Genomic DNA, 72,089 nt, shown 5'->3' on the forward strand with positions numbered 1-72,089 from the left:
GTGAGATCCAGGGGGCTGGATCTCACAGGCTGTCACGGAAAGGCAGCCACGATGCCTAAGGAAGGCATCGGGCTGCCTTCCCTGCCATCGGGTTTCCATCACAGCAGCGCGGGGGACCCGATTGCTGCTCTCTCCCTCCCTCCACACATCGCACGTGCCACGGTCAGCGCTGACCACGGCACATCAAGGGTTAATGCGCCGGCATCGGTGATTTCACAGATGCCGACGCATGCAGCAAGGGTCCGGCTATCAGTGACTGCCGGACCCCTGCCGCGGATCGGGCGGGCGCATCACCTGCACGGCGCAGGTCCTTAAGGGGTTAAATAAGTGTTTATGAGCTCTTTGTAGTTTAGAGATTAGGTCTATTACATGACTGTCACAAAGTGAAAGTACCAGTCACACAGTTAGAAAAACACTTGCTCCTGGCCACTACGCAATGCAATGTTTTCACTCTATTTGTACAGTTTATGGAATTTAAAAAATATTTATTGAGATATGTCTCACAAGAAATCTGTCAACCTGGAGTATTGATATATGTAATTAACCTTCAACTATTTATAGCATTTTCTAAGAATGATGTAATCTTGCTACAAAAACATCAGAGATGTCTTGCAAGTCACATAGAACAGAAACTGATCTTATAAATATAGGTATCAGTGTTCAAGCTCACTTAAGTAGGTTCCAAATAAACACATTTCATAAAAACTTCATTGCTTTTTATCATTCTTACATGTGGGTGACATGAGTTTGGGTTTCAAAGCTTCTGAAATGCAATACCAAGTCACTGGAGAAGATGTTGACGGTCTGTTCTCTTTGACAGGATGGTGTGTAACTATCAGTCATGTCATTTATAGCCTTGAAGAGTGAAGCACACTTTCTGCTCGGATTTTACAGCAATTCTTAAACATGTTAATCTCATTTGCAACAAATACTCCCTTAAAAATGGAAGGGTGTGAATTAAAAGTTGTCAAAAATGAAGATATTTTGTTTCTACTTTGATGTCTTCAGCTCTGTGTGTTATTGCTTATTTTAACACATGACATACTAAAGAGGCAGAACTTTAGATCAAATTCAAATGAAATATATGAAGTATAATGGTTTGCATGGACTATATATTAGATTACACTCTATATCTATATGTCTGAAAGCATCAGAATTATTGTTCATGCTCAGTGGCTACATATTTATTATGATTTATGAAGGTAATAACCAAGCCAGGAACACTAATGAAATTATTTCTAACACATACATGTACTGTACATCACGGATTGCCTAAAGCTACATTTATATCTGCTTGGCGAAATCCATGCATGCAGGACTTTTGGTCCAGTTGAAACCCGCCATTTATGCTGGTGAGCGTCCGGATCCCCATCAGATCCCATTGTATTAAATGGGGATCAGGGGCTTGACAGCATTTTCCATCAATGTTGGATACAATGAACTCTTGCAGGCTGTTCTTCTGCCAGGTTTCAGAATGCAGATGTGAACCAAGCCTTAGCTAAAGGAGTCATGCTGTCACAGAAGCAGAGATCGCCAACTAGGTGGCCAAAGACCAGTACGGAGCCATGGATTATTTGGTATCAGGTTGCAAGGGGCTCCAGAGTTAAACGGCGGGGATGGCAACTAAAGATGAGCGAATTTCTCAAAAATTCTATTCGGTCGGTTTGCCAAATTTTCCGAAAATATTTGATCCGAATGAATTTGTGGCGAATCGCATTAAAAAAAGCTATTTCCTGGCTGCAGAGAGCCTGTATAGTGGTGTAGAACACTGTGCCTTGCAGTAACATGCATAGGGAGTCTGCTGTGGTAGTGAAACAATACTGAGTCAGTATGACACGCACACAACAGGCTTCGCTCTTATAATCACTGCACACTTCACTTATTTGGGCAGTTACGGGGCCAAAACTGACCAAATAACTCAAGTGTGAACTCAGCCTTACAGGTCAATGGTAGCATCAGGTATAAAGAACCGTGCAGAGGCCCAAGATCCTTCTGTAGCGTGAAAGAGCACACTCCTTTTACACCGTCGTCAGCTGATTCCACATAGATGTCTACAGAACCTGTTCTATTAAACCCTTATACAAGTAGAGCCCCCCGACAGAGTGGAGAGGGTGTCAGCAGTAAGTTTGTGTTGACGTCACTGATTATTTTACCCTTCCTCTGATCCGTCAGAACAATAACCCCCCCAAAAAAACGGATCCTGTCTGTTGAGCATCTGTAACACCCAAGAGTGGTGTTACAACTTCTGCACCTTGCTACTGTCTTTATTGGTCTAATCTCATGTCACCTTATGCATTTATTCCAGGTCCTATACAATGTGCATTCCTATTTTGTTATGCAACTGTTATGTTCATATGTAATGTGCCTGGTTCACCAGCAGGTGTCAGGAAACACGGCAGAGCTGTACATAGATAGAATGGAACCTTCCATTCTAACCCCCCTCTGGAGAGGAGTGGGCGAGTCCTATTTCCTGTAGTAAGGGTGGGGCAGAAGTTCTAGTTAGTCTAGCTTACCCCCTGCTAAGGGAAGGGTGTGCAGGGAGTAAGTCTCTGCTGGATGTGCCCACGCCAGCCAGAGCACCCTAAGCTCTGCTGGCCATGATGCCAAAGCTTAAAGCCTCAGGAGCCAGAAGGAAAGTTTCCTGGCATAACCTAGAGTCAGACTACAAAGAGACAAGTGCAGCATACAGAATTAACAGTATATTAAGCAAGCCTGTCAGTACAGCAGAGGAAGAGAGAAAGCAAGCAGAGTTATCGAACAAGCCTGCCAGTTTAATACTAAAGCCTGCTGGGACCAAGACAAAGCTTGAAGACTGTTTCTGATGAACGTTTATTCAAGTAAAGCTGCTGTTCAACTTTATACAAGGTCTGGACTCAATCTTTCTTTCAAATCCCTAAATTATTCACCCTATTTATTGCTTTGGAGCCAAAGCCTGGGGTCCATTCGTATCCAGGTAGGAGCACACATAAAGGGACATTTTAGGCTGCATCATTACACCACTTGGCATTCCTACACCTGTGTCGCATTATAGAGGACCCTAGGGGGAGGTGCCCGCTGCACATCCACCTTCACTCGGTCAGCATTTGGTCAGTAATCCAGCAGTATTGCTAATGCCCAAAGAAACAGGAGTGGATCCAAAACAGAGATGACACGTGAATGGAATATATGCATGTCTTCTGTGTTTTGTACCCACTCCTGCTTTTGGCTATCAAATCATAAGCCAAATCTGATGGGCCTTACAGCTGCTACACAGACAGGATCCATTGTGTGTCTAATTTTTTTCCTACCTCTGACAGATCAGAAGAAGGGTCAAATAAATGATGATATCAACCAGGCCAAAAAGGCAAAATAGTGGCCCAGTCATAAAGTGGGGAGGGTGGGAACAGCATGAGAATTCCACAGAGTGGCAAGGTGACAAAGTGTGGAGGTGGTGGCAGCAGCAGCAGCAGCAGCATGAAGAGGCCACAGAGTGGCGCAATGAGGTGGCAACAGCATGAGGAGGCCACAGAGTGGCAAGGTGACATAGTGTTGAGGTAGCAGCAGCAGCAGGAGACCACAGAGTGGCAAGTTGACAGTGTGTAGATAGCAGCAACATCAGGAGACCACAGAGTGGCACAATGACAGAGTGTGGAGGTGGCAGCAGCATCATGAGGAGGCCACAGAGTGGCAAGGTGACAATGTTGAGGTAGCAGCAGCATCAGGAGACCACAGAGTGGCAAGGTGACATAGTGTGGAGGTGGCAGCAGCATCAGGAGACCACAGAGTGACCCGGTAACAGAGTGGGGAGGTGGGTGGCACTAACAGTACCCACCGAAGATGATGGGTGTAAGAAGGAGCACTTGGCATCAGATGTATGGCAGCATCAGAACGGTAGCTGATGCAGGTAGCAAGAAGAAATCAGCCTCTTTTGTCAAGGTTAGGGTGAGTCAGTATGAATGATCTAATCTGATGCATCAGGAAAAATAATAATGTGGACGAACAGCTCACTCCCTTCACAATTCTGGAGTGGGTGCTATAGTCTCAATTGATTCACTCAAGCAAACAAAAGAATAATCAATAAAGTATAATGAGACTGGCACTCCCTCGTACGGAAAAGAATCAATATAGTGGTGTTATCTAGGTATTATACAATATTTAATATGGCACATTGGCTAAAATACAATATTATAATACTTCACAATTGCTGCAGCATAAAATCACAATAAAAACACAATAATCCCTAAAAATACCCAATATTTCAATAAAAAATCAATAAAAATCCTAAAAGAGGGGAAAAATAAATCCTGAATGAAAGAAAAGTACGAAATACACTCACCTAAAGAATTATTAGGAACACCTGTTCTATTTCTCATTAATGCAATTATCTAGTCAACCAATCACATGGCAGTTGCTTCAATGCATTTAGGGGTGTGGTCCTGGTCAAGACAATCTCCTGAACTCCAAACTGAATGTCAGAATGGGAAAGAAAGGTGATTTAAGCAATTTTGAGCGTGGCATGGTTGTTGGTGCCAGACGGGCCGGTCTGAGTATTTCACAATCTGCTCAGTTACTGGGATTTTCTCGCACAACCATTTCTAGGGTTTACAAAGAATGGTGTGAAAAGGGAAAAACATCCAGTATGCGGCAGTCCTGTGGGCAAAAATGCCTTGTGGATGCTAGAGGTCAGAGGAGAATGGGTCGACTGATTCAAGCTGATAGAAGAGCAACGTTGACTGAAATAACCACTTGTTACAACCGAGGTATGCAGCAAAGCATTTGTGAAGCCACAACACGCACAACCTTGAGGCGGATGGGCTACAACAGCAGAAGACCCCACCGGGTACCACTCATCTCCACTACAAATAGGAAAAAGAGGCTACAATTTGCACAAGCTCACCAAAATTGGACTGTTGAAGACTGGAAAAATGTTGCCTGGTCTGATGAGTCTCGATTTCTGTTGAGACATTCAAATTGTAGAGTCCGAATTTGGCGTAAACAGAATGAGAACATGTATCCATCCTCTGATGGCTACTTCCAGCAGGATAATGCACCATGTCACAAAGCTCGAATCATTTCAAATTGGTTTCTTGAACATGACAATGAGTTCACTGTACTAAAATGGCCCCCACAGTCACCAGATCTCAACCCAATAGAGCATCTTTGGGATGTGGTGGAACGGGAGCTTCGTGCCCTGGATGTACATCCCTCAAATCTCCATCAACTGCAAGATGCTATCCTATCAATATGGGCCAACATTTCTAAAGAATGCTATCAGCACCTTGTTGAATCAATGCCACGTAGAATTAAGGCAGTTCTGAAGGCAAAAGGGGGTCCAACACCGTATTAGTATGGTGTTCCTAATAATTCTTTAGGTGATTGTATAGTGCAGACCAAGGTATGGTTTATCCAATCAGTCTATTCCTTATACAGGGAGTGCAGAATTATTAGGCAAGTTGTATTTTTGAGGATTAATTTTATTATTGAACAACAACCATGTTCTCAATGAACCCAAAAAACTCATTAATATCAAAGCTGAATATTTTTGGAAGTAGTTTTTAGTTTGTTTTTAGTTTTAGCTATTTTAGGGGGATATCTGTGTGTGCAGGTGACTATTACTGTGCATAATTATTAGGCAACTTAACAAAAAACAAATATATACCCATTTCAATTATTTATTTTTACCAGTGAAACCAATATAACATCTCAACATTCACAAATATACATTTCTGACATTCAAAAAACAAACAAAAACAAATCAGTGACCAATATAGCCACCTTTCTTTGCAAGGACACTCAAAAGCCTGCCATCCATGGATTCTGTCAGTGTTTTGATCTGTTCACCATCAACATTGCGTGCAGCAGCAACCACAGCCTCCCAGACACTGTTCAGAGAGGTGTACTGTTTTCCCTCCTTGTAAATCTCACATTTGATGATGGACCACAGGTTCTCAATGGGGTTCAGATCAGGTGAACAAGGAGGCCATGTCATTAGATTTTCTTCTTTTATACCCTTTCTTGCCAGCCACGCTGTGGAGTACTTGGACGCGTGTGATGGAGCATTGTCCTGCATGAAAATCATGTTTTTCTTGAAGGATGCAGACTTCTTCCTGTACCACTGCTTGAAGAAGGTGTCTTCCAGAAACTGGCAGTAGGACTGGGAGTTGAGCTTGACTCCATCCTCAACCTGAAAAGGCCCCACAAGCTCATCTTTGATGATACCAGCCCAAACCAGCGTCTGAGTCGGACTGGAGCTCTCTGCCCTTTACCAATCCAGCTACGTGCCCATCCATCTTGCCCATCAAGACTCACTCTCATTTCATCAGTCCATAAAACCTTAGAAAAATCAGTCTTGAGATATTTCTTGGCCCAGTCTTGACGTTTCAGCTTGTGTGTCTTGTTCAGTGGTGGTCGTCTTTCAGCCTTTCTTACCTTGGCCATGTCTCTGAGTATTGCACACCTTGTGCTTTTGGGCACTCCAGTGATGTTGCAGCTCTGAAATATGGCCAAACTGGTGGCAAGTGGCATCTTGGCAGCTGCACGCTTGACTTTTCTCAGTTCATGGGCAGTTATTTTGCGCCTTGGTTTTTCCACACGCTTCTTGCGACCCTGTTGACTATTTTGAATGAAACGCTTGATTGTTCGATGATCACGCTTCAGAAGCTTTGCAATTTTAAGAGTGCTGCATCCCTCTGCAAGATATCTCACTATTTTTGACTTTTCTGAGCCTGTCAAGTCCTTCTTTTGACCCATTTTGCCAAAGGAAAGGAAGTTGCCTAATAATTATGCACACCTAATATAGGGTGTTGATGTCATTAGACCACACCCCTTCTCATTACAGAGATGCACATCACCTAATATGCTTAATTGGTAGTAGGCTTTCGAGCCTATACAGCTTGGAGTAAGACAACATGCATAAAGAGGATGATGTGGTCAAAATACTCATTTGCCTAATAATTCTGCACGCAGTGTATTTGTATTGGTCTCTCATATTCATTTTCCTATAGACAATGTCACAAAAAACATTCAAGGTACTTTTTCAAAAATTCAAAGATATCCGATTTTTTAATATTCGGTGAAGTATCCAATTGAACATAAAGTGGAAGGGGAAAGGAGATCCCCGAAACGCGTTTGGTGCTTTTCCAAGACATCCCCAACAAGAGACCCCCACTGAAAGTTTGCACATTGATATCCGGATATATATCGAAAAATTGGAGCGCTCCAACATAAAAAGAAAAGATCCGGAATTCCATCTACTGAAACTGGTCAGCATAAGTTTACCTCTCGCGATATTACACTCCGGCTATATGACCAGATCCGAGATTGGTGTATTAACGATCGAGAGAGACCCGAGACGCACAAACTAAGTGGGACGCCAAACATCGAAACCGCGGGAACACGAAAAAGTTACCGTGAGTAATAACCGAATATTTGGATTGTGGGAAAATCAACATCGACTTGTGAGTAAAAACTTTATGTTCAATTGGATACTTCACCGAATATTAAAAAATCAGATATCTTCGAATTTTTCAAAAAGTACCTTGAATGTTTTTTGTGACATTGTCTATAGGAAAATGGATATGAGAGATCAATACAAGTATAAGGAATAGACTGATTGGATAAACCATACCTTGGTCTGCACTATATATCGTACTTTACTTTCATTCAGGATTTATTTTTCCCCTCTTTTAGGATTTTTAGTGATTTTTTTATTGAAATATTGGGTATTTTTAGGGATTATTGAGTCTTTATTGTGATTTTATGCTGCAGCAATTGTGAAGTATTATAATATTGTATTTTAGCCCATGTGTCATATTAAATATTGTATAATACCTAGATAACACCACTATATTGATTCTTTTCCGTACGAGGGAGTGCCAGTCTCATTATACTTTACTGATGCATCAAGCATTGGTGGGTGGAAATTCTGGCTGATCCACGCCTGATTCATCTTGACAAAGGTCAGTCTCTCCACATCTCTCCACTATGGCCCCACTGTACTAAACACCCGGTCTGATGCCACACTACTGGCCAGGCAGGACTGCTTTTCCAGTACAAACTCAGCCAGTTGCGGCCACAAATCCAGTTTGGCTGCCCAGTACTCCAGCGGATCTTCAATGATGGCTGGCAGGGTGCACATCACCTGCTGGTTCAGGTTCTACTCTATGTCTAGCTGCTGGTGAGTAGTTTCTTCATTATGCAGGTGAAGAAAGCTGCTCATCAGCTACTCTAGACTCAGGCTGCTGCGGATGGAGCTGGTACTGCTCCTGCCACCACCACCCCCAGCAGCCATGAGCGCAGAGGGATGGAGGATGCGAGAGAAAGGACGATGGCGCAGATAGGCAGCGGCCAACTGACTTCATAGCTTGTCTCTATAGTAGTTCAGTTTGCCCTACCTCTTAGCGGGTGTAAAAAAAGGTCCCCATTTTGGACCGGTAGCGACGGTCTAACATAGTGGAGAGCCAGTAGTTATACCTCTGCCGAATGGTGACAATTCGGCTGCCACTACATAAGCAAGTGAGCATGCATCGGGCCATTTGCGCAAGTGACTCGGAGGGACTTCCTGCCTCCATATCCAATGCATACTGCCACGGTGTGTCTGGGTCATCTGCCTCATTTCCCTCTTGCTCATCCGGCTGCTCCTGCTCCTCCTCTCCTGTCACCTGTGTAGAAAAACCACCCATTTCGCTACACATTGCTTGTGCTCCAATGTCCTCCTCCTCCAGTTTAGCCCCCACAGGGCTCATGTGCCTGTGAGATGTAGGCACCACGTTTCCAGTCTCATGACCAACCATATTTACCAACATCTTTTTCAGGATATAAATCCGCGCAATGACGTTGTTCATACCTTAGTCCTGGCGACTGACAAATAACATGGCCTCCTCAAAGGGCACGAGCAAACGGCAAGTGTCACGCATGAGCTGCCACTGGCTAACATCGAAGTTATACAGGGGAGTACCTCTGTCCGCCTGTATCTTTAAGAAATCGTTTATTGCCTTTCTCTGTTTGTACAGTCGGTCCAACATATGGAGGTTGGAATTACAATGGGTGGAAACGTCGCATATCAGCCTATGTTGGGGGGACGCCGTTTTGTCGCTGTAGCTCAAAGAGGGTGTGACTGGCGGTGTATGAGTGGCTGAAGTGCATGTAAAGTTTCCTGGCCATTTTTAGGATGTCTTGCAGATGGTTGGAAGACTTTAGGAAACACTTGACAACCAGATTGAACACGTGCACCATGCAGGGCGCATGGCTCAGCCCTCCTTGACGCATCGCCAACACCATGTTCTTCCCGTTGTCGGTAACCATGGTTCGAATTTTGAGTTGTCGCAGAGAAAGTCAGGATTAGATTTCTGGATGAAGGACACGGAGCAGTTCCTCCCCTGTGTGACTCTGTTCGCCCAGGCAAACTATGTGCAGGACAGTGTGACACTGCATTGCCCTGCACATGTGGCATGCTGGTGGAGCACTGTGAATTGTCCCTGCAGTAGAGGCTGAGGACAAGGTGGAGGATGAGGAGGCAGAGGCAGACATTGTCACAGGACCAACAGCATGAGAATGTGGAGGCGGAAGCGGAGTCACCTGGGCAAGTTGCTGGTTTGGCTGGGCAGGAACCACATTTACCTAGTAGGCCGTAAAGGACATATTGTCCGTGACCATAGTTATAACGCCACACGTCGGCGCTGCCGTGCACTTTGGAAAACACTGACAGGCTCATGAATTGGCCCACCTTCTGTTCTACATATGTGTGCAGGGCTGGTACTGCCTTTTTGGCAAAAAAAAAATGACGGCTTGGGACTTTCCACCTCGGCTTGGCACAAACCATCAGTTCTCTATTAGGTGCAGAGTCCACCACTTAGAAAGGGAGGTACTGCAGTATCAGCAACTTGGCCAGGAGCATGTTTAGCTTCTCTGCTGTTGGATGAGTGCACGCATGCTGTTGTCCCTTGGCAATCTCTTCGTGATAGATTGCTGACGGAATGACTGAATAGGAGGAGCAGGAGCATCAGGACCAGCAGATGATCGGATGGACAGACAGCTTCCTTTGGCTGAGGTGGTGGAGCCTTGACTGCCTCAAATCAGCTGCATGCCACTGGGTGATGCAGCGGTTTCTGTGGCAGGCTGGACCACCACATTGGAGCCACGGTTCTCCCAGGCCACTTTATAGTGGCGCTGCATATGTTGACGCAGGGCCGTGGTGCCAACATTGGCACCCTGGCCAGACTTCATCTTCTGCCCACAGATTTGACAAATGGCCATGTTCCCCTCCCCGATGGCTTAACAAAAAACTGCCACACCGCCGAGTAGGTGATTTTATCCCCAACACTCCACACTAACTGACTGCTACCACCACTGCATCTGTGAACCCGTGCACCACTACTTTCCAGGCCGGTAGGCTCCTGCGAATTGGGTGGTCTACCCCGGGCATGTTTGGCTCCCACTGCTGCCACCCTGCTGATTCCCTGCCACGCTACTGACTTTCTGGCTCCATAGCTGCCTCGTGCGCAAGCTGCTTCCCTCTTCTCCCAAGGATGATGAAGCCCCTTCGTCACCCAACTCTCAATTGTGATCGACTACATCATCATCGAGTATTGTCTGCACATCACTGATGTCCTCCTCAACGGTCTCTGAGCCAAGAACCTGACCGCTCACAACACCAGCTCCCACGCCACTCTCCGCTTTAGAACATATAACTGCGGCCGTTAACGGCAATAATTATTTTTTTTTTGCCACTATTACACGCCAAAAAGGGCTGTAATTTTCTCACTTCAACACACAATGGCTAATAAGCCCCTTTATTTTTCCCCACTATTACACAACAACAAAAAGCCTTTAGAACATATATATAACTGCACCACACAAGGGCTAATAAGAGCCCAATAACAAGAACGGTTTGCTGAGGTATCATAGACAAACATAGACAAAACAGGCTATCAACCCTGCTTATAATGTGTCTGGGTTAACCTTTCGGTTCCCAGAGACACACCCAAGGCTTACCACACACGGTTTAACTGTTTCAATGGCAGATATCGGTTCTCCCAAACGATACCCTTCTCACAATGGCTACATTTAGAAAAGATGCAATAGTTGCAAATATTATATATGTACTAAGCTTATGATAACATCTGAGACTCTCAGCCAATATATTTTGATCAAAACACATCTGTGCCCGCCTCCCAGCACCAAGGTGGTCTTAGTCAGGCAGGTCCTACTCTAAACCTATCTATGCCGTTGGGCATCTACATTCAGGAGAGCAGCCCCTGCACATGTAGTATGGTACCTTTGTGTGCAATTAAGCATGTCACTACCAGAGCTTGGAGACGTTCTCACAGCTCTGTTTCTCCACCCCTGTGATGATGTCACTACTAGAGCTTGGAGGAGTTCTCACTGCTCTGTTTCTCCGCCCCTGTGATGAAGTCTTTACTTTCTGTTTCCTTCCTCCCAGCTGTTCCTCCTGCGTTTGATTTCCCTGCCTTTAAATCACCCCTCCTCCTATTGTAGGGCGTGGATTATATTTCTCATTTCAGTTGTAGCTCTTGCTTGAGTATCTTCACTTGTAGCTATCAGTTCACTGGACCTGTGTTCTGCTGCAGCAAGCACTCCGGATATTGCCAGCTGTCCTTGGATCCGTCTTCTCTGCGGCTGCAGCTCCTTCAGCTAAGTGTGCAGACATTGTTGTGTACCTGGTTATTTTCTGACTGGATCTGAGGTGGCCACGGTTCCCTCCATATACTGAGCAGGGCACCGGTGGCCGTGCCCCTTCCACTTTTGTAGGGGTTACAGTGGTCATCAGTCTTAGGTACGCGGGCATGCCTCGTTCCGCCATTTGGATCCGGGCATGTGCTTTAGCAGCATAGGGAGAGCTTTGAGGGTCTGACAGGGGTCACCCTTTATCCTCCCTAGTTTGGGTCCGGTCAGTAGCTCTTTTTACTGTGTATACTCTTGTTGCTCACATACAGCCGTGACATTATAATCCACCAAAACCGTCCTTTTTTGACATGGATCCGCTTTCTGGCCTGGTTGACCGCATGCAGGGTCTTTCTTTGGAAGTAGCGGATCTCCGTCAATCTATGACTCAGCTTCAAGCATTGGGCTCTGCTCCGGCTCATGGAGTCTGTTGCGAGCCAAAGGTCTCACTTCCGGAAACGTTCTCCGGGGGCAGTGAGAATTTTGTTCGCTTCAGAGAGGCATGCAAACTCCATTTTTGCTTGTGTCCCCACTCCTCTGGTAAGGAGGAGCAGAGGGTGAGGATTGTCATCTCCCTGATCAGGGGTAATGCTCAGACTTGGGCTTTTTCGCTGCCATCAGGGGATCCCTCCCTTCGATCCGTGGAAAGATTTTTTGTGGCCCTGGGGCAGATATATGATGACCCGGATCGTGTTGCTCTGGCCGAATCTAACTTACGTGTTTTATGCCAGAACAAACTGTCGGCGGAGCTTTATTGTTCTGAATTTCGGAGATGGGCAGCTGATTCAGGTTGGAATGATGCTGCACTCCGGAGTCAGTTCTGTCATGGTCTCTCGGAGAGATTGAAAGATGCGTTTGCTTTCCATTAAAGACCAACGTCCTTGGAGTCTGCCATGTCATTGGCGGTACGCCTTGACAGGCGTCTAAGAGAAAGAAACAAGACCTCTCTGTCCAGCCATTGTCAGTCTAGGGGCAATGGTGCGGACTCATTCGGTGTGCAGGGGCCTCATCCTGTCTCGCTCCCCTCTGAGGAGGAGCCCATGCAGCTAGGTCGACTTGCCCCTGATAAAAGAGGATTTAGTCCTCAGAGTATGGTGTGTTTTTGTTGTGGGGGCATAGGTCATTTGGCAAATGTTTGTCCGTCTAGGAGATTCTTGAACTGTACTAAGAGCGATAATAAGAGAAAAACCTCAAAAGGTAAATCATCAAATTCTGCTTCATCTGCTACTTTGGGCAAAGTTGATGTAGGAATTGATGCTTTTCCTCTGACCTGCAGTTCCCGTTTTCTCCTGTCTGCCAGGGTGGCGCTAGAGAGCAAAGTCATTTCTTGTGAGATTTTTGTCGATAGTGGAGCGGCCGTCAATCTTATTGACACTCAATTTGTAGCCATGCATGGTTTTCAGGTTTGCACATTAGAAAAGGATATACCTGTTTTTGCTATTGACTCTGCTCCACTCTCACAGAGATCTCTGAAGGGCATTGTTCACAATATCCGGCTAGCTGTAGGTGACACTCATGTGGAGGATATATCTTGTTTTGTCCTTAACGGATTGCCTTCTCCTCTAGTTTTGGGGTTACCCTGGCTCACTAGACATAACCCCACTATTGATTGGCAAGGAAGGCAAATAAATGAGTGGAGTGACTTTTGTAGAGAGAATTGTCTCACAGCGACTTTTGCAGAGGTGTCTACTAAAACTGTGCCATCATTTCTCTCTGATTTCTCGGACGTGTTTTCCGAGAGAGGTGTTCAGGAGCTACCTCCTCACCGGGAGTTTGACTGTCCCATTAACCTCATTCCCGGCGCCAAGCTGCCAAAAGCACGCCTCTACAATCTCTCACAACCGGAAAGAATCGCAATGCGAACTTATATCTCCGAGAGTCTCGATAAGGGGCATATTCGTCCCTCAAAGTCACCTGTGGCCGCGGGTTTTTTTTTTGTTAAAAAAAAAGATGGCTCTCTGAGACCTTGCCTAGATTTTAGGGAGCTGAACCGTATCACGATTTGCGATCCCTATCCCCTTCCTCTGATCCCGGACCTCTTCAACCAAATTGTTGGGGCCAAGGTGTTTTCCAAATTGGATTTGAGAGGCGCGTACAACCTGGTCAGGGTCAGAGAGGGGGATGAATGGAAAACGGCCTTTAATACCCCTAACGGGCATTTCGAGAATCTCGTTATGCCTTTCGGCCTGATGAATGCTCCGGCCGTCTTTCAGCATTTTGTTAATAGTATTTTCTACCATTTAATGGGGAAATTTGTATTGGTGTATCTTGATGATATTTTGATTTTTTCCCCTGATGTTCAGACCCATCAGGATCATCTTTTTAAGGTTCTGCAGATTCTGCGGGAAAATAAATTGTACGCCAAGCTGGAGAAATGTCTTTTTATGGTATCGGAGATTCAATTTCTGGGTTTTCTCCTCTCTGCTTCTGGTTTTCGCATGGATCCGGAGAAGGTCCGTGCTGTACTTGAGTGGGAGCTTCCGGAGAATCAGAAGGCATTGATGCGCTTTCTGGGTTTTGCGAACTATTACAGAAAGTTCATTTTGAATTATTCCTCTGTTGTTAAACCCCTTACTGACATGACAAAAAAGGGGGCGGATTTTTCCTCTTGGTCGGAGGAGGCGCTTGCAGCCTTTTCTAAGATTAAAGAGAGTTTTGCGTCTGCTCCCGTCTTGGTGCATCCCGATGTTTCCTTACCTTTTATTGTTGAGGTGGATGCTTCCGAGGTGGGTGTGGGTGCAGTTTTGTCCCAGGGCCCTTCTCCTGCCAAATGGCGACCCTGTGCCTTTTTCTCTAAAAAAAACTCTCCCCGGCAGAGAAAAACTATGATGTGGGAGATAGGGAGTTGTTGGCCATCAAGTTGGCTTTCGAGGAATGGCGCCATTGGTTGGAGGGGGCCAGGCACCCTATCACCGTTTTTACCGACCATAAGAATCTGGCATACTTGGAGTCGGCCAGGCGTATGAATCCGAGACAGGCCAGATGGTCTCTGTTCTTCTCCAGATTCAATTTTGTCGTTACATTCCGACCTGGGATCAAAAATGTGAAGGCTGATGCTCTCTCTCGCTGCTTTCCGGGAGGAGGAAACTCCGAGGACCCGGGTCCCATTTTGGCGGAGGGGGTAGTTGTTTCTGCTCTATATTCCGATTTGGAGGCCGAGGTCCAGGCTGCCCAGACTGAGGCACCTGCCCGTTGTCCTTCTGGGAAGTTGTTCGTGCCTCCTGAGCTACGTCACAAACTCTTCAAGGAGCATCATGATTTGGTTCTTGCTGGTCACCCCGGGAGTAGAGCCACGGTAGATCTCATTGCTCGGAGATTTTGGTGGCCGGCTCTTCGTAAGTCGGTGGAGGGTTTTGTTGTGGCTGCTTGTGGGACGTGCGCTCGCGCTAAGGTCCCTCGTTCACGGCCTTCAGGTTCCCTTCTCCCGTTACCCATACCTTTCCGTCCTTGGACACACCTGTCCATGGACTTTATCACGGATCTTCCTCGTTCCTCGGGGAAGTCGGTGATCCTGGTGGTGGTGGACCGTTTTAGCAAGATGGCTCATTTCGTACCTTTCCCTGGTTTACCCAATGCTAAAACGTTGGCGCAAGCTTTTGTCGACCATATTGTTAAATTGCACGGCATTCCCTCTGATATTGTTTCCGATAGAGGCACGCAGTTTGTGTCCAGGTTCTGGAAGGCTTTCTGTTCTCGCCTGGGGGTTCGGCTGTCCTTCTCTTCTGCTTTTCACCCGCAGTCGAATGGTCAGACTGAGCGCCTCAATCAGAATCTGGAGACATATTTGCGCTGTTTTGTGGCAGAGAACCAGGAGGATTGGTGTTCATTTCTCCCTCTTGCTGAGTTTGCTCTGAACAACCGTCGTCAGGAATCTTCTGATAAGTCACCATTCTTTGGTGCATATGGGTTCCATCCGCAGTTTGGGACATTCTCGGGAGGGGCTCTTTCTGGTTTACCTGAGGAGGAGAGATTTTCCTCGTCTTTGTCTACCATTTGGCAAAAGATTCAGAGTAATCTTAGAAAGATGAGTGAGAAGTATAAGCGTGTGGCTGATAAGAGACGTGTGCCTGGTCCGGACCTGAATGTGGGTGATCTGGTGTGGTTGTCTACAAGAAATATTAAACTGAAGGTTCCCTCCTGGAAATTAGGTCTCAAGTTTATTGGGCCTTATAAAATCTTGTCAGTCATCAATCCTGTTGCCTTCCGTCTTGATCTTCCACGGGTTTGGAAGATACATAATGTATTTCACAGATCTCTCTTAAAACCATATGTCCAGCCCACGGTACCCTCCTCTTTGCCTCCTCCTCCGATTTTGGTTGATGGCAATCTGGAGTTTGAGGTTTCCAGAATTGTGGACTCTCGCATTGTCCGCGGTTCTCTTCAGTACCTCGTTCATTGGAAGGGTTATGGTCCTGAGGAGAGGATGTGGGTTCCGGTGTCGGACATTAAAGCCACTCGCCTCATCAGGGCATTTCATAGGGCTCATCCTGAGAAGGTGGGTCCTGGGTGTCCGGAGTCCACCCGTAGAGGGGGGGGTACTGTCACTACCAGAGCTTGGAGACATTCTCACAGCTCTGTTTCTCCACCCCTGTGATGATGTCACTACTAGAGCTTGGAGGAGTTCTCACTGCTCTGTTTCTCCGCCCCTGTGATGAAGTCTTTACTTTCTGTTTCCTTCCTCCCAGCTGTTCCTCCTGCGTTTGATTTCCCTGCCTTTAAATCACCCCTCCTCCTATTGTAGGGCGTGGATTATATTTCTCATTTCAGTTGTAGCTCTTGCTTGAGTATCTTCACTTGTAGCTATAAGTTCACTGGACCTGTGTTCTGCTGCAGCAAGCACTCCGGATATTGCCAGCTGTCCTTGGATCCGTCTTCTCTGCGGCTGCAGCTCCTTCAGCTAAGTGTGCAGACATTGTTGTGTACCTGGTTATTTTCTGACTGGATCTGAGGTGGCCACGGTTCCCTCCATATACTGAGCAGGGCACCGGTGGCCGTGCCCCTTCCACTTTTGTAGGGGTTACAGTGGTCATCAGTCTTAGGTACGCGGGCATGCCTCGTTCCGCCATTTGGATCCGGGCATGTGCTTTAGCAGCATAGGGAGAGCTTTGAGGGTCTGACAGGGGTCACCCTTTATCCTCCCTAGTTTGGGTCCGGTCAGTAGCTCTTTTTACTGTGTATACTCTTGTTGCTCACATACAGCCGTGACACATCCAATGAGAGGAAGAGCACGCATAGCTATATGTACCACCTAATTAATGTCATTTGTGGGATGGGGGGGGCAAAAGTGCCATGCACATGCGCAAATTCATTTATTACACCGTGCAAGATGTTTTTTTTATATTTTTCTGTGACTTTTGTTTCGTTTGTACACTGCGTGCAGAATTATTAGGCAAATGAGTATTTTGGCCACATCATCCTCTTTATGCATGTTGTCTTACTCCAAGCTGTATAGGCTCGAAAGCCTACTACCAATTAAGCATATTAGGTGATGTGCATCTCTGTAATGAGAAGGGGTGTGGTCTAATGACATCAACACCCTATATTAGGTGTGCATAATTATTAGGCAACTTCCTTTCCTTTGGCAAAATGGGTCAAAAGAAGGACTTGACAGGCTCAGAAAAGTCAAAAATAGTGAGATATCTTGCAGAGGGATGCAGCACTCTTAAAATTGCAAAGCTTCTGAAGCGTGATCATCGAACAATCAAGCGTTTTATTCAAAATAGTCAACAGGGTCGCAAGAAGCGTGTGGAAAAACCAAGGCGTAAAATAACTGCCCATGAACTGAGAAAAGTCAAGCGTGCAGCTGCCAAGATGCCACTTGCCACCAGTTTGGCCATATTTCAGAGCTGCAACATCACTGGAGTGCCCAAAAGCACAAGGTGTGCAATACTCAGAGACATGGCCAAGGTAAGAAAGGCTGAAAGACGACCACCACTGAACAAGACACACAAGCTGAAACGTCAAGACTGGGCCAAGAAATATCTTAAGACTGATTTTTCTAAGGTTTTATGGACTGATGAAATGAGAGTGAGTCTTGATGGGCCAGATGGATGGGCCCGTGGCTGGATTGGTAAAGGGCAGAGAGCTCCAGTCCGACTCAGACGCCAGCAAGGTGGAGGTGGAGTACTGGTTTGGGCTGGTATCATCAAAGATGAGCTTGTGGGGCCTTTTCAGGTTGAGGATGGAGTCAAGCTCAACTCCCAGTCCTACTGCCAGTTTCTGGAAGACACCTTCTTCAAGCAGTGGTACAGGAAGAAGTCTGCATCCTTCAAGAAAAACATGATTTTCATGCAGGACAATGCTCCATCACACGCGTCCAAGTACTCCACAGCGTGGCTGGCAAGAAAGGGTATAAAAGAAGAAAATCTAATGACATGGCCTCCTTGTTCACCTGATCTGAACCCTATTGAGAACCTGTGGTCCATCATCAAATGTGAGATTTACAAGAAGGGAAAACAGTACACCTCTCTGAACAGTGTCTGGGAGGCTGTGGTTGCTGCTGCACGCAATGTTGATGGTGAACAGATCAAAACACTGACAGAATCCATGGATGGCAGGTTTTTGAGTGTCCTTGCAAAGAAAGGTGGCTATATTGGTCAGTGATTTGTTTTTGTTTTGTTTTTGAATGTCAGAAATGTATATTTGTGAATGTTGAGATGTTATATTGGTTTCACTGGTAAAAATAAATAATTGAAATGGGTATATATTTGTTTTTTGTTAAGTTGCCTAATAATTATGCACAGTAATAGTCACCTGCACATACAGATATCCCCCTAAAATAGCTAAAACTAAAAACAAACTAAAAACTACTTCCAAAAATATTCAGCTTTGATATTAATGAGTTTTTTGGGTTCATTGAGAACATGGTTGTTGTTCAATAATAAAATTAATCCTCAAAAATACAACTTGCCTAATAATTCTGCACTCCCTGTATAGACAGACATACACAGTATACACTTAGTATGAATGTGCTTCTATTTTACTTTAGGAGTAGCATTTGTTTGTGCACTTTTGCTCCGCCTATCCCACAGGTGACCTTGATTAAGTGGTACATACGGCTGTGCATGCTCTTCCTCTCATTGGATGCTTGGTTGCACACAGAGGTAATTGTAGGAGCACACTGTGGGGCACATTTACTAAGACCGGCTTTTTTACGCAGGTCTTAGTTTCCCCCTCTGAACTGCTGCTAGATATGTCTAATTTATGATGAGGCATGTGCCTCGTCATTAATTTAGGCGCATCTGTGGCAGTCTGTGCGCCTGGAGTAACAACTGCGCCAGCTTACATGTGTGCCTTTTTCCAGGCATAAAGGTAAGTAAATTTGCCGGGGCTCTTGTCCCAGTCCCAGCGTGGCCCCCGACACGCCGCGTCCTTGTCATGCTCAACTGGATGGGCATGAAAAGGTTTAGAGTAGGTCCTGCCTGACTGAGACCACCTTGGTGCTGGTAGGCGGCACAGATATGTTTTGATCAAAATATATTGGCTTGAGAGTCTCAGATTTTATCATTTCAGAATGAGGGCTTAGTCCATATATATTTGCATCTATTATGTTAGTGCATTATTTTCTGTGATTTTTTTCTTTTATATCATTAGCTCAGCTACTAGTTTTTCATCACCAAGAGAATACATGTGCACTCAGAGTGATATACTGTACATTACATTACCCTAAGCTCAGCTTTAGATCTTTCTCATACGGCATATGAACCAACTGGGTTAATAATATTGCCCAATATGTTATGTTTATAGTAACTTCAAGTGTTTCACGTTTTTATGTTACATGATGAAACCTCATTAACAGATACAATATTGTTGTAATCAATAGGATAATGGACCCAGACAAGAACATGTGTTATTCCCTATAAGCGTCAAAAATAAGGAAGGTTTCTGCTCGGCACAAACTCCTCACAAGCTTGGTGACAGTTTCCATATCTAGGCTTAAAATTTGGAGTTGAGGTGTCACAGCTCTAAAACCTTTTTGAAGACTAGAATCTCTGTCAGTATCACTAACACTTTTTGCCTAAGGTCAAAGAAGATCCATATCGGATACATAGTAAATTAACTGAACTTCTCTACACTCCTGACAATTATTAGGTTAATATTTTTTCTTCTTATATGCTCCTCAACTACGGATACCTGCAATGAGCAGTATTGTGAGCTACATTGACATCTCCCTCATGGGCCGGGTTAGTTGGCCTGTTTTGTTAATAGAACACTAGACACCTTGCCCTTTAATGGCCCTTCTCTTTGACGGTAGAGTTGTAGCAAGTTTCATTCAACACATGGTTTGAAAGTTTGGCCACTTTTGAATCGCGTCAAATTTATTCACACCTGAATCGAATCTTCTGACCAATTCATTAGAATCGGACTTGCGGTCACAGCGCTTTGAGTCCCCAGGGAGAAAAGCGCTATAAAATTATCATTATTATTATTATTATTATTATTATCTCTAGACAATGCCTGGGGGTTTTACAATTGCACATGGCATAAGTGAACTTGAGATGGGATTCCACAACCTTAAAAGTTTTTTTATTGCCAAAAACTTACCTTACTATCAAAAGCTGGTGATGCACATTAGATGTATGTTGGCTAAACCCGCCGATTTTAGCAGGACCAGCAAATCATCTAATGTTGTTGCAAACCTCCCTCCTCAATGGCAGATGTCGGTGGAGATAAGTATTGGGCATGTTAGACTTCAGCTGTTATATCCTTCTGTTCAAGGGAGATTCGCAGAGTCTGGTAGTGACTAGCTCTACCTCCTCCTATGGAGAACACATTAGCATGTGTATGCGGTAATTAGGAATAAAATCTGTCAGTCGAATGAGCATTTAGCTGACAGCTGTGACTAAGGCCTGTTACATACTGCCGACATTAGTTCAGGCAAAGAACAGCAAGCATGCAGTTGTATTTCTCTGGGCAAATCCCAGCATATTTGATGGATAGCGGCCATATATTCGCCGAACCTCATTATAGTCGATGGGGCCGTTGGGCATTCCAGTGACATCCGGCAATGCTGATTCCAGATAGTTTGACATCACCAAATAGCTCCGGCAGGCCGTTGTCTGCCGGATTAGCCTGCCAGAACAAATGCCGCCAGTGTGAGAGAGCAATTTACAATACTTCAAAAGCAAATGGAACCACCTATTTTGGGGTTTTTAAGGTGTTACGTCATAGTTCTTCAACACATAGCATAGTATACAAGCATCCATGGAACACTTTTTTAAGATGCAAAATTAAACTCAACTTTATTCAATCATATCACATAATACTGATGCATATGTTTAATGTATGTATATATTTTTTGTAATCATGAAATATCAATGTCATGTAAACCAAATTTTTGTCAATTTGACCTCAAGTTGTATCTTGTGAAAGCTAGAAGGGACATTAAACATACCCATCAATATTATCTAATATAATCAAATTAACTTCAATTTAAATTTACGTAAAAAATTGTGCCATGGATATCTGTATACTATACAACTATATAAAAATATCTAGACTATTAGATAAATTACAATGAGTAGAAACTAGCACAATATATCATGAGAAACATAGCAAAAGATGCAAATTAACTTATCCAAATTGGTTTAAAATGGCATTAGAAAATATTATTGCCAATAAAAGTAAAGCAAAAAGATACAAATTATAAACCTACAAAAAGTACAAAAATAGAATTCAAAAATAATTATCTTACCACTCACATTGCTGTTGTCAAAAAATACACAGTTATGCAAGAGACCAAGAAGCAAACTGGCCGGACTGATGCACTATTGCAATATAACCTTGTCACAGATGGATACAGCATGTACGTGTGTCTGCAAGTCTGTGGCTGAGGGTGTGGATATGTATAATATTCTCTAATTTCTAGGAATCTGATTAAATTGGCATGATTGAGGAGGAAAAAATAACATAATGTCTTACCTTGGTTTTTGTGCTTTTTCCAGACACTTCCTGTTCTAACAACAACAAATGAGGTAAAGCTACCGCAAGCAGCGATGTTAATAATACCTGCATTTATTTGTGGTAAGAAAAGAGAAAGAGCCCTGCTGTAAAAAAGTAATAGTCCCTACCTAAGACATTAAAAGATATTTTCCAACCCACAACTTCTGCCAAACAGTGACTGCGAGCATATAATTGTGAACTTCAAACTAAGGGTGGGTTCACACTAGCGTTGGGGATTCCGTTATGGCTTTCCGTTATAACATGGGTATAACGGAAAATAATGGAATGCCCAGACAGAATGCAAAACGGAAGCCTTTAAAAAGCATTCAGTTTGCTTTCCGTCCTAATAGAAGTCTATGGGAAAGTATAACGGATCCGTCTGTGTCCCGTTATGCAAGACGGAAAACAAAGTCCTGTCGACAGGACTTTGCTTTCCGTCTAGCATAACGGGACCCAGACGAATCCGTTTTGATTCCCATAGACTTCTATTAGGACAAAGAGCAAACGGAATGCCTTTTAAAGGCTTCCGTTCTGCATTCCGTCATAATACAAGTCTATGGGCAGAAGAACGGATCCGTCCTTCCGTCTTATGGATTCCGTTATTTTCCGTTATAACCATGTTATAACGGAAAGCTATAACGGAATCCCTAACGCTAGTGTGAACCCACCCTTACATATATGTTGTAAATGTACAATTTCTGACTACCAACTTTGTAGTTGCCAACGGTCCTGAATTTGAAGGGACAGTCTTGGCTAATTTGGGCTGTCCCGGGCGAAAAAATGGTTGGGACTATTGTAAGTCTTGCCCATAAATAGGTGTTTCTTAGTAAGTTTGGTGTTCTTGAGTATGCTACTTACAGAATGGGCAGGCTCTTCCCGGTGTGATATCGAACTTATGTTGTATGCTCTAAACCAATCAGATGTCGCCCATTTTCCTTCTCTCTTCTTGCACAGGCTTTAAAGGGAACCTGTCACATTGAAAATGGTGTATGAGCTGCAGGCAGTATGCTATAGAACAGGAGCAGCTGAGCAGATTGATCTATCATTGTTGGTGAAAATATTCAGTATAACCTGTATTTCATTCATTTAAATTCCTGCTTATTCTGGGCTTTGAAGTTAAGGAAGTGGTCCTATCAGTGATTGACAGCTATCTGTGAATACACAGTCAAAGAGGGCAGGCGGTCAATCACTGATAGGACCTCCTTCTTGACTTCAAAGCCCAGAATAAGCAAGAATATAAATGAATGAAATACAAGTTATATTGAATATTTTCCCACAAAACTATCCTGCTCTATAACATGGTGCCTACAACTTACATTGCATTTTCATGATGACAGGTTCCCTTTAACTTCACCCCCCTTCCACTGCCCTCTCATAGCATAGTCTCAGACAATGAGGATAATTGTCTGAGAATGCGGCTACATTTCTCTCTTTATCTATATAGTATTATTGTTTCATACTATATAGATTTTAACATTTACAGACAGTATGCAGTCTTGCAACCAGCAGCATTTGGCTGCTGTGTTGTCCACTCCTACTTAGTTTGCTTGGGGCAGTTGCTGTGCAATTTCTCATAGCTGATACATGACTGTGTTCAGCTGATCTCTGATGTAGGCCATCCAGCCTGAGTGGATATCTTGTGTTTACATATTTTGTTCTCTGCTGTGATTTTGCTGATGACAGCATAAGCTCTGTGCATTTGTATCCCATGTAGCTGTGTATATTTCTAGTATGTAGTTCTAGCCTCTTACGCAGTTGAGTGTAATTTTTTTGCCATTTTTTCAGACTTTTGTTTTTGTAGTTAGCTTTTTCTTTTTTGTTTCTGCTTTGTCTTGTTCAATTCTGCTTTGTTTAGGCTTCTTGTCACTGTGTCCCTCAGCTTTTGTCACTATTGTAGAGTGGAGTTCAAATAGGATTTTATGTAGCAGCATGGTGGCTCAGTGGTTAGCATTGATTCCTTGGTGCACTGGGGTCCTAGTGCCGAGAGGCATCCGGAATAAAACTATGACATGTCCTAGTTTTATTCCAGCCGATCAGATGCAAATCAGAGCCTGAAATCAGGCATCAGCTGATTTGTGCCCCCTTCATCTGTGCCCCCTGATGTGTCCTGCCATGCCCCTGATGTGTCCTTCCGTGCCCCTGATGTGCCGAACATGCCCCTTCTGTGCGGCTGTGCCCCAACCGTACAGCTATCAGCCCCACTGGATCTTCAAAATCCAAGTGGGACTTGATAAAAAAAAGTGTAAAAATTAAAAATTAAATGTAAATAAATAAATAAAAATGTAAATTAAAAATTTAATAAATTGCCTTTTCCTTTTCCAAATAAAATGAACTACACATAATTGGTATCGCCGTGTCCGTAATGACCTGATCTATAAAACGATCATGGTACTAATCCCGCTGTACAAAATAAAAATATAAAACAATGGGGGAATTTCAGTTTTTTGCCTCACCTCCCAAAACAATTAAATAAAAAGGGATCAAAAAGTCATATGCATCCCAAATATGATACCAATAAAAACTACAGCCCATCATGCAAAAAATAAGCCCTCATACAACTATGTTGATGGAAAAATAAAGAAGTTATTGGCCTTTAGATGTTGGTGATGCAAAAAAAATGTTTAACAAGGACGGGGGGATAGAGAGGGAGGGGGGAGTTTGTTATTGCTATTATTTTATCGATTTTTTATTTTGATATACTCATAACAGAAAAAATGTAATGTATCATATGCTTACATTTGTGACATGCTGAGAAAATGACATGTAAGATGATGCATTATGAATAAATATATGTTAAAAAAAAAATTATGTTTAACAAAAAGTGATTTTATGATATCAAAATCGTAGAACATGAAAAAAACAACACAAATTTAGTGTCTCCATAACCATATCAACCCACAGAATAAAATTATCATATCAAATATTCTGCATGGAGAACGCCATAAAAAAATAAAATTAAAAAACACTGACAGAAATGCAATTTTTGCCCACATCACCTCCTAAAAAAATGGAATAAAAAGCGCTGAAAAAGTCATACAGACCCCAAAATTGTATCAGTAAAAATTAAAGCACGTTCTGCAAAAAAAGCAAGCTCTCACACAGCTACATTGACGGAAAAATCTAAACATTAGGGGTCTTTGATTCGGTGATGCAAAAAAAAGTTTAATAAGTGATTTTGAGATATAAATATGGTATACCATGAATAAAACAATATAAATTTGGTATCGCCATAACCATATCAACCCACAGAATAAAAGTATCTTATAAACTATACCACATGGAGAACCCCATAAAAAAATAAACATAAAAAACACTAGCAGAATTGCAATATTAGCCCTCTTCACCTCATAGAAATTTAATAAAAAGCGATCAAAAAGTAATATGTACCCAAAAATGGTACTATTAAAAACTACAGCCCATCCCGCAAAAAATTAGCCCCCACACAGCTCAGTCAACAACAAAAAAAAGGTATGGCCCTTAAAATCTGTTTCAGCAAATTCCATGTTAGAAAATACAGATGCTGCTCCTTTCCTTTTGAATTCTGCCATACAGCAGTTTATGACCATATATGGAGTGTTGCCGTATTCAGGCTAAAATGGGTAACAAATTATGGGGTGCATTTGCTCTTGTTATTTCTTGTTAAAATGAAAAATTAGGCCTTAAGCGACTTTTCTTGTAAAAAATATAATTTTTCCTTTCCACAGCCAAGTGTTCCTAAATATTCTGAAACACCTGTGAGGTCTGTAGGAAGGCGCAAGGGTCCGTCATTGACGGAAGGTATGTGTCACCGAGATTCCTGGCCTCGGTGAGGTAAGAGACGATAATTTTAAGTGTCAGCAGCAGTTAGTGCTGACTGACACTATTTATTTAGTATGGCTGTAGAGCCGATCCTGGCCGGCTCTTACTGGGAGCAGCCAAAGGGCAGGGTGGGTGGCTTCTCCCCACGTTCCAGGCCGGGTTTTGGTTTGGGATATAAAAAAACAGCCAGCAGTCCAGCTAGGTGTGGATTATCCTCCATTTCACAGTGAAGCTCTGGAGACTCTGTAGTTTTGGGATCTGCATGAGGTGTGCCGTGCTAAAGGGCTGAGAGCCTCATTGCTGGAAAATAGGCCCCCTAAAGCCTGCTGTGGATGGCTGATGAAAAATCGCTAACAAGGTGAATGTTTCTGTTCTGTGGACTGTCCATGGTGTAAACATACACCAACACTGCAAATTGTTATTTTGTTGTGCCTTCTGTGTGAATAAACACTGAACTATTTAAGTTAAAGACTTTGTGATTAGCGATGGACGAACATCTGCTGGCACGGTTCGCGAACACGATCGTGCGAACACGATCAAATGTTCGCGAACTGCAAGTTCGTGGCGGGTCCCATTCATTTTAATGGCAGGCGAACCTGAAAAACCTTCAGCTCATATTTCCCACCAAGAAATAATTACTAGAAGTGCACAAATAGTCCCACAACATGGACAGTGACATACCAGATGTATTATTCGAATTTGCGATCTCCATTCATAATTTTTTTCAATGCAAAATATCGGCAATATAATTTCCGCGTACGCGCATGCGCAAATGCACTATACAGTACCCAAATGCACTATAAAGAAAGTATATTGGTATATAACACTCCGCTTCAATCAGTTTTTTGGGGGGGCGACTGGTATATCACACCAGTAGAAATTATTTGTTCCAATAACGCTTGTCCCTCTATATACCTGCAGTATCGCAGCAGAACCGCACAACTGCCACACAATACAAATGCACTACCGTATATGCCGGCGTATAAGACGACTGGGCGTATAAGACGACCCCCAAGTTTTACACTGAAAATATAGAGTTTGGTATATACTCGCCGTATAAGACTACCCCTTTTTCAACACACACCAAATTTTTTTTTAAAAAGCATTAGATCTGATTTCAATATGGTACGGTAATTTTAATTCAAATAAGTATGACATGCTTTTTGCATGCCATCCCTGCATCCCACCACCATCCCTAGGAACCACCGCCATCCCATGGTATCACCACCATCCCTGCATCCCACCACCTTCCTTGTCCTCCCTCCTTGCCTCCCAGACCCTAAACATGTGCCACCTATACCCTGAACATGTTTTTGTTATGTTATTCTTCATATTCACATTCACATATGCACATCTGCGCCGCACTTAGATACGCCGCACGGAGATCTTGCACATGCGCAGGAGCGAGATGCGAGCGGCCGTGAGGATCCCGTGTATCCACGCTTGCCGCATGAAATCTCGCACATGCGTAGGAGCGAGATGCGAGCGGCCGGGAGGATGGCGGTACAAGGAGCATACAAGGTACAGAGCAGGGGGGAGGCATACAAGGTACAGAGCAGGGGCGGTATACAAGGTACAGCGCAGGGGGGGCATATGCCGTGGGTTACATCGCAGCTCTCAGCTGCTGGGGATACAAGGCAATAGCCTGGGCTCTCTATGTTGATAATTCGGGCGTCCCAGCACTGCAGCACCCGCCATACCCGGCGTATAAGACGACCCCCCACTCTAGAAAATATTTTCTAGGGCTCAAAAGTCGTCTTATACGCCGGTATATACGGTATCTAACATAGAAATTATATTATAACATAGAATATACATAAAGATAAAACGTAACCTTTAATAATGTTACTATGAGGGACTATTTACACGTCCATAAGTGTTTTGCGGATCCGCAAAACACAGACACCGGCAATGTGCATTCCTCAATTTGCGGACCGCACATCGCCAGCACTATAATAGAAAATGCCTAATCTTGTCTGCAATTGCGGACAAGAATAGGACATGTTCTATATTTTTGCGGAAACGGAAGCACGGATGCGGAAGTGCGGATCCGCAAATGCGGTTGCGGACAGCACATCCGGCCCCATTGAAAATGAATGGGGCTGCAACCGTTCCGCAAAATTGCGGAACAAATTCGGACCCATTTTGCGGACGTGTGAATGGAAAAGATATCCCTCAAAATTAAAATAAATTAAATTTTTAAAGTTAAGCAAAAAGCATAGATGTGATAGGCCAGTGGTGGCGAACCTTTGGCACGGGTGCCAGAGGCGGCACTCAGAGTCCTCTCTGTGGGCACACGCACCCTGGAAAAAATCAATGGTATACCAATATGCCTTAGACTTTTCCTGCCATTCATCAGCACGGGGCGCACTATGACTGGCACAGGCAGCGCACTGAATGCAGGCAGGCTATTATAGATAAATAATAAAATACAGTACATGGAAGATATACTATATTGGACTGTAGTATTCAGGTTAAATTGCCATGTTGGCACTTTGCGATCAATAAGTGGTTTTGGGTTGCAGTTTGGGCACTCGGTCTCTAAAAGGTTCGCCATCACTGTGATAGGCAATAACAAGTGCTCGGCGGCACTAAATCAGGTGCTCGGCGGCCCCAAATCAGAAACCATGTGTCCTACCACAATCCGGGGGGTTCCAGTGCACTTCAATGAATCCCGGAGGGAAAGCAAAAAACATCTATCCCTGGGCTAGATGATGATGTGGTATTGAAGGACAGGGTGGGCAAAGAACTGTCCCTGATATTGCCCTACAGGGGGGTGCTATTCTGGCCCTGATAGCATAACCACAGACAACCCGCCCTGATAAGAGCGACCCCGTCCAGAACATTACCCTATATAAAAATGGCCCTAGTAAGCCCCTAGCCCCTAGGCCCCTGACGTCCAGGTGATCACTATATAGATCTATGTGTTTTGACTCATTATTAAAGTATATTATAAGTATATTGCACCCCTCTGTGTATCACACCTATCGATAGCACACCTATACCAGTCCTTAAAATGACTTTTGTGGCCCTATTAGCTAGCATTTGGTGTCCCTAACAGCCTGTCCCTGCTCCACACAGCAACCGCACAGGTTTATTTATAAGGTAGGGGGTATGTCCATGTGCTGAAACGTCTCAATTGGCTGTCCTGTACCACCTAATGCATGTGTCATGGGTCAAAGTTCTTCACAATATAATAGAATATGGTGGGCGTGAATATCTCCATATGTTCGCATGTTCGGCGAATAGCGAACACGCAAAGTTCGCCGCGAAACGACCGCTGGGCAAACTACAAGGTCATCTCTAATTGTGATTGCCTCTATACTGCATCTGCTAAGCTGCCTACCAGAGCGAATCCCCACAATTGCGGGCAAACGCAGTGAGGCAGGCCTGAAGGGCGAAAATTATTTTTTTGTTTTTCCCGGGCACAAGTGCATGTCCTTTATTAAGCCGGCAAGGTTACGACCCGTGTCCCCTGACAAAATGGATGCGGTGTGAAAGCCCTCATGGAGTCTAACTTGCAGCTGCGGGAGGCTAACAAGCAGCAGCAGGAAAACAACCAGCTGCTATTACAGCATGTGATGGCATTACAAGCAGTGATGGTCAGTTCGCAGTGTTCGCCAACGAACACATGCGGGCTGCCATCTTGACTCACCCATTCGGCGATGCACAGGTAAGCCCTTACCTGTGCCTGAGCCGGGAGCCGGTCTGAAATCAAATGCGGTCACCGGCTCCCGGCACAGGCACAGGTAAGGGCTTACCTGTGCATCACCGGACAGGTGAGTCAAGATGGCAGCCCACATGTGTTCGTTGGCGAACACTGCGAACTGACCATCACTGATTACAACCAGCAGGAGCGTCCCAGAACGTCCATGATGCTCAGAAAGCTGTTCGTGCTGCGATCCCTAAGATGACCCAATCGGAGAATGTCGAGACGTATCTGGCGGTGTGCGAAAAGGTGGCCGTGTGGGAGAAGTTACCCCGAGACCAGTGCGCTGAGGTCGTCGCTCCGTTCCTGGCTTCTGGACCCCAGCAGGTGTTTTTCCATCTACCAGCTGATCAAGCAGCCAACTACCTGACGGTAAAAGGTGAGATTCTGGCAAGACTGGGGTTGAATGTATTGGTCCGGGCCCAGCGAGTGTGTCAGTGGGAATTTAACCCGGCTGAACCCACCAGACCGCAGTATTATAATCTGCTACACTGGCTGCAAAAATGGCTGCAGCCTGACGTACTAATTCCCACTGCTATGCTGGACCGTCTGTTGGTGGATGTTTTCTGGAGGGCTTTGCGGTACCCTCTTTAGCACTGGATCGGCCAGGTGACTCCTGGTAATGCCCTAGAGATGGTCGACGTGGTGGAGCGCCACAAGGCCACCAGAAATCTGCAGGGGGGTTCTTTTGGGAGTGGGCCAGTCAAACCCCGGAAATCTCCACCCCAGGCCCGGCAGCTGGTGCCAGCCAAACCCGCCCGGGACGTACCCCCTGCAGACCCAGCCCTGGTGGTCTGCTGGCGGTGTCAGGAGCCTGGACACATAAGGGCCGACTGTTCCCATCGTGGGTGAATCCATGGACACTAACTTTGGCTACCGTCTCTCAATGTATGCCAGGAGGCTGTGTGCATCCGATAACCCAGAGACAATAGAAAATAGTCACCTGTGCCAGGTACAAGTGGGAGATACCCTGGCAGTGGCGCTGCTGGACTCAGGGAGCCTGGTGTCCCTGATAAGAGCTGCCCTGGTGAGGCCCGCCGAGTATACTGGCCGAAAAGTAGGCATAGTGTGCATGCATGGAGACTTAAAGAACTATCCCACCGCCTTGGTGTCACTATCCATGGTGGCCGGCACGTGGACTTATGAGGTGGCCATCGCCACAAAGTTGCACTATGAACTAATAATTGGGAGAGACTTCCCCGGTTTCCCGGCACGATGGCCGGATACGAAGGTTGCCGATACCTGGGAGACAGATGTGACCCTAGCAGAGTGGCCCGGCTCAGGGGGGAGACCAGAACCCTGGGAACCTGAGTCTGAAGGTCAAGCGGTAGGGGTGACAGCCACTTCGGTGGAAGAGGGGAAGACAACCCCACTAAGTGTGATGGTGGGAGACGTGGAGGACTTGCCATTGGATCCGGAGTTGGCAGACCTCAACGTCTCCGGAGATAACTTTGGTACAGCACAGCACCAGGACCCGACTCTATCTCGAGCCTGGGAAAATGTGGTAGTAGTTGAGGGTGAGCCGCAACAACCGGGGGTCAGATCTATGTTCCCCCGTTTTGTGGTTCAACAGGAGATGCTGTACCTGGTAAATCAACTACGGGGTGAGCATATTTAACAGCTGTTGGTGCCCAAGGCGTATCGCAAGCTCATGTTGGAGTTAGCCCACCAACATGTTCTTGGGGACACCTGGGCCATCAGAAAACGGAGGAGCAGATTCTACAGCGCTTCTACTGGCCCAGTGTGTTCAGAGAGGTGGAAGAGTATTGCAAGTCTTGCCCAACCTGCCAGATAACCAGCCCCCAGCCACATTTCCGTAGTCCCCTGGTCCCTCTCCCAATTATTGAGGTTCTATTCAAGCAGATCACTATGGATCTCATAGGCCCAGTACCGAAGTCCGCTAGAGGGCACCAACACATGTTAGTTGTCCTCGACTACGCCACTCAGTACCCGGAGGCGATGCCACTGCGTCATACATCAGCCAAACTCATATCTAAGGAGTTAATGGAGATGTTTTTTCAAGTGGGTCTGCCTAAGGAGGTTCTGACTGACCAAGGGACCCCATTTATGTCCAAGGTCATGAGTGAACTCTTTAAGTTGCTCCACATAAAACAGCTACGGATGTCCGTGTATCATCCGTAAATGGATGGCCTGGTAGAGAGGTTTAATCAAACACTAAAAAATATGTTAAAAAGAGTGATGTCTAAGGATGGAAAGGACGCAAGTCAGTTATGGTCCAGTGGGTCCGCCCGACTTCAATAGGGAGTTTGTGATACAGACTGATGCCTCTGAAGTAGGCCTCGGAGCTGTACTCTCTCAGGACATCAATAGGGAGGAACATCCTTTTGTTCTACTGAGCGGAGAGAGTGGAGAGAGAGTGCCTGGCCATCAAATGGGCACTCGAGTCTCTCCGCTATAATCTGTTGGGGGGAAAGTTCCGTCTGGTGACCGACCACTTCCATCTCAAGTGGATGAGCCAAGCCAAAGAGAGGAATGCTCGGGTCACCAAGTAGTTCCCGAGTACACTGTCTGGCAAGTGTTCACCCCCTTAGGGTTGAACAAAGGGGGGAGGTATGTAGGAAGGCGCAAGGGTCCGTCAGTGTCAGCGGCAATTAGTGCTGACTGACACTATTTATTTAGTATGGCGGTAGAGCCAATCCGGGCCGGCTCTTACTGGGAGCAGCCAAAGTGCAGGGTGGGTGGCTGCTCCCCCCGTTCCAAGCCGGGTTTTGGTTTGGGATAAAAAAAAAATGCCAGCAGTCTCAGCTGGGTGTGGATTATCCTTCATTTCACAGTGAAGCTCTGGAGGCTCTGTAGTTTTGGGATCTGCATGAGGTATGCCATGCTAAAGGGCTGAGAGCAACATTGCTGGAAAACAGGCCGCTTAAAGCCTGCTGTGGATGGTTGATAAAAAACAGCTAACAAGGTGAACGTTTGTGTTCTGTGGAATGTCCATCGTGTGAACATACACCAACACTTCAAACTGTTATTTTGATGTACCTTCTGTGTGAATAAACACTGAACTATTTAAGTTAAAGACTTTGTGATTGCCTCTATATTGCGTCTGCTAAGCTGCCTACCAGAGCGAATGCTCTGTAAACCCCTCAATGAGTTATTTGAGGGGTGTAGTCTCCAAAATAATGTAGTTTCCAAAATGGGGTCACTTTTTGGGGGTTTCTACTGTAGGGGTGCCCTAGTGTGCCTTCAAATATGACACCCAAAAGCCATTCCAGCAAAATCTGCTCTCCAAAGACCATATGTTGCTTGTTTCCTTGTGAACCCTGCGTTGTGCCCATACAGCTGTTTACAAACAAAAATTTGATGTTTTTGTAAACTGCAAAATCAGGGTAATAAGTATTGAGGTTTGTTTTGCTGTTAACCCTTGCTGTGTGAAAAATTGGATTAAAATAAAAAATCTGCACAAAAACTAAAATTGCAGATATCACTTAAATTTTCCTTTACTTAATTCTAGTGGAACACCTAAAGGGTTAACATAGTGTGTAAAACCAGTTTTGAATAATTTGAGGGGTGTAGTTTCTAAAATGGGGTCACTTATGAGTGGTTTCTATTATATAAGGACCTCAAAGTGACTTCAGAACTGAATTGGTCCTTGAAAAAGTCGGTTTTGAAAAATTTTTGAGAAAATTTGAACATTGCTTCTTTTTTTCTAAGCCTTCTAACGTCCTGAAAAAATGTTATGAAATTTTCAAAATGATGAAATTATACCAACATAAAGTAGACATATAGGGAATCTTAAGTAAAAACTATCTAATGATGTATCATTTGCCATTAAGGCGTAGAAAATCAAATTTAGAAAATTCTATTTTATTCCAAATTTCCTGTAAATTTTGGATTTTTTATAATATAATGGTAAAACATATCAACCCAAATTTGCCCCTAACATCAAGTACGAGATGTCACAAGAAAACAATCTCAGAATGGTTTGGATAAATAAAAGCATTCCAAAGTTAATAGCACATCAAGTGACACATGTAAAATTTGCAAAATTAGACCTGGTCATGAAGGTGAAAATGGCTTGGTCTTGAAAGGGTTAAGAACTGCAAACTAAACAATTATCGCATGTCATTCGATCATTCAGTGCTTTTACACTACTCGATAATTGATTACTTTCGCTCAGTTTTACAATTTTGAAATGATTATCTACTCATGTAAAGGGGCTTTTAGCCATGCCAAAGTCATGTTCTAGTCCCTGATTCAAAGATTATGTTAGCAATCCATAAGATTATCCAGTTTATCCAGGAATACTAATGTATATAGAATACATTTCCATTTTAAATTATTCAGTTTAAGTCATATGATCAACAATAATGCAAATTCTTACTGAGTATACTGCTGTCATAGTGTATAATAATATAATATATATATATTGTAAATTCAATGTGGGGAGCCATGATGTCATGGCACCTAACATTGAATAATTAACAGTTTAATAAATATGTATTACTCACCTGCTTTAGGAATGGGTTAACCCAGATGCTGTGGGTGCTTGTGTGGTTTTGGGAAGTTTTGATTGGAGATCTCAGTAACTGATTATTTCTTGAACCTATAAAAGAACAGAAAATAACGGTTTCAGCGCATTCGCGTAAGTATACTCTCAAGATACATACCTGCAATCTTCATCGCTATGGAGGACCTTCTAAAACAACTTATCTGCAAAGCGGAGAGTAAAGGAGTGGAAGCCTGGCTGAGAAAATGCTTACAATTCGCTCCGGTCCAGCAAGAAGATCTTCTTACATCCATTGATCCTGTCTGCTGCGTAGGACCCGGCGCGAGCTCCGATCAAATCGATTCCTCTTCTGTTACTGGCGCGCGCATGCGCAGTAACACGGCTTCTGTATCTCCGGTCAGAAAACGACAGAGCAAGGACAAGAGGGCATATTCTCCTTCCCAATATGCGCCTCCTCCTAGAAACAAGAAGATTCACACATCATCTAACCGGGTGGGCAGAAATTTCAAACGGCGCCATCTTCAAGCAACGGTCGCACAAGAGCCATCTCCTGCTACTGCTCCAACTGCCGATCATCCTCATGCAAGATCCATTACTGGTGAGCTGAACTTATTAAAAAACTTAAGTGACTGCAATCTGCAGGGCACTATCATTCAAGATACTAATTCATGTAACATCGATTCTTCTCATCTGAAGATTTGTTTGTTTAATGAATTTTTATTATATTTATCTAAACAGGAAGAAACTCCTTCTAACGTTTGGTCTGATGTAATGAATGTCAGCCAAGTCAATGCAATTAATAGTCTAACTGAAGCTATTACAAACATTCAACCTTCATCTAATGTGTGTAAAGTATCTAATAGTAACACGGATGTGTCAGTTATTCCTGAGCTTGAATTTAGTTCAGGAATAAAAGAGACATCTGTGAAGGAAGTTCTCGCTTGCCAAATTTCTCCATTAGGGTTTCATTTACCCTTAAGCGTAAAGGAAAAAATATGGAGAAAAGAATACATTGACATATTTTCTTTACTCCCTTCTTCAAATGAAAATTTAAAAAGTGAATCTACAAAAGATAAAAAATCTGATTCTGAGGATAAAAGAAAAGCTCATCAAAAATCATTTTTCAACTGGCTGCAGGCATTTGGCATATATGCAGCAGTTTTAGGTGAAAAACATCCTAACTTATGTACTGGTTTATTTTACCATGTCGATTCTATTTTAGAAGCATATAAAAATTTTGGCGGTATAGGATGGTGTTTATATGATGAATCATTTCGTCAGAAGCTTGCTGTTTATCCAAATCTTAATTGGGGCAGCAAGGACGTTGGGCTTTGGTTAAACCTCATGCTTCCTAACAAGAATCATCCTTTTCGTCAATCCAATTTCCAAAACGTCAAGAAAGGTATTTGTTTCGCGTTCAACGAATCAATATGTAAATGGCAACATAATTGCAAATACCGACATGAATGTTCTTTCTGTACCGGTTCACACTCAGCCACCAAATGTTTTAAGAAACAGGGAATCCATTTTCCAAATTCCAACAAAGAATTTCAATCATTTAAGCAAGGTGACACCTCTGAATTTACCAAGACTAATTCAGTGGCTAGGTCACTATCCAAACAAATTGATGGCTAACCTATTAATTGACAGTTTTTCCAATGGTTTTTTCATACCTGAATTTGTTGGTCCAGGTTGTATTTTGGTTGATAATGCGTTATCTGTAAAACAAAATATTGATATTGTTAAAGAAAAATTTTATCTGAAATTTTAGCAGGTAGAATAGCCGGTCCCTTTAATTTTCCTCCTTTTGTAAATTTCTGTATATCTCCTTTAGCATTAGTTCCAAAAAAAAGAACCAAATTCTTTTCGTCTTATTCACAATTCATCTTACCCTAAATACAGTTCTTTAAACGATGAAATTGATAAAAATAAAGCGAGCGTGAAATATTCTTCTTTTGACCATGCTTTGTCATTTCTACATAAAGCGGGCCAAAATTCTCTTCTCGCTAAAGCTGACATTAAATCAGCTTTTAGATTATTACCTTTAAACCCCATAGGTTATAATTCACTAGGTTTTTATTTTCTTGATAAATTCTTTTACGATATGGCCCTTCCCATGGGATTCACTTTATCATGCTTTTATTTTGAGGCATTTTCTACTTTTCTGCACTGGGTTGTAGATATTCATTCAGGTAGTGGATTCATGATACACTATTTGGATGACTTTTTATTTATTGGCCGTAAAGACTCTGATGATTGTTTGAATCTTTTGAATAGATTCATTGGTATCGCTAATTATTTCAACATTCCATTAGCCTTAGCTAAGACTGTTTATCCAACTACAAGTCTGAAGTTTCTGGGCATATTTATAAACACTGTAACTATGGAATTTAGCATACCAATGGATAAAATTCAACAAACAATTCAACAATTAATTTGCATATACAAAAAAGAAAAAATTACTCTTAAACAACTCCAGTCACTTTTGGGTTCATTAAATTTTATCTCTCGGGTGATCCCCATGGGAAGGGTCTTTTCTAAAAGACTATATGCTGCCACTTCAGGTAAGTCCACACCTAAATCTCATATTCGTATCACAAAACAACTAAAAGACGACATTTATGTTTGGTCGCAATTTTTATGCGAATTTAATGGTCATACCATTTGGCAGGAAGAGTTTGTAGGTTCTGACACTTTATCACTATATACTGACGCATCTGGTGCTATAGGATATGGAGCTTATTTTAACAACTGTTGGTCTGCAGAACGTTGGCCTAAAAATTGGATCATTAATTCCAAATATTCCAAAAATTTAGTTTTTCTAGAATTATTCCCTGTTCATGGGCAGCTTATTCTGCCGCATGGCTTGAATGGAAGCTTTTCTGTTTATCTCAAAAATTTTCCTTTTTTGAATTCAATCTTGATAATTTCATCAAATTTATTCTCAATCTTTATAAAAATGGTTTACAGGCTGATTCTATTTCTAAAAAATTATCAGGCATTTCTTTTTTCTTTAAACTAAATGGTCACAATTCTATTTTAAATAATTTTATTATTAAACAAGTTATTAAAGGAATTAAAAGAAATTCAGTTCCTAATAAAAAAACTAGACCTTTATCTATTGAATTATTACAAAAAGTTTTAAGTAAGTTAGTGTCGGTTTGTTTTTCTGAATATGAAGTGCTTTTATTTTCAGCAGCTTTTTCATTAGCTTTTTTCGCTGCGTTAAGGATAAGCGAGATCGCTGCTGACAATAAAAATTCAAACCCTCCAATTTTGCAGACAGACATAATATTAGGGAACAATATTTTGAAGCTTCAATTTAGCAAGGGAATTTGGCTGTTTTTGAAAAGTTACCCTATTAAATCAATGTGTCCGGTCAAAAATATTATTAAATGGCTTCAGGTAAGAAAACCTGATTCGAATGCTTTATTTAACCATATTGATGGCTCACATTTGTCTAAATTCCAATTTAATTTTATTTTTCATAAATGTCTTAAGGATTTAGGTTACAAAAATTTTAAAATTTCTGCACATTCATTTCGAATAGGTGCAGCTACATTTGCTGATTAATTAGGTTTAGATAGCTCTATTATTAAACGTATAGGTAGATGGAGGTCCAATTGTTATAAACATTATATTCGGCCTAACCTTGTTATTCATTAATTTTAGGATCTTCGAAAGTTATATGGATTTTTGGGGACGAATTGATTCAATTGGCTGAGAGAAGATCTACTTATAGATATTCTACGGTTAATTTAGGTTTCCCCAAAGACTTTTCTATAATTTGGTTTTATTTCCCAGGTCTAAAGATTTCTAATATTTATGAGAAAGTCAACATGTATTCAAAAATGTCTAAACCTGATCTCATTATTTTACACATTGGTACTTCTGATTTGGGTAAAAGAAAAACGCACTTATTAATTTACGAATTAAAAGATTTGTTAGGTAAAATATGTCATTTACTTAATGACACTGTCATTATATTTTCGGATATCATCCCCAAGTTTTCTTGGTCCAAAAATGAATTATCTTTTTTAGAAACAATTAGAAAAAGAATTAATAAAAAAATGGAGATTTATTTGAAAGAAATAGGACATAGTTCCTACAGACATGTTGAACTCGAAGGATTTGTTAGAGGAATTTACCAGGATAAATATGATCAATTATCTGATATTGGATGTGATATATTTATTTCGGATTTACAGAACATGATTGATTTTGGTATTAATTAAAGGCTTGCAATGTTTATTGGGCCACTTCGTGTTTGATGTGGCGATGTGGGGGTTAAGTCACTCTCACGAGTGGACTTTGTGGTTATGGAGACAGGTTAAAATATTTATATGATTATAATTGTTGTTAAAAGTTTGATTATTTAACCAGTAAATATTTAATTGGTAAAGTAATAAGCATTGCGGCCTTTAAATACCCAACTATTAAATAAAGATACTTGTTTAATTCTACATTGAGTAAGGATTCATTTATTTATTGGTATATTAATGGGGCATATGACATCATGGAGCGAACCATATTGTAAATTCAATGTGGGGAGCCATGATGTCATGGCACCTAACATTGAATAATTAACAGTTTAATAAATATGTATTACTCACCTGCTTTAGGAATGGGTTAACCCAGATGCTGTGGGTGCTCGTGCGGTTTTGGGAAGTTTTGATTGGAGATCTCAGTAACTGATTATTTCTTGAACCTATAAAAGAACAGAAAATAACGGTTTCAGCGCATTCGCGTAAGTATACTCTCAAGATCCCTCCCTCCCTTCCCTAATTTCTTTCTGTCGCTTTGCTTATTGACGAGGGGTTAAGTCACTCTCACGAGTGGACTTTGTGGTTATTGATAATGGTTAAAATATTTATATGATTATAATTGTTGTTAAAAGTTTGATTATTTAACCAGTAAATATTTAATTGGTAAAGTAATAAGCATTGCGGCCTTTAAATACCCAACTATTAAATAAAGATACTTGTTTAATTCTACATTGAGTAAGGATTCATTTATTTATTGGTATATTAATGGGGCATATGACATCATGCAAATTCTTACTGAGTATACTGCTGTCATAGTGTATAATTTCCTTTTCCAACTAAAGCCTTAAAGCATCTCTATCCTTTCATGTTTTTTTTTTCCAATATGTCATGTGTTTGCAAGGTGTAACATTATTGTTCTCCCTCCCTGTCTATGGAATGCAACTCCAACCTGATCTCTCAGTCAGTGAGGATGATAACCTATTCATTTTATCACTTTTTGCTCTAAAGATGGATTTTGCCAGTAAATTAAAAATGAATAATCACTGCATGAGGCAGGGGAGGGGGAAGAGGAGTCTGAAAAATGGGCAAAGAGGCTTTTTTTTTTTTTATACGATACATCACAAAGTTTTTTTTCTGTACTATTGAGTTATATGACTTTGACTGAAAAAACTTTCTCATTACCTATAAAAAAATATTAAGCTGGTTTTCAGAGAGCCATAACTTTGCTGCATTTTAGTGTCCAAGTTTTAACAGCAGCAACTGGACCCTGCAGCAGCTTTACTGAACTTAACTTAAAGCATCATACATCCCTATGGTGATTTAGGTGTGTTACAGTAGTACCACTTGAGTTCTGGGTATTGATAATATGGGCATTAAAATGTGGCTTCATTGCAGCTCTTTGATAGAGACCTTAGAAATAGGGACAGCCTTGTGATTTTACCTTTGATTAACCTATTTATGACTGCCATGTTTTTATGTCTCCATCACTAGAAACCTTTTAGTAATTTAAAGAAAGTGGTGCTTTTTTATGTATGATTTATTTAGACCAGGGATGGCCAACCTGAGACTCTCTAGCTATTGCAAAACTCCCAGCATGCCCACACTGCCTAGAGCTATCAGCCAACAGCAGGGAATGGTGGGTGTTGTAGTTTTACAACAGCTGGTGAGCCGCAGGTTTGCCATCACTGATTTAGGCCTCATGCACACGGCCGTGTTCCGCGGCCGAGAGCGGTTCGTGGTAACCCGGCCGGGATTCCTTCTGACAGCAGGAGCGCACGGCGTCATTGGTTGCTATGACGCCGTGCGCTTCATGAAGCCGCTGCTGTACAGTGATACACTGGTATGATCTATACGAGTGTATCACTGTACAGCAGCGGCGGTATGAAGCGCACGGCGTCATAGCAACCAATGAAGCCGTGCGCTCCTGCTCTCAGCAGGAATCCCGGCCAAGTTACCACGGACCGCTCTCGGCCGCGAAACACAGCCGTGTGCATGAGGCCTTAGACTAACAACATGACTTTCGTGTATTTTTCATTATTTCTGTTATACATGAATATAAATATTTTATTTTATTTTATTATTTATTTATTTCTTCCAATTTTCTCTCATCTATTTGTCTCTGATGTTTGGTTATCATTTGCGCTAGCAATTCCATTTTTCTATTCAGTCATAGGAAATCGTGAACAAAATTGATGGCAGTGCTGTATCCATGTAATGGAGCCTCCATTGTAGTAAAGCACACGCTACTGAGCAATGCAAGGTTGTACCAGGTGTTCATTAGCTCTTGATTATGGTATTTAATTAAGCTAAGGCTACTTTCACACTGGCGTTTCTGGGTCCGCTTGTGAGATCCGTTTCAAGGCTCTCACAAGCGGCCCAAAACGGATCAGTTTAGCCCTAATGCATTCTGAATAGATAAGGATACGTTCAGAATGCATCAGTTTGGCTCCGTTCTGCGTCCATTCCACTCTGGAGGCGGACGCCAAAACGCTGCCTGCAGCGTTTTGGTGTCCGTCTGGCAATGCGGAGCCAAACGGATTCGTCCTGACTTACAATGTAAGTCAATGGGGACGGATCCGTTTTCACTGACACAATATGGTGCAGTTTTGACTTTGACTTTTTTTTAAAAGAATAATGCAAACGGATCAGTTATAAACGGATACAAACGTTTGCATTATCGGTGCGGATCCGTCTGTGCAGATACAAGACAGATCCGCACCGAACGCAGGTGTGAAAGTAGCCTTAAATTGACACTTGGGTCACAAACTTTTGGAGCTATAAAAAAAATTGGTGTGGCAATATAAAGAACTGACAAAAGTGGAAGTTTATTCTCCAAAACACATTTGAGGAGTGTCCATATCTGATACCTGTTGCCCTAGGGACATCACTATGAATGGACAGAATTGCTTGTACTACTCGAGCAACCTGCATAAGGAAACTGTACAAGAACCACTATTTGGAACTTATTCACCAAGTAGGGCATCACCTGTGATTAAGCTCAGGGTATCTGGACGACAGCGCCACTAGTGGAGACGAAGAAGTGCTCCTGACGTTTCTGTACATCAATATCATTATGGGGGCCCCTGATCATTCCCCAGTTTGGACTCTGCCCACTCCAAAAAGGGTTATTATATGCTGTGTGAGCTTCAATGGTCAAATTATTATTTATTTTAGAAGTCTGTATTTATATGGGCCTCAGGCGGAAGACGCATGCACTTTGTACTAGAACACAAAAGAAGAGGTGTTAGTACCAGTATACTAGAATGCAGACAGTATAAAGAACTGGTCTACCCTACACTACAATATCTAACACCTCTAATGGAGATCACACAGTACAGAATAATCCCAGGTTTAATTTGATGTTGTCACCACCTCTTTACCCTTTAGAAAGGTGGGGGCAAATAGTAAATAAACAGTCCCAGAAAAAAAGTCATTTGTGTTGGAAACTATACAGGCAATGCAAGGGCACTGCTAGGGGGACTTGTTTTACGCCCAGCTTCGTTAACTTATATATAGGGCTCTTTAAAGAACAATACATCTGTAGCAACCATAATTGGAGTAAGGCTACTTTTACACTCGCGTTTGGTGCGAATTCGTCATGGATCTGCATGCATACGTTCAGAACGGATCCATTTGTATTATCTGTAACATAGCCAAAACGTTTGCTTTCGCATCGTCAAGCAGCGTTTTGGTGTCCGCCTCCAGAGCGGAATGGAGGCGGAATGGAGCCAAACTGATGCCTTCTGAGCGGATCCTTTTCTATTCAGAATGCATTAGGGCAAAACTGATCCGTTTTGGACCGCTTGTGAGAGCCCTGAAACGGATCTAACAAGCGAACCCAGAAACGACAGTGTGAAAGTAGCCTAAGAATATTGTTTTTTAAAAAAAGAAACATAGATGATCTCATTCTCATCTGGAATGGCCACGTCGATGACACCCTGCACGTTGTGTCACATTCTTAAAATAAACATCACCATGCAGAATCACTCCCAAAATGTAAATATCAGCAAATATGTAAAGCTATAGCATTTCTCTATCCACACTAGTTTTTGGTAACTATCTTTTGACTGACTCACTCTCATTGACACAAATGGGATTCATAAGCAGATCCTTGGTTTGGCAAAAAAAAAAATTTGAAACAAGGGAGGCAACAATGGCATATGGACAGAACCTGTGTTCTTGCCTTTCCTAAAACAGCTTGCATTCAGGAAACAAAAGTTACAAAGAAATGTTTGGAAAACCCGAGATTTTTAAACCCTTGAAAACCATGGATGCTATTCACAAATTTGTGTTCGCTTTTTCAGAACAAATTTAAAATGTTAAAAAATTGTTAACCACTTCCCAACCAGGAATATTTTCAGGTTTTAGCTATGTGCCAATCTGTCAATGGCATTTGCAGAGAAAGCCAGGAGCTCATGAATATTCAGGACTCATCGGCATGCGCTGGAGTTGTTCATTACAAGATTTTAGCAAAATGGTAAATTAAACCCAGCATTTTGCTATGTGGATGTGTTACACCTTAGGCTACTTTCACACGGGCATTTCTGGGTCCGCTTGCGAGATCCATTTCAGGGCTCTAACAAGCGGCCCAAAACGGACCAGTTCAGCCCCAATGCATTCTCAATGGATAAGGATCCATTTAGAATGCATCAGTTTGGCTGCGTTTGGTCTCTGTTGCGTTTTTTGCAGCTTCCAGCGTTTTGATGACCGTCTGACTATGCGGAGCCAAACGGATCCGTCCTGACTTACAATGTAAGTCAATAGGGACGGATCCGTTTTTCACTGACACAATATGGTGCAATTGAAAACGGATCCGTCCCCCAATGACTTTCAATGTATGTCATGACGAATCCGTTTTGACTTAGACTTTTTTTTTATGAATAATGCAAACGGATCCATTCTGAACGGATACAAGCGTTTGCATTATCGGTGCAGATCCGTCTGTGCAGATACAAGACGGATCCGCACCAAATGCGAGTGTGAAAGTAGCCTTAGGACACCATAAAACTGGTGGCAATTGTTGTTCTACTTCTCTATCAACCTACATGTATTTGGTTTTGTTTTTCTCAGAACATGCAGAGCTTCCACATTGTGTAATAAATATAAGGGGGGGAATGAAAAAAATACATTTTGCTCTTTATTTCCATAAATTGCCACAGTTCTGAAATGCAGTTTGTTTATGACAGTGTTGCTTTTGCAGAACTGCTGTTTTACCTGTCAGAACTGCACAGACATAATGAAACTTTCCAAACCTGGTGGTGGTGAAATCAAGATTTTTCACCCACATTTTTCTCTGCAATTCATGATCTTACGCTAAGGCCTTCTAAGTCAGTATGTGTTTTCCAGAAGCAAAAAACATTTTTCAACCATCAAGGTCAGGTCTGTGTTTGATCTGTTTTGTTGTACTGGCAAAAAAAAAGGAAACCTTTTTTCTTTTACAGCATTTTAAACTTATTCTATGGAATGGATCATGGAAAATGCACAAAACACAGATGGCATCCATATGTAAACGGTCGCAGCAAACGTTAAGCTGAAACTTAGAGGGGTTGTCCAGGATATATTTTTTATTATTCCCCACCCAGCAGTACCTGTGAAGGGATCTATAGTTATCTGCTCCCCACCACACTGTGTTTTGGCACCGTGGCTCCTGGGCTGTCTTCACTGGACTTCCAGGCCTCACCTGTCAACTTCCACTTGAATGGGATCACATTTTCACTGCAGCCAATGGACTGCTCTTAGTGGTGACATGTCCACTTAGGGGACACATCAGGGCCAGACTGGGACTGAAAAAGAGCCTTGGTACACAAACATACAACCCTTCAGCCCACATACAATATTTATTCTCCACTGAATGGGAGCAGCATTGTAGTCACCAGTTCTGTCCACTACACCAAGGACTAGGACATCAATGGTAATATCCTGAAATGCCTCTTTAAAAAATTAAAGCACATCATCAACACAAGAAGGAAAATAAAAGTACAGAAACACTGAATCACACAAACAGGGATAGGTATCCCTCATACCAATAAAGTCAACTACATGTGAATGTGGATCCTTTCAGTAACAGGGTCACAGAGAGTCCCTGTCTTATTCAGCATTTAGCTCTCATAATACCAATTTAACACAGCAGCCTACCAAACACCAATTTTACATAGACAATACAATTCAGGTTTATTCACAGACTTTAGTTGCCGTATTTTTCGCCATATAAGATGCATCTGCCCATAAGATGCACCTAGGTTTTAGAGAAGGAAAATAAGAAAAAAAATATTTTTCATTAGAGCTCAGCTCAGGCCCACAATCAGACCCCCAATGTTAATCAGACCTCAGTACAGACCCCCCCCTTCCCCAGTGTTAATAAGACCCCCCAATCAGACCTCAGATCAGACCCACAATCAAATTTTTGATCAGATGCCCAATATTTATAAGACCCCCAATCGGACCTCAGATCAGAGATCCAATGTTTATGAGACCCCCAATTAGACCTCAGATCAGACCTCCATGTGAAGCAGACGTCAGAGAGAGAAAAAAAAATCAACGTACTTCTCCTGCTCCAAACACTGCTTCTCCTGAGACCCAGCGCTCTTCCTGCCACGCTGTGCTGTGACCCAACACCACACAGCATGAGGTCACAGAGGGTTGACGTCCTCACGCTGTGTGCAGGACACAGCACGGTGAGTGGCAGGGGAAGACCAGGAAGTGGCGAACACAGGGCCCTAGGAGTGCTGCAGTAACTGCTTCCTGTTCCTCCTGTAATAATGAGCGCTTCCATAATGAAAGCCCTCATTAATAATTACCCCATAAGACACACTGACAGCCCCCCCCTATTGGGGAGAAAAAACATGTGTCTTATAGGGCAAAAAATGTATATATGTAATGGTGTATGACAAAATTTGAGCAAAAAACACAACTATAATGTTTGTATACGACATTATATTAAGTCCACAGGTGCCTGATCCGCTGTGGATTTTCTGCAGTGGAAAATTCACAGTGGATGGTAAAAAAAACAACAGTGGCTTCACTGGCAGGATCACATTGGGACCTCTGCTGCTTTCAACCTTTGCATTGCAGAAATTGAAAGCTGCGGGTAAAATGCAGTGGATTCAAAACCCGCAATGCAAGTCAGTTTATGCTGCAGGTTTTCTTTGCAGTGTGGAAAAGATTTCTAAAATATCATTCACTTTGCTGCTAGTGACTCGACTCACAGCAGGACCATGGACATAACTTCATCTTGTCATCAGGGATGAGCGAACCCGAACAGCAAAGTTCAGGTTTGTACTGAACTTTGCGAGTTCGGGTACCTGGACTCGAACCTGGACTTTTTCACTGAAGTCCGGGTTCGGTGTTTAGGTGGTTTTATTATTTTCCGTTATAACATGGTTATATCGGAAAATAATAGCATTCTTAAGACAGAATGCAAAACAATATGGCCATTTAGGGGTTTAAAACTCAACTCATCCACTAGATGGCGCTGCAGAAGCTTCTTCTATCTTCACTGAACAGGACCTGCGATGTGCGCTATGACATCACCGTGCTTTCCCACGCGGTGACGTCATCACGAATATCGCAGGTCCTTTTGGCAGGTCCTGTTTAGTGAAGATAGAAGAAGCTGCTGCAACTCGATCAAGTGGATGAGGTGAGTTGTTCTTGTTTTTTAACCCCTAAATGGTCATGTTAATTTGCATTTTTTCTTAAGAATGCTATTATTTTCTTTTATAACCATGTTATAGCGGAAAATAATAAAGTGAAGTTCGGGTCCCCATTGGGTTTGGGGTCAAGTTCGGGTCAAGTTCAGGTCCCGAACCCAAACTTTGACCTGAAGTTCAGCCGAACCTGGCGAACCCGAACTTCCACGAGTTCGCTCATCCCTACTTGTCATCTATTAGCTCAGCCCTACAGTCCAAATCCAAATGGGGTGGAATTGGAAAAAATTGCAATTCTGCCACAGTTTTATGGGTTTTGTTTTTATAGCGTTCACTATGCGCTAAAACTGACTTGTGCTTTTCATTCTCCAGGTCAGTACAATTACGACGATACCATATATGTATAGTTTTTGTTGCATTTTAATACTGGGGGGAAAAAAAACTTTCGCCATATTCTGACCCCCATAACTTTTTTTATAGTTAAGTTTACAGAGATGTGTAAGGGATCATTGTGGAACAATCTGTAATTTTTTTTACATACCATTTTGGGGTGTGTATGACTTTTTGATCACTTTTTATAAAAATTTTTGGCGAGGGTAAAGTGATGAAAAAATAGCAATTTGGCGATTTTAATTTTTTCCCCCTATGCCATTCACCATATGGGATAAGTTTTTAATATTTTAATAGTAAGGGCATTTTCACACATGATGATGCCCATGATGTTGATTTTTTTAGTGTTTAGGTATTTTTATTTTGGGGAAAGGGTGGTGATTTGTATTTTTATATTTTTTAAAACTTTTTTTTAGTTCCCCAAGTAGACCATAACATGCAATCATCAGTTTACAATTTGTATAGGGTAATGGAATTTTCTCCATTATCCTATACAGAAATAGTTATAATACAATTCAGTGCTGCCACCTGCTGGCCTGAATTATAATATACAAGTAATGAGCCTGGAAGCCTAGTACAGGCTCAGGCTCATTACTCTCAAGAAACACTTTCCCCAAACTTTTCTGAGTGGAGGAGTTCCTCCCCATGAAGTGATAAGATTTCTATCCCCATGAAGTGTGCACTTCCGGGTTTCCGGCTTATCTGATGCCGTGGTCAAATTACATTTGAGGGTAAAATGTCTACGATCGGCATTACCTCAAATTACAGACATTAGCCGCGGGCATCTGTAGGAAACAACTATGGCACTTACTCCACTCCAGATGCCATCTTTAAACACCCGACATCCACCGTGGATGTCGTGAAGGGATTAAGGGGAGTTATGCCAGGAAAGTTATTTATCATCTATTCCAAGGATAAGTGCTAAATATCGGATCATAGGGGATTCAATTGCAGGGACCCAACACAATCCTGAGAAAGTAGGGTCCATGAGATCCCGGTCTGAATGGAACGATTGTGTGAATGTTGGTCTACTTCTCCATTTACTTATATGGAAGTGATGGAGCATTGTCTAGGTCAGTCTCGCAGCACTGACAATTGCAGGATTTTGAAAAGGAGGGTTTCCAAACATAAACTCTGTAACCCATCACACTCAGTGACGTATATTTAAAGTGATATGTATGCTTTGCATGTTTAGAATGTTTTTATGATTTCTAAAGTGGATTCCCTATGTTTAATTAAAATGTATGTATGTGATAATGAAAAAAAAATAGATATAACTTTTATTAGACAAATTTTACAGTTATTATTCAGCATGGGAAGTGAGAATGCAGTCTCGATATAATATGTATAGTTGCTGCAATTGCTATACTAATGTGATTTACTTCTGCCTTTTTATTTGCCAGTATAGTGCCTTGGAGCAATGGTACTTTGGAGTCTAGCTGCTATGCAAAGCCTGTAACTCACTAATTTGGTGCACTTTGAGGGGTTGCGCGGTGATTTATGCCACTGTTGTCACTTATACTGCTTTATACTGTTGAATTGCATTTTATATGATATGTCCTTATCATTTACACTGAATTTGAACTGAATTGTGGAATGGGTTAATGCGCCTCCAGTTCACACTAACAGACTGGGAATTATCAGCCCATGCACTAAGAAGCTAACAACTTTCCTCTGCTGTCATAAAGGACTGTGCACAGTGAACTTTTGACTGAAAAATGCTTGGTGATTCCCAGTGACTTATATTGAGACCCAATGAAGTCCAAGGCAGCCTTCAACTGCAAAATTGTTTCGGTTAGGCTATGCTTCTCCAGCTTCACCCCTCCCACTGGAAGGTTCTAGATTGGCTAGAAACAGTAAAAAAAAGTAGAGCAGCCAGAGCCCCTATTTGTCTGCAGATAGGGACCAGTTAGAGCAATTGCAGTTACCCCCAGGTATGGGGTACTGCAATAGGACAGGCCTTTCCTCAGAGACTCGAGAATCCAGCTCCGTGCATTGCCTGTATTATTTTGCACTTGGGTTCCTACAGTAAAGAAGCAGACTTGTTTAATTCAAACTCTGACCTGGACCTCATTGACTTGTATTGCACAGTTTTTACACCTATTGTGAATGGTGGATCCTTTCTTACCTATACATAGAGGTGATGTCATCATAGACAGGATTAGAATGACAGATAAGCAGATAACTGCAGTAAAGTGATCTGCACAGACCAAAAAGTGGTGCCTATTAGGCCTCATGCACACGACCGTTGTGTGCATCCGTGGCCGTTGTGCCGTTTTCCGTTTTTTTTCGCGGACCCATTGACTTTCAATGGGTCCGTGGAAAAAACGGAAAATGCACCGTTTGGCAGCCGCATCCGTGAGCCGTGTTTCCTGGCCGTGAAAAAAATATGACCTGTCCTATTTTTTTCACGGCCAACGGTTCACGGACCCATTCAAGTCAATGGGTCCGTGAAAGAACACGGATGCACACAAGATTGGCATCCGTGTCCGTGATCCGTGGCCGTAGGTTAGTTTTTATACAGACGGATCCGAAGATCCGTCTGCATAAAAGCTTTTTCAAAGCTGAGTTTTCACTTCGTGAAAACTCAGAACCGACAGTATATTCTAACACAGAAGCGTTCCCATGGTGATGGGGACGCTTCTAGTTAGAATACACTACAAACTGTACAAGACTGCCCCCTGCTGCCTGGCAGCATCCGATCTCTTACAGGGGGCCGTGATCAGCACAATTAACCCCTTCAGGTGCGGCACCTGAAGGGGTTAATTGTGCTGATCACGGCCCCCTGTAAGAGACCAGGGCTGCCAGGCAGCAGGGGGCAGACCCTCCCCCCCTCCCCAGTTTGAATATCATTGGTGGCCAGTGCGGCCCCCCCCCTCCCTCTATTGTAATAATTCGTTGGTGGCACAGTGTGCGCCCCCCCCTCCCTCCCTCTATTGTAATAATTCGTTGGTGGCACAGTGTGGGCCCCCCCCCCCTCCCTCCCTCTATTGTAATAATTAGTTGGTGGCACAGTGTGCGCCCCCCATCGGCCCCCCCTCCCTCTATAGCATTAACAACATTGGTGGCCAGTGTGCGGCCTCCCATCCCCCCCCCCCCCATCATTGGTGGCAGCGGAGTTCCGATCGGAGTCCCAGTTTAATCGCTGGGGCTCCGATCGGTAACCATGGCAACCGGGACGCTACTACAGTCCTGGTTGCCATGGTTACTTAGCAATAGTACAATAGTAGAAGATTCATACTTACCTGCTGCTGGCTGCTGCTGCGATGTTCGTGTCCGGCCGGGAGCTCCACCTACTGGTAAGTGACAGGTCTGTGCGGCGCATTGCTAAATGAACTGTCACTTACTAGTAGGAGGAGCTCCCGCCCGGACACGAACATCGCAGCTCCCAGGTAAGTATGAGGGGGGGGGGGGGGGAGATGGGAGGCCGCACACTGGCCACCAATGTTGTTAATGCTATAGAGGGAGGGGGGGCCAATGGGGGGCGCACACTGTGCCACCAACGATTTATTACAATAGAGGGAGGAAGGGGGGGGGCGCGCACACTGTGCCACCAACGAATTATTACAATAGAGGGAGGAAGGGGGGGGCACACTGTGCCACCAACGATTTATTACAATAGAGGGAGGAAGGGGGATGGGCGCACACTGTGCCACCAACGAATTATTACAATAGAGGGAGGAAGGGGGGGGGGCCGCACTGGCCACCAATGATATTCAAACTGGGGAGGGGGGGGAGGGTCTGCCCCCTGCTGCCTGGCAGCCCTGATCTCTTACAGGGGGATATGATAGTACAATTAACCCCTTCAGGTGCGGCAATTGTGCTGATCAAGGCCCCCTGTAAGAGATCGGATGCTGCTAGGCAGCAGGGGGCAGTCATGTACACAGTTTGTAGTATATTCTAACTAGAAGCGTCCCCATCACCATGGGAACGCCTCTGTGTTAGAATATACTGTCTGAAATGAGGTTTCACGATCTAACTCATATCCGACAGTATATTCTAACATAGAGGCGTTCCCATGGTGATGGGGACGCTTCAAGTTAAAATATACCATCGGATTGGAGAAAACTCCGATCTGATGGTATAAAAGGGACTCCAGACTTTACATTGAAAGTCAATGGGGACGGATCCGTTTGAAATGGCACCATATTGTGTCAACGTCAAACGGATCCGTCCCCATTGACTTGCATTGTAATTCAGGACGGATCCGTTTGGCTCCGCACGGCCAGGCGGACACCAAAACGACTTTTTTTTCATGTCCGTGGATCCTCCAAAAAACAAGGAAGACCCACGGACGAAAAAACGGTCACGGATCACGGTAAAACGGAACCCCGTTTTGCGGACCGCAAAAAAATACGGTCGTGTGCATGAGGCCTTAGGCTTAGTGGCCAGTGCAAAAACTGTAGGATTTTATGGTTTTTGTTTAAATATAGATAGTGACATGGAAAATAAAAAATAAGACCAAAATTTTAAAAAAATTTAAACATAAAAACATGATTTAAAAAAAAATTGATCATTTTCTGATGACACATTTCCTTTAAGTTGGAGAGGGGACCAAAGATCAGGGAGATTTCTTGGCAACCAGACCCCCTCTTCCCAACAGAGAACTAAATGCAGCATTGAATTGACATGTGTGCTACGGCTTCATTGAGAGAGAATATTCAGGGACCCCTCATTCTCAGGATGGTGGAGGCAGCATTGGACTGGCCCACGTGGGCCCAGGCTCTGCTACCATAGTGGTACAGTGGTCGGACCTCCTGTGATCCAATATTTATAACATATCCCGTACATAAATCCTAAATAATTTTTGAGGGATAACACCTTTCTTTTAACACAACAAAAGCCATGAAATTTGTGTCACATTGTTACAAATGTATGTTGCATTTGGCAATTCATTATAAAGGAAAAGCACAAACAATAATATGAAGCATAATTTTTCCCACTGATCACAGTTCACTTATTAAAATTGTAATTTTAGATTCGATATTCACTGGTTTCTGATATTATGCTATATTGGGTATAGTGCATGGCAGCTAATAAAATTGATTCAATATATATGCATCAGATAATAAAAAAAATATGAATTTTGCCAGCCCTTAATCACTTGATTTGCTTATCTCATGTTATTCTTAGTATTTGTGCTACTTACCTTATTACTATTAAAATAAAAATATGCAAGCATATTAGGGTATGTTCACACATGGCAGACTGATTGCAGAAATTTCTGGACCTTGTACATTCCGTGCATATGAATGGGGTTATTTCTGTATAGATCTCTATAAGCCTCATTTGGATGCATGGAACAGTTACATTTCCACAACAAATCTATCTGTCTACAAACCCTTAGGCTACGGCTAAACTGTTAATTTTTCTAGCGCTTCTGATTGATTTTAACTATGAAGCTACTGTTTCAGTCCAAAGGAATACATTAGAGCAGCGGTGGCGAAAGATTTAGAGACCGAGTGCCCAAACTGCAACCCAAATCCCAGTTACTTATCGCCAAGTGCCAACACGGCAATTTTACCTGAATACTACAGTCCAGGGGTGGATTGGCCATAGACCTTACAGCGAAATTTCCCGGTGAGCCGATGACCAGGGAGCCGCCTGAGTCCTCCTCACGGCTGGCCAGTGGAAGTTTTGGGGGATCTTATCTGTGCTGCTGGCAGTATTTTGTGATGGACTGTGGTATTTGGCTATTTGGCTCAGTTGTGCTGGTATAATGTGCCACAATATGTAATTTCTGGCCCTGCCTTCCATCAATTTGGACCTGCCTTCAAAACGTAGCCACTTTTAGTATTTTTCCAGGGCCACTTTAGGTTCCCAGTCCACCCTTGCTACAGTCCAATATAGTATATCTTCCATTTACTGTATCATTTAGCTATAATAGCCTCCCTACATTCAGTGCGCTGCCTGTGCCGTTCATAGTGCGCGCTGCGCTGATGAATCTAAAGCATATTGGTACCCCATAGACTTTTTCCAGGGTGTGGGTGCCCACAGAGAGGGCTATGAGTGCCGCCTCTGGCACCCGTGCCATAGGTTTGCCACCACTGCATTAGGGTATGGCCACACATTCAGGTTTCCTGAGGCAGTTTTGGAAGCAAAAATCAGGAGTGGATCATAAAAGAAGGGAAAGTATAAGGGATAGTTATTAATTCTTTTTTTCTGAATTCATTCTTGGTTTTGGCTTCAAAAACTGCCTCAGGAAACCTGACCGTGTGGCCGTACCCTTAGGCTAGTTTCATACTAGAGGTCACAGATCTGGCTGGATCAGTCTTCCGAAGCTCTCTGGATCGGGTGTTGCCGGACGCTGCCTGAATTACTGCCAGCTCCAGTAACTATAATGGGGACCGGTAGAGATGCAGCCGCAACCCGACAAATATGCTGAGAATCAGCCGGACAAATAGATATTAACCTAGGTCATGTGACATCACGCTCATCGGTCACATGGCTAAGGCGCTGCTCAGCCCTTTTGTGAATGGGGCTGTGCTGTGATACCAAGCACAGCTGTTATACAATGTACAGCACTCACTCACAGGAGCGCTGTTGCCTTCGCCAACAACTGGTTGGCGGGGGTCCTGTTTGTCAGACCCCCACCGATCAGATACATGGTTTATGTATCAGTATAAAAGTCTCATAAAACCCTGTTCTGGCCTATTGGGAATAAGCATTCATATGAATCCTTGTTTCTGAAAATTGTCCCGTATAATCATGCCGATCAGCGGGTAAACAAGCAAACACTCATATTTTGGCTGATTTCCTTTTTTTATCACACTGAAAGATGCACAATTATCAGAAACACATCTCTCAGTGTAATCAGGACCATGCTGAAAATAATCAATAGAACTGAATAAGGGAGGAACGACTGTGGTAGCGATCATTCTTTCCCCACATACTTTTTAATTGGCCTATGAAATAGGTTGATGCAAATGAGCACTGATTGACGTGTTTATTGCTTATAGGCGCTTAACCTTTTGAAACATTGGGCAGTGTAATAGACTTCATAAAGTACTTTCACAGTTGCTTTTTTCTTTTCCGGCATAGAGTTTCATCCTAGGGGCTCAATACCGGAAAAGAACTGATCAGTTTTATCCTAATGCATTCTGAATGGAGAGTAATCCGTTCAGAATGCATCAGGATGTCTTCAGTTCAGTCTTTTTGACTGATCAGGACAAAGATAAAACTGCAGCATGATACGGTTTTATCTCCGGCCCAAAAAATTGAAGACTTGCCTGAATGCCGGATCTGGCATTTTTTTTTTCATAGGAATGTATTAGTGCTGGATCCACATACCGGAAAAAAGGAGAAAAAAAATAAATGCCGGATCCGTTTTTCCGGATGACACTGGAATGATGGAATCGGCATTTCAATGCATTTTTCTGACTGATCAGGATCCTGATCAGTCTTACAAATGCCATCAGTTGGCATAGGTTTTGCCGGATCTGCCAGGCAGTTCCGGCGACGGAACTGCTTGCCGGATCACTCTGCCACAAGTGTGAAAGTAGCCTTACTCAACAGTTATTTTAAATCAATCTGAGCTACAAAAAAAATCACAGTGTAGCTCACACCTTAGGGCTTCTTCACACATATTTTTCAGTGTTATTTTTTTTAAAGGCAATGAATTCCAAGCTTTTCTACATTTAGATAGCATTTTTTATCTTCAAACACTGTATGCTTTTTTTTTTTCTGGTGTACTGATGCTAGGAGAGCTTTTAAGAAAAAAAATGACTGAAAAAACACCTTACCCAGAGCATGCTGCATTTTGGAAAAAAAAATAAAAAATGCAATTAACCCCCAAAACATCAGGGGGGGGGAGTTAATGTATTGTATATAGTGTTTTCTATATAACCTGCTTTAGACTTAAAAGCAAGATCTAGAGGTAAAGTTTTTGACTTCACAAAAATACTGTAAAAAAACAGCAAGGCACTGTACCTGATTTCAACTTATTGTCCTACAGACTGTTCTATAGGACCATATAGTAGTCCTATAGTATGATAGTATGCTATCTTCTGTACTTGATGTAAGCTTCATTATATTATGCATGGCAACTATCTATAGCTGGATACAAAGCAGCAGAACACAATGCATTAAATATAAAAACCTAAACAAACCTTACAAGTTCACACAAATACAAACTAGAACATGAAAGCTCAGCATTGCAGTACTACATTTTTAACAGTAGGTGGCGCCTGCTGAACGTGGTTTGAAGCTAATAGTCTCCACTATCTGAATCTACAGATATAGGCTGGTGAGCTGATGAGCCATCAGATTATATCATTACAATTGTAATATTGTTAAAAAAAAACAACGAGTATATACCGTCTATCTACCTTATCTATCAGTCTACTTTATCTATCATCTATCTATCTATCTATCTATCTATCAATCACACACCCTCCCACACATACTGTAACACATCTATCTATATATCTATAATCTATTTATTTATTTATTTATCTATCTATCTCCTATGTATCCTTCTTTCTATCTATCTATTATCTATCATCTATCACACACACACACTATAACACATCTATCTATTATTTATCTCCTATCTATCTGCCTATCTTTAAATGTATCTATCATCATTTCTCTCTCACACACACACACACACACAATGGGCACATAATAAATAATTGTATGTGCTGCGTATGTTTTTTCTGTTATTAATAATATAAATAATAAACTACCTATATTAGCTTTCAATGAATTTTTGCAGAGATAAACAGACAAATATAGATAGATAATTAGAGATAGATAGATAGATAGATAGATAGATAGATAGATATATAGATAGATAGACTTCTGTTCATAAAACAATGCTAATAACCTGCATATGAATTTCTTCTATTTTATTATTTCTTTTAGACGCTCTGAACTCTAATGTTTTCTCCTGTCAACTATTTTGAACAAAATCAAGTAGTCAGAAAATAAAATACCTGTTGTAGGGCAAACAAATAATAATTCAATTAATCAATCCCCACAATTCTTTTTACTTTAAGTACAATACTAAAATGCTAACCCCCAATGCTGCTTATATATATTATGTTATTATTTATTTTTAATTTTTTTACACAATATATAAACTTTTTGGGGGTTATTTTTCTCTGTGTTTGCAACATATGATAGGGCTCCAGATCGAATACTAGAGAACTTATTACAATTGAAGCGCATTTCAGAGAAATGTCCACATATTGTGGCGTTAGTAAATGCCCTCTCCCAGCTGTGATGACTGTGGTGTGTGTGTACAGTGCAGACTGGGTGTTGGAAGTTTCCAGTGTGCAGGCTTGTATGTACAGGAGTATTTACAGTAGCATCTGTCCCCTGTAATGACGCCTGACAATCAGTTCTTGTGGACAAACAGGCGGCAGAGAAGCGCAGCCGCATGACAAACACCCAGGGCACACAACACACTGGAGGTGCTACATGTGTCATGCAGCACTGCTTTCCAGACTTTACATTTCCTGGGACACAAGGACACCAGACACCCCTGGAAAGATCAACTGTACATGTGCAGGCCAATGCTATGCTTCCTATCTACAAATACACCGAGAAATAACACGGGGGCAGATTGCATTACAAGGTGGATGGAGAGCTCAGTGTCGATTCATTATTTAATAAGGAAATAAGCCAGACTCTAAATGTTTCCATTCAGCTACGAGCAGAAATACTAATAATGCAAAAAATGCCTAGGAAGTATGAGGCAGAGGAAAGGATAAGGTGTCAGTGCACACAGGGATTTTATTTCAAAGAATCAGTGCCCGTTTCTGAACAACCATCAGTCCTGTGCCCAGTCTGACATCTCATTGCCTTCTTTCCATTTCTAGAACTTTATTTTTGTTTAGTTTTTGTTGCTTTTCCTTTTTTGGTGTGGCATTGTTGTAACAGTTGTAGTCACTGCACTACTTGCTCGCATGTTCTTGTTGTATTTGTAATAAATAGAATTGCTGTTTGGGCTTTCTCTTGACTTCAGGTCATGTTCTCTTCTGCTAGTGATGAAGTAGCAGTAGTGAGTAAAGTGCAGCTATGGGGTTGTCTCTTCAGCCACTGGTGTGCAAGGTGAGTGGTATTTCAGGTAGGTTTGTACACCCATTAAGATGCTTATCAGCTAGTGTTGGGAGCACAGACTGTCCGGCAGCCGGCCAGGAGCCGAGCCCTGAGTGCTGCTGTCTGGCTCTGCCCGGCTCCTGCTCCCTATCTCCACCATCTACCCCACAGCTCACACTCAACCATCTATCATACAAGATTAATGGCACTGTTGATGATGATGAGTAGTCTCTTCTGCCCTGTAAAGACCTCTCCACCAAGATTTTCTATCCGCCAAACCAATGATTAGGTAGGTATTTTGGAATTGCAACATAATACAAGTAAATTTATATATATATATATATATATATATATATATATTCAATTTAGAAAAAAAAAAAATATATATATATATATATATATATATATATACACACACACACATTCATACATAGATACACACAGAAGTGATAAATCACATAGATAGATAATTGATTGATAAATAGATAAATAATAATAATAATAATAATAAAAATAAAAAATAACCGCTGGATAGATAGTGTTTTAGTGTGTGTGTGTATACACATATATATATATATATATATATATATATATATAAACACACGTTCATACATAGATACACACACAGATGTGATAAATCACATAGATAATTGATTGATTGATTGATAAATAGATACATAAATAATAGATAGATAGATAGATAGATACAGTGTGTGTGTATATATATATATATATATATATATATATTCATATATATATATATATATATATATACGTTCATACATAGATACACACACAGATGTGATAAATCACATAGATAATTGATTGATTGATAAATAGATAAATAACAGATAGATACAGTGTGTGTGTGTATATATATAATTTTTATTAATTTTTAAATATCCCTAAATATTACAATTAATCAATAAGTAATTAAATATTAGGATATTAAGTAATTGATTATGGAAACATTTATATACATATATTTTGCACATTTAGACAGTCTCCTTTTAGTCGAAGACAACATAGAACTATATTCCTGAATATATATAATAATTATTATTTTTTATATATATATATATAGCAGTGGCTCAGAGCTGCTGAACACAACAGGTAGTGATCGTGGACACTTCTCATACAAGACACATTTGTACCTGGATATTTGTTTCGCCAGTGAATTAATTGCTGGAATACACATTTATTTACAGGATGAAATGACAAGGCTTCATAAAACGCGAATAAATTGCACCGCGAATATCATTCTCATCTGGCTAATTATAATTCAAATGAAATCAATTAGTGCTGCGGCATTATTCTCCATACAAGTGCGGGAGAGAACCTCAACCACGACCTTGGGGAAGGTCAGGAGCCGCAGATCCAGGCGGGGCAGAGCGCACAAGGGATTGTGACCCCTGCCTGCCGCCTTCATGGGCCACAGACTGTATGCATTGTACCTATAGATTACTAACTATATTTGTGCGTGTGTGTGTGTCCTGTGTACTTTAGAGGAACCGCTCTGCATTACATAGGTTAAGGTGCAATGTATGTTCATGTGTAAATGCTATGTATTGTATCATTACAATATGCATATTACATTTTCGGATATTCATTTTCTACATATTTTGTATTTCTATATATGATTGTGATTTTGTACTGATGGCATTTCGTGAAGCTGTGTTGACTGCATTCTATATGACTTTGTAGCAGTCCTTCTCTATGTAATAAACTGTGGTGGTAGGATTCTCATTCACACACTGCATCAAAAATTGTTGCAAAAATGTCTACGACTGTCCCATTCCTCAGAATAGTGGTAGCAGAAATCCCTGTTTTTCCAACCAAATAACTCCATTCAGGTGCATGAAACTGAACTTCATTGGTAGAAATTTCTGCAACAAATCTGCTGCTTGTAAATATATAAATATACCATAAAGAATAAAAATGTGTCATGTTACTAGTTGTGTTTTCCTGCATGCAAGTAGAGATGATAAATAAATGATAGAGAGAGAATGGATGGATGAATGAATAAATTAATAGACAGATAGATGATGTAGATAGATAGATAGATAGATAGATAGATAGATAGATAGATAGATAGATAGATAGATAGATAGATAATAGATAGATGATGTATAGGTAGGTAGATAGATAGATAGATAGATAGATAGATAGATAGATAGATATGAGATAGATAGATAGATAGATAGATAGATAGATAGATAGATAGATAGATAGATAGATAGAGCGCTGCCTGTTTGCATTTTTACTTTCTAGGCAATGGTCTAGTCCCCTTGGGCTTGCACCTCATTGGCTTTTGGTTTGATCCTGGATCCTGGTGCTGCCATCTTTCTGCTTATTTTTTTAAAATTTAATTTTAGTTACACAGATATCCCTGTAAATGTTATATAGATAGATAGACTACAGATAAATAGATAAGAGGTAGATAGATATGAGATAGATAATAGATAGATAGATAGATAGATAGATAGATAGATAGATAGATAGATTGATATATGATAGATAGATAATAGATAGATAGATAGATAGATAGATAGATAGATAGATAGATAGATAGATAGATAGATAGATAGATAGATAGATGTCCCCCTGTAAATGTTATGTAGATATTCATGCAGACGGATGAAAATATAATATTTTGTTCTATACCTAGAAATCTACAGTAGGTGTGTATGTGAGGATGGAGATGAAACAGTATGGGGCCTTCTGCTCCGATTCTTGATGTTTATTTACTTGGCTGTCATTATAAAATTATAAAATTATAAAAAAAATGTCTCCGGAAGCTCTGAGAGACAAAACACTGAAGCCAAAACCAGAATGATCTGTGGCAGTGCTCCAGAAGACCACAAGGTGGCGGTGGGGGACAGTTCATTTGCTCTTAATCCTCCCCTGCAGCTTTCAACAAGATGAAGAGCCATAAAATGATTGGGGATATCAAGCAAGGCGCCAGGTGAGTAATACACTGGATAATCCAGAGATATGGCTGGCTTTCCTCTTTTACTTACAAGCGCCACGATAGTTATTCATTAACGTTACTATATACAAATAAGATGCAGGGAAGACCAGTTTGGAGCCAGCTTCTACCTATAGGGCACTGTCCCCAATAAATATTTGTTTTCATTTAACCCCTTCCACGCTGGAAGGAAACCTTGTGTATCCTCTTGCCATGGATTGCCGGTCAGTCACTGGAAATGGAGCGGGATCCACATTGCATGTTCTGCCCCAGGATGCTGTACGCCTTCTTTCTGTCTGTCAAGATATTTGGTATCTGTCTATTAAAATCCAGTGTCCTAGCTATGATCAGATAGAATAGGCAAAGCAATAGGTAGTCAAGCAATGTGCAGTGTGCGTTAGGTTCTGGCTCCCGGCTAAAGTGTGATGAGCAGGGCTGTGGGTGACTCAGGTATATAGTATGAAGATTGGCCACTAATGTGGCCCGGAGAAAGGCTGCAATTGATTTTAATTTCCCATACTATCTCAAATTATATAGATCAATGTAAATCTATATATTTACTTTAGTTCCTTAACAATAAATCTATATATAAAGAGAGAGAGATTCACATTGATTCTATAGGTAATACACAAATAAATAGTAGATGGACAGTAATGTAAAAAGTTACAGTTTCCTGACCTAATCTGTATAAAAACCAGTAATTTTTTAGGGAAAAATGAAAAGAATATACAAAATATAGAATGGAAGGTTATGATAATATCCAGTAATTGAGCAATGTAAAAAAAAAAAAATTGAAATGAGCACCTATTACTGCATTTTAAATAAGAAACACTCAGAAAGAAATATTTAATACGTGAAAAAATGTTAATGTGATTATAAAATATCTGATGGCAGCTAGAAAGCCATAATATGTAGCAATAGGTGCAGGGAAATGAGTTGCGTGTAGTAAGAGGAGATATCAGCGCTTATGTTACATTCTTATCAATAATAAGTAAGCCTACAGCTCCGTGTTCTTAATAAACCGCTTGCGATCAAGAAATAAAATGGAAATTCTTCATCTGATAGTTATTTGCTCTCTGGCAGACTTCACCTCCATCAGAGCCAAGTTCTGGTTTTCTGAGCCGGAATCTTGAGGTCACCTGTTGAACACAGGGAGCAGGGAGACTTTCCAGTGTTTCTGGGTCCTCTGGCTGAAATACACATGGAGTGGACAGAGCTGGGACTTCCTTCTATGTGATCGTTATTGGGAAGAAAGATCACGTCCTATCTTTAATATACATCACAACTGTCACTGAGGCTATTACCGTCCAGCAGCTGCACAGATTGCCCTCTGCTCCCCTGGTCAGTAAGGACACATTCACATCCACCCGGGGTTCTGCAACAAAGACATCACTGGGCAAATACACTACTTATCTGTCTATTTGTCTATCTATCTATCTATCTATCTATCTATCTATCTATCTATCAATCACCTATTATCTACCATAAACGATCTGTCTGTCTATCTATCTCATATCTATCTATCTATCTATCTATTCATGTATCTATCTATCTATCTATCTATCTATCTATCTATCTATCTATCTATTCATGTATCTATCTATCAATAACCTATTATCTACCATAAACGATCTATCTATCTAACTAATATCTATCTATCTATCTATCTATCTATCTATCTATCTATCTATTATCTATCTGGATTCGTCTATCTCTACAAAAATAATAATAAAAATCACTGAATGGATAGGTGATATAGGTAGATTAATATTATTATTAATAGATATATTGTATGTGTTTCTGTTGTATGTGTTGTGTGCTGTGTGTGTTTGTCTGCCTGTCTGTGCCCATTGTGTATATGTGTGTGTACATATGTATGTGTGTCTGTGCTGCCTGTATATATATATATATATATATATATATATATATGTGTGTGTGTGTGTGTGTGTATACATTAGTGTGTGTAAGTGTGTATACATATATGTGTGTATATGCGTGTGTATACGTGTATATATGCATGTATGTGTGTCAGTGCTGTGTGTATATATGTATATGTCTGTGTATAAATGTATGTGTGTGTATATATATATATATATGTGTGTATATATGTATGTGTGTGTTTATATGTATGTGTGTATAAATGTATGTGTGTGTATATATATATATGTGTGTATATATGTATGTATGTGTGTGTTTATATGTATGTGTGTATATATGTATGTGTATACATATATATGTGTGTGTATGTATGTGTGTGTATACATATATATGTATATATGTGTGTGTATACATATATATGTATGTGTGTGTATGTATGTGTGTATGTGTGTGTGTGTATATATGTATGTATATATATATATGTGTGTGTGTGTCTGTATGCATATATATGTGTGTGCATATATATATATGTGTCTATGTATGTGTGTGCATATATATGTGTCTATATATGTATGTGTATATATGTATATGTATGTGTATGTATATGTGTGTGTATATGTATATATATGTGTGTGTATATATGTGTGTGCGTATATATGTGTGTACATATGTATGTGTGTATGTATGTGTGTATATATGTATGTATGTGTATATATATATGTGTGTCTGTATACATATATATGTATGTGTGTATATATGTGTGTATATATGTATGTGTGTATGTATGTATATATATATATGTGTGTGTATACATATATATGTATGTGTATATATGTGTGTATATATGTATGTGTGTATATGTATTTGTATATATATATATATATATATGTGCGTATACATATGTGTGCATATATGTGTGTGTATGTATGTGTGTATATATATATATATGTGTGTGTGTATATATGTATGTGTGTATATGTATTAATATATATATGTGTGTGTATACATATATATGTATGTGTATGTATATGTGTGTGTGTATATATATATGTGTGTAATGTGTGTATATATGTATGTATACATATATATGTATGTGTGTGTATATATATATGTGTGTGTGTGTGTGTGTGTATATATGTGTGTATGTATGTGTGTATGAGTGTATGGCTGGCCCACACAGGAACTCCTTCCATTTACAGCAAAGAATAAGAAATATGGTACAATTCAATAAAAAAATTTATTGAAAGTTGTTGAGGCTTTGAAAATAAGGAAATACAAGGGGAACACATATCTATGAAACATTCATTACATCGTGTATATATATGCATGTATGCAATTATACCTTCATATATTATCAGCAACACAGCTCAAGGGGAAATAATGTACAGAGACCAACAGGGCAGGACAATAGGGTGACTGGGAGGCAGATTATTTCTGGTGAAATGTTAGATTTGGGGTGTTCCTTACCTGCATGATAGGAGTGAAGAGAAATGACACCAGTACACTTTAATATCTCTACCCTTCAATAATTACCTAATAGAAACTCATTTCTCTAACCGCCCTGTGTGCCATGCACGTCTGAATGCTATGCTTTTGGCACCTAATAGGTTAATACACGCGAAAATAAAGGCAATAATCGCACAGTATTTACAGAACTATGTACAATCGAAATAAATTAATGTTTAATAATCAGAATTCTTGTTCTGAAGTATTTACAGGAGCTATCAAATAATTACATAAATACTTTTGTTTTCTACACTTGCCTCCCCTAGCCACCCCCTCCTGATGACAGGGGCATGGGCATAAATATCTGCAGGAGGGTAGACCTTCCCAGAACATTACTTATTATTCAGGGCACTTGGAGCAAGTGATTTTATTCGCATGCAAATGCTCATTCTGTGACTGACAAAAAAACAACAACAAAGAAATGAAAAATAACAAAACCCTTATCTTCCCGTAAATGACCACAAATAAAGTCTGAGAGGAGAAGGATCAGATCTATGGGTCTGCCACCTCTTCAAGTTTTAGTCTGAGACATACCTCACACAACATGCATGGGCTGTGGGGTGGAAAAGTGGTAGAGAATCTGTAGATATTGGCATTTTCACCTGGCTAGCAGCTTTGGCCCCTGTCTGCTCAGTGTTGGTGGCTGTGCATGGGACATATGAGCACACTGACTACAGGACGCGTCTTTAACATACAAAGTGCAATGAGATAAAAAGTTTGGAATGAGCAGGAAAGCCTCCTGTGTGCCTGTCAGGGGGAGCCGCTTCGGGATCTGTCCTGCTTGGGGTCTAGTCCACTGACCAGGCGCTGGATATTCTGCAGTTCGCTGCTGGCCTCCTTCTCTGCACACAGTTTGGGGGACAAGGACACTGATCCAGAGGACAAGGTTGAAGATCTGCTAGTTAATTCAGAGTCCAAGGCTGCAGAGGCCGGGCTGGGCGCCAGACTAGGACCTTTCCCGTCAAGAGTGCCGTTGGGTAATGTGTGGAGGGCAGTGGTCAGCAAGCTGCCAGTCTCAGCCATGGGCATAGGGAAGGAGTAGGGGTTATACCTCAGCCTGGGCCGTACAGCATTCAAGAAAGGGTGTCTGTGGACAGCAGAGGAGGCTGCAGCAGCTGCGGCCATATAGGTGTAAGGATAGGAGAAAAGCCCTCCAAAAGGTGACATAGCCAGACCCTGGAAAATAGAAGAAAATCATCAGGTATCATCATATCAGCATCCACACACCTATTTCTATAACACAAAACTGGACTATAGGTGTCACCCAATGCATTGTACCCCTAAAATACCACTAGAAATGGGAGCCCTTGGCTGACAATGAATGGAAGTCGGAGAGCACTGAATTCATCACGAAACACAACACAAAAAGAAATAGGTCGAGGTGAACCCAGATCCTTTAAATGCACAAAGAAATGACAATAATGCTCAGGTCTGATGTATGAACCAGCTACTTGCCATACTGACAAAATTAGCCACCAAGGCAAATGTGAAACAAATGTCTACTTTAGTAAATGAATTATAGGGATAGGCAGAGATGAGCCTAATACTTATTACTATTGTGGCCTCACATACAGTAAATGGGGTGAAGCCTAACTTACCTGAGAGGCCAGGACGTGCTGCTGGAGGTGGAAAGGTAAGGATGATGCCCCTTGTAGTCCTTGAGATGAAGAGACCATCCCTGTAGAGTCTATGCTGTTAACGCCTGATGCCATTCCAGAAACGGTGGTTAGTAATGGACTCATACCAGTTGCCATGCTGGAAAACGCCCCTCCCATAGCAAACTGACTGGGGTGAAAAAGCAATGGGTGTGAAGCCCCCAAGGGGTTAAAGAACTGCTGCCCAGTCAAGCCAGGGGGGAATCCCAGGTTCTGCAGATGGCCTTGGGATAGAGGATGAGAGCTGCTGTCTGTCTGTACTGTCAGTGGATTGTAGTGCTCCTTGGGCTGCTTTGGATCGTCCAGTTTATGTGAGTCCCTTGTTGAGGTCTTAAGGTCATCCACACTTAGGACTCTGCTACTAGAAGAGATTTGCCCTGGACTGTGCCTAGAATCTGGGGAACTCTTCCCAGTCCTCGAACTCTGTTCCCTGCCTCTGCTGCCCAAGTCCGAAGAGAGCTTGGAGGGGCTCCTCGTCTCTATAGGGTGTTCCCCAGTGGTTGTGGAAATTTTGGATGACTCCCCGGTATCATGTGTGGACTCATCTTTAATATCATCCTCACTGTCTCCTTCACTGTCGCAAATGCCTAGAAACCAAGCAGATGTCACCCTTAGCAATGCATCATTCTTCTATATATATATTACATAAAGTAAATATAGATAGATAGCAGAAAAGTCAGCACCCATACTGTAAAGTGTATCCAAATAAACGATTATTTTTCAACAGAACACAAAAAAAAATATTTTAAAAAAATAAATAATAATTTTATTAAAATAATAAAAGAGGCATATGCTGAATATAGTGGCGCTATATAAGAGCATACAATAAATAAATATGAATAATTCAGTCACGTTTTCCAGACTCTGAGGTCCCTTCTTCAGGCCGCAAATTTTTTTAAAAAAACCTCTAAAGAAACCTTATATATCCATATATAAACCTTATTACATCATTTATTTTAGTTATCCAGTAAAAGGTATCATATCACAATATTTTATATTGTTTCTCTTTTTGAGAGCATCCAGACTTCTTGCTACTGACTAGCACGGTCGGTACCAAAGGTTCTTCTCATGAATATTACAAAAACACTTCTATGTGGCCTTATACAATGAGGAGGCACACTGTCACCTTTTCCACCTTGGGACAAGTATTCTATTTACTTCTTTTTTTTATTCTTATTTTAACTTAATTACATTTTAGCATTTGGATTTGAACATATATGTAATATCCGATGCTCTAGTTAAGGACCCCCCCCCCCCCCAGCAAAGGGTTAAAGCTGCCAACCCGACCTTTTCCTTGTGCCTTCCTGTAGTCTAGAGAGCCCAATTGAAGGCACTAGAAGTTGGATTAGTAAAGGGCAGATTGGGGCACTGTGGAGGGCAAGGGGCTATGAGTGATGGGGTTAATGGCAGATTAGGACGGTACCTTTAAGATTTGAAGTGCCCACTGTGGATGCGCTTGGAGAGGAGGTCTGGGCAAAGCATTTAAACGCAGTCTGCTCACTGGAGGATTCATCTGAGCTGCCATTATCTTTCTTCTGCTGCTCATCAAAGGCTCGCATGGACTGGAGGCTCAGTTGTTTCCTTGAGAAAAGCAAATCGCACATTAAATGTGTATAATTCCCTGCTTGAAATATAAACAGCCGGCAGACACAAGTATTTGACCTTTGCCTTATACTCCTAACTACTGCAGACCTGGCTCAGCCCCAGCTATCTGGATAACAGGGGCTAACCAGGGGGGACACCGACGCAGTAAAACTCTACAGAATTATGCACAATAATGGCCCAAAACCTGCATGTGGTGGTATTTATGCTAGGACTTGTAATGACTGGACTACCAGGTGAAGAATTAGGAAGTTTGGTGAATTCATAATCACACATATGAATCATACCTGTGGCTGAGGTAGACATTTCCCGATCTGCAGCCATTATTTTAATAATCCCATTGTATCTATTAATTTAGACACACATATCTGAGAAATGTTACAGGGGGAGACAAAGTCATCTAGCACAGGGGCTACAAAACAAACAGCTGAGATGGCTTCTATTAGCCGAGGAGGGAGATGATTGTGATATGTGGCAAAGAAGTGTCAGTCCGAGGTGTCAGAAATTCTTAGGAGCCACTGGAAAATCATATTTAGCTGGAAACCCCATAGAAATGTCTGCTTTCTCTTTACAGCTGGTGATAGTGCCCTATAACACAGCACCGAATTTCCACAGTATATATATATATATATATATATATATATATATATATATATATCATGCATATACCACACCAAATGATTAAGGACTCCCCACATAATATGAGTCTAGGCCCAAGGTTTGGAGGAGAAATAACATTTGCTTTCACATTACTGGAGCAGCCAAAATACGCAGGGTTCCCCCATCCCTGTTTGTACTGCCTTAATTTTTATGAACCAAATCTCAAAACTGAGATTATTATTTTTTTATTTTTTTCTTGGTCATTAATAGAAACCAACATTTCCTGCACTTCCACCAGGACTGGAAAAATTAACAGCTTCAAAGGCAGAGCAGATATAGAACATTACACCCTGCTGCCAGGTCTAATGTATTTAAGAATCATTCCCATGTACAAACATTTGGGCAAATTTCAGTCTTCTTAATAAGTCTTCGATGTTTTTAAATATATTTTTATTAGGATTTTTGAAAATACAAGATAAATATAATAATCGTGTGTGTGTGTATTGGTATCCAAGCATATTAATATAAAATAAACGACCACATAACAAATAACATATATATATATATATATACTTTTTTTTTTTTTTTTTTCAGAATTCTTGTACTATGTACAGGTCTTCTGCGGAGCCCAAGGGATTAACGTTAGCCTAATCTCCATCCTGGATGGTAGGAGTGGTATATTAAAGATCCAACGAAAGAAATAATTACAGGCTACCATGGACTCACCTTTTCTCCCTCCTTCCATTCCCAGTGTCACGGAAGCCTTTGGCAAAAGGATTGTTGTCGATTTTTAATTGCGTGATCTGAGGATAGAGAGGGAATGTGTGGGATAAGTGATTGTGGATATGAACACAATATTTCCTCCGATGTATTAGTTTATTAGTTTAATGACTACATGTGAATTGTTAGGGGTCTGTGTAGGTGATTAGGGCGCATGCTGCCGCGTATTGGGGGCTCTGTGGGGTGCTCGGCTTCTACATCATTAGGTCTTCTACCTTCACAGGGAAATGTTTTACATTACAAGTGGACCCGCGTTGGGATTGTGCAGCCAGCATTTGTTTCCAGTTATCTCCCCCTCTCCCCCTGTCTCACCTTATAGCAGAACAGCCAAAGTCACTATATTCGGCTTTAGCCTTATATTTTATGGGTGTCCCATAGAGATAGAAGGAGAGAAGACAATAATGCACTGTGCCTGTGTGTGCTGTCTCTGCAGGATTGTAATGATTTTAACGTCCTCACAAGAATACAAATGTAATTTAGATTTATATTGTACATATCCGGCTGCTGAGATTGAAATAAGCGTGATTAAACTGGACCAGCATTGGAAATAGTCACAAACCCCTCCGGTACATTTACAACCACTACCTACCCACAGCACATAAGTAGCTAAAAGCCACTAGTAATGCTTTTACTGCACTAAATCAACCAGACAAGACGAAGTGGGCAAGTGGCCGCAGTATTAGCAAATTATATAAGAGATAGATAGATAGATAGATAGATAGATAGATAGATAGATAGATAGATAGATAGATAGATAGATGGATTGATAGATAGATAGATAGGTAGATAGGTAGGTAGATAGATAGATAGATAGATAGATAGATATTAGATAGATAGATAGATAGATAGATAGGAGATAGATAGATAGATAGATAGATAGATAGATAGATAGATAGATAGATGACAAATAGGATATAGATAGATAGCTGATAGACAGATAATAGATTCGATAGATAGATAGATAGATAGATAGATAGATAGATAGATAGATAGATAGATAGATTCGATATGTAGACAGACATATAGATAGATACTAGATACATAGATTCCATACATTGATAGATACTAGATACATTCCATATATTGATAGATACTAGATAGATAGATAGATTCGATATATAGACAGATAGATGAAAAATAGGATATAGATAGCTGATAGACAGATAATAGATTCGATAGATAGATAGTTTCGATATGTAGACAGACAAATAGATTACATAAATAAATAGATAGATTCGAGTTATATATATATATATATATATATATATATATATATATATATATTTACATAGATATGGATAGTAGACATACGGATAGATAGTAATTGATATATCATTATAGAACAGGACATATGATGAAATATGTGGGCAATGTTGCCAGCCTGACCCATCATATATATCTTTACCATTGTTAACATCTCAGTCTCCATATCGTTAAATATTTACAGACAGCACATACATTAGTACTTTGATCTTTTTGCAGACATACTTTGTACAGACAAAAGTGGAAAGTCCACTCTTTAAAGAGTTCATATACACTCATGTTCAGCAGCACTGATGATGCCCCCTCTATCACAGATAAGATAGGCCCGGCTAGAGGTGTTGTGGGGGAGGGGGGCCTTCTTGACTTGGACTATCAATGCATAATAAAATCTTTGTGGAAAAAAGCCAAACCACGTTGGATAAATCCCTATAAGCCTCTTACCTTATCATTCTGGTATGCAGTCACCGCAATGAAATCGGTCTCAGGGAACACATAGGTTCTGAAGGTGCTGTAGGGCAGCTTCATAATGTCATTCGCCCGCACTATGTGGAACCTGGGCTGATACTTGTGCATGGAGTTTAAAATGGTCTGGAAAGTGCAAACACAAAGTAATGTTACAACTGAAGTGGTCTCGAATTCAACCCAAAAAAATGCTATTTGCCGAAGCATACAGGCACCATCAGGAATATGCAACCATTTTGTAATAATCTCACATTATGAATAATAAGATAATAAGATTCCTTTATTGTCACTGCACAATACAATGTAATACAATGTACAATAAAATGAAATGTTGTTTGGAGCAATCCTAGATGCCATGGACAGAGAAACAAAAAAATGACATTTAAATTAAAGTATTCAGTCATTTTTATTTTATTTTTCAATAACTAGAACAGGAAACCGAGTTATTGCAAAAAAAAAGAAGAAAGAAAAATTACTGAACAGAAATAATATCTTCCTGTATCCTCTAATATATGGGTGTATATTTTTGCCAAAATATTCTTGACATAATGAAGGCCATGGAATAAGAGCAGTGTGATTTTTGTATGCCATCTATCCTTTAGGATGTTAATATACACCGACACTTCACAGTCCCCGCGGTTTTATGAGCAAAATGTTTAGAAAACCTTTCCTTCTATTTTCAGGGAGGTCATTTATCACCCTCTCTTCCCTAATCATGCTGCTTATTTTATCTCATTAATAAGCCCCTTTCATCAAGTGCAGTAATAAAGCTATCAATCCCGGAGTAGAGAGCAGAAAATTCATTTACTTGTAATTCACCCATTGATTAGATGTTTGAAAGCCCACACTTTATTATGTAGCTGATGGCCCGATGGCTAGAGAGAAAAAAAAAAAAAAAGAAAAATACATTCTGCAAAATTAAAAGGGGCTATAATCAGCAAAATGTAATATATTTCTATGTAACCTCAGTTTACTCACGTTGAATCTGGACATAAAACAGCTTTTACAGATTTACACATACACACATATATATATATATATATATATATATATATATATATATAGTATTTATATATATATATATATATATATATATATATAAAAATATATACATTTATACAGTAAAATATAATAATAATAGTAATAGTCACTTACAAAGCCATGCTTGTCAGAGATGTTGTTAGTGAGCTTGAGCTTATGGAAGGTGACCACTTTTGACATCCATTGTTCTCCTGTGGCCGGGCTGTCCGGGTGAATGTACATTCTCTTGGGCATTTCGGGGGTCAGCCTTGCCAGCCACCATCCAGCGGGAGTTATGGAACTTGTATCTGCAGTCGTCTGCAGCCACTATGTCCATAAGGAGGATGTATTTTGCTTTTTTGTCAAGGCCTGTGCATCTAACTTTAAATGGTGGAAACATTCTCCTGGAGAAATAAAAAGGGGGCATAGGGTAATGTAGAGGTGTGCATGGTGGACCTTTCTTTTCTCATACACGGCCTGTCTGTATTGGGCGCTATATGTGAGAGATCAAAGCTCTTCAGTTTACTGTTTAACCTTGTCAGCTCCAGTTAGTGCTGCTTCATTTGCACTGAAGGAGTTAATGTCTCTTGGTGGCTAAGGATTATGCCGGTCTCTATTTTATACAAGATATTATATATTTTCTATAGATTTATACACATGAAGGCTTCCTGCAGCTCAGAGACCCAAGGTGTACAAGTTCAGACTTTACTAGAGGGCCACAAAGTCACTACTATCTCTCCAGCAGCTAACCAGGAAACACATGACATCATAAAAGAATCATCATTCTTCACTAACCTTTGATGCAAAACTTTGACCACAACAGTCATAAATGGACAGCTAACAGGGTGGGGGAATCTCTGAGAGTTTGTGTTCTACTACAAAGGTAGCATATGATTGCAGCAAGTTGCTTCTTCCGGGTGTGCACTCAGAGCATACATACATACATACATACATACCTATACTAATGCTACATACAGAACATTCGGCAATGAGCTGTCTGTCCTGTAAAGAACTGTATGTGAAATGAAAAGATAAAGACCCCATAGAGCAGCTCGGTATTTCGCAGGTATTCAGTCCTCTCTGGCTTTGGCAAGACAACAGTAGATCTTTGAAGAGATAGTCCAAGAATTTCCATTCAAACTACTATGGTCTTCTCTCCTAGAAACTCCTCACTGTCTACTGTGTTTGGGCCAATTAATAGGTAAGAAACACAAATGCTATGACTCACCTCCCAGATTTGGTGATGACCATCTCAGTTCCCCTTTTGTGGAACTGTTCCCAGAGATCCTTGGCTTCCAAATGAACTTTTGGATCATCTTCAACTTCTTCTTCTGGTTCAAGCGTTTTAAGAGGCCTTAAATGAGAAGCTGCCTGGTGACCCAGAGAAGAAAAGGGGATGCCAGCCTCTGCAGCACCCACTAATTGATCCATGATGGGCTTGGCTAGGGCACCAGGAAGGGATAGAGCAGCCCCATTGGGTGGCAGTGCCAGAGATGGAAAAAAGGGAGGCTGGTGTCCAAGAACAGCGCTCATTGCAAAGTCCGGTGCACGGTGTGATAGGAATGGGTGGTAAGCCATGCTTGACCCTGAAATTAGTGGATCTCTCATGGATAAATTCATCCAATTCGACCTTTTGGATATCACAGCTTAGGACTTAGTCCACGTTGGGGGACCTTCACAGGTACATAATATTAGAAAGAAGTGCGCAACCTACAGAACTGGAATCAATGCAGCTGCTGTCAGAAGGACAATAGAAAGTTCAGATGATAATATTTCTAATAGTGAGTAAGGTTCCTAATTCTGGCAGCGAATAAGAAGTGTACTTAGAATCCCAGCTCCTTAAAGGTAAGAAGAACACTCCTTAATGTGAGTCCACCTTTGTGCCCTGAAGAGGCAGGAGAACTTGTCAGTTGGAGCTCCTCGTTCTTCTCTGCAGACAGCTTCCGTGCAGGCTCTCTTCCTCGTCTCAGTCCGGTAAGGAAGCAGCAGAAGTGCTATATCAGCAGATTTTCAGATTTGCCCCCTTACTGAATGGTCATTGAGTGTCCCAGCATGTGGAGCAGCTCTTCTTGGCTCGGGAGATAGGGTTGAAGGAACAGTGAGGTACAGAGGCAGAGTATACTAGAGAAAGATGGGGACACAGAGGAGAGGAAATAGAAAGAGGGACACCCTCAGCTCCAAGTATTCTCTGTGTGAAAGTAGTCTCTCCTTACACCAGATCCCAGGGATGTGTTGTGGCAATGCAAGGAGTCCAGACCTAGTTGATTGGCCCTTTGACGCTTTTGGACCAATTGTGTGGCTGCATAGGCGTGGTTTTGACAGGTCTGCTGGATGGGGACAGGGCTGAGTTATAAAAAGAAGGTGTCGGAAGCTGTAACGTTGCAGCAAAGCATCACTACTACATAATGCCGTGTGAATATGTCAACATGATCAGA

The 72,089-nt window shown here is 41.5% G+C and overlaps 1 protein-coding gene and 1 long non-coding RNA gene across 2 annotated transcripts; both read right to left on the reverse strand.

Moving 5' to 3' along the window:
• Positions 1-33,576: 33,576 nt before the first annotated feature.
• Positions 33,577-38,613, reverse strand: LOC120991455. Its single transcript, XR_005776676.1, has 4 exons — positions 38,192-38,613; positions 35,252-35,296; positions 33,832-34,035; positions 33,577-33,674 (listed from the first exon to the last, which is right to left on the reverse strand). It is a non-coding gene; the product is annotated as an uncharacterized LOC120991455 (long non-coding RNA).
• A 23,394-nt stretch (positions 38,614-62,007) lies between these two features.
• Positions 62,008-71,912, reverse strand: TBX3 (T-box transcription factor 3). The gene is given in 8 exon segments (XM_040416647.1): positions 62,008-63,448; positions 63,871-64,514; positions 65,351-65,508; positions 66,856-66,932; positions 68,614-68,760; positions 69,790-69,915; positions 69,917-70,058; positions 70,883-71,912. Coding segments are annotated over 8 exon segments (2,112 nt in total). The 5' UTR covers positions 71,275-71,912; the 3' UTR covers positions 62,008-63,022.
• Positions 71,913-72,089: the final 177 nt, after the last annotated feature.

This window comes from Bufo bufo, chromosome 2, assembly GCF_905171765.1.
Source record: "Bufo bufo chromosome 2, aBufBuf1.1, whole genome shotgun sequence".
In the NCBI taxonomy this organism is placed as follows: domain Eukaryota; kingdom Metazoa; phylum Chordata; class Amphibia; order Anura; family Bufonidae; genus Bufo; species Bufo bufo.